At 45.5% G+C, this 71,072-nt stretch overlaps 3 protein-coding genes and 1 pseudogene across 7 annotated transcripts; 1 reads left to right on the top strand and 3 right to left on the bottom strand.

The window, feature by feature from the left end:
- Positions 1–1,784: 1,784 nt before the first annotated feature.
- On the bottom strand, positions 1,785–6,620 carry LOC120812339 (Golgi apparatus protein 1-like). The gene is made up of 9 exons (XM_078097429.1): positions 5,929–6,620; positions 5,543–5,605; positions 5,281–5,409; positions 5,118–5,206; positions 4,671–4,788; positions 4,430–4,522; positions 4,059–4,153; positions 3,829–3,971; positions 1,785–3,561 (listed from the first exon to the last, which is right to left on the bottom strand). The coding sequence occupies exons 1-9, from the start codon at positions 5,980–5,982 to the stop codon at positions 3,503–3,505; spliced, it is 843 nt and encodes a 280-aa protein (XP_077953555.1). The 5' UTR covers positions 5,983–6,620; the 3' UTR covers positions 1,785–3,502.
- A 22,183-nt stretch (positions 6,621–28,803) lies between these two features.
- LOC120812335 (PHD finger protein 21A-like) lies at positions 28,804–61,763 on the top strand. Of its 4 annotated transcripts, none has more exons than XM_040168222.2 (18): positions 28,804–29,235; positions 32,434–32,472; positions 33,280–33,331; positions 33,456–33,545; positions 36,889–36,921; positions 37,022–37,087; positions 37,414–37,566; positions 37,970–38,173; positions 39,223–39,558; positions 40,105–40,221; positions 53,372–53,423; positions 53,498–53,577; positions 53,824–53,884; positions 55,346–55,452; positions 55,854–56,009; positions 56,357–56,432; positions 56,521–56,624; positions 57,107–61,763. In XM_040168222.2, the coding sequence occupies exons 1-18, from the start codon at positions 29,222–29,224 to the stop codon at positions 57,767–57,769; spliced, it is 2,403 nt and encodes an 800-aa protein (XP_040024156.2). In that variant the 5' UTR covers positions 28,804–29,221; the 3' UTR covers positions 57,770–61,763. The 4 variants fall into 4 exon arrangements, with proteins under 4 accessions (XP_040024156.2, XP_040024158.2, XP_040024154.2 ...); XM_040168224.2 differs by having other exon boundaries at positions 28,809–29,053; XM_040168220.2 differs by lacking the exon at positions 28,804–29,235 and adding an exon at positions 29,404–29,984.
- Positions 40,659–53,253, bottom strand: LOC144391334 (E3 SUMO-protein ligase ZBED1-like; annotated as a pseudogene). The gene is made up of 4 exons (XR_013455247.1): positions 53,236–53,253; positions 51,874–53,027; positions 41,415–41,601; positions 40,659–41,246 (listed from the first exon to the last, which is right to left on the bottom strand). The product of XR_013455247.1 is annotated as an E3 SUMO-protein ligase ZBED1-like (transcript).
- On the bottom strand, positions 47,465–51,943 carry LOC144390929 (uncharacterized). Its single transcript, XM_078097428.1, has one exon. It carries the CDS (start codon positions 49,258–49,260, stop codon positions 47,620–47,622), a length of 1,641 nt encoding a protein of 546 aa, XP_077953554.1. The 5' UTR covers positions 49,261–51,943; the 3' UTR covers positions 47,465–47,619.
- Positions 61,764–71,072: the final 9,309 nt, after the last annotated feature.

The raw sequence follows: 71,072 nt of genomic DNA, 5'->3' as shown, positions 1-71,072 counted from the left end.
TTTTGTTCATTGTTTTGGTTCCGCCCAGCCCCTTTTCCCAAGCAACCCGTATATATATCTATATATATATAGATATATATTAATAAACATTCCTTTTTACGGGCTATATGTGTTCTGGTTGTCCGTGTACCTACAGGCACCACACCTCTTTCCCCCATTACCACATTGAGATGACGAGCGGCGGGTCGTTGCGCTCCCTCCTCCACGAGGCGTGCGTAACAAAGTGGGGGCTCGTCCGGGATCCAACTTGCTTGGTTTCCATCTGGCCCTGCTGCTCTGAGCTCTGTGGTTGGTGGTTAGGGTGTAGTAGTGGGGGTTGTGAATGGGATGACCTTTAGTTTTGTTGTGTGTTCGGTAAGTCGCAATAGTGTACATGATGGCTACTTCAGCCATCTCCAGTTTTGTTGATGTCCCCTCAGTCGCCGCAGCGATCCCCCGTTCCCGCTGGGCCGCCGCAGCGATCCCCCCCTTCCCGCTGGGCCGCCGCAGCGATCTCCCCTTCCCGCTGGGCCGCCGCAGCGATCTCCCCTTCCCGCTGGGCCGCCGCAGCGATCCCCCCCTTCCCGCTGGGCCGCCGCAGCGATCCCCCCCTTCCCGCTGGGCCGCCGCAGCGATCCCCCCCTTCCCGCTGGGCCGCCGCAGCGATCCCCCCCTTCCCGCTGGGCCGCCGCAGCGATCTCCCCTTCCCGCTGGGCCGCCGCAGCGATCTCCCCTTCCCGCTGGGCCGCCGCAGCGATCTCCCCTTCCCGCTGGGCCGCCGCAGCGATCTCCCCTTCCCGCTGGGCCGCCGCAGCGATCTCCGGTTCCGAGGCTCTCAGTCCCAGCCCCGACTCGGCCAGTCCCCGCTCCGACGCCCCCAGCTATCGCGTGTTTAAGTACTGGGTTACGTTTGGTTGTTTTGTCGCAAACTGGAGGTTTGCTGTTTTTGGGGTGGGCGTGTTACGTTCCCCAGTTTTCTGTGTTTGGTGGCTTTGTTTTGTGCCTTGACAGGTGATTGATTCCAGGAGCAGCAGTCCCCAGACTGGAGATCTGGCCCCACCCACTCGTCAGTGGCTGCACCTGGATTCCTTCCCTCGCAACACATAAAGTGGTGCCATTTTTGTTATGAAGCTCTCGCTCGTTGGGTGTGGGGTGGTAGAGCAGAGAGTGACTTGGAGTCTCTGTTAAATCGTGTTCTGTGTGCTTGTGAAAGCGCTCTTCTCATTTGTGTTTAATCCTGTTTTTTTTGTCTTTTGTTCCCAGGGAAAAGGGGAAGCACCTTGGGAGTGCGTAGGCAAGCTGCCCATGGGTCTACACCACCCGTAGTCATCCTCCTGTCTAGAAACACTAGGCAAGACCTGGGCGGACCACCCCCTGTATTTGGTTAGTGAGCCTTGCTAGTGCTCAAGCTAGGTTAGGGGGGGGTGCTTCAGGTCAGATAGGCAAGAGGGACTATTTTGTTTTGTTCATTGTTTTGGTTCCGCCCAGCCCCTTTTCCCAAGCAACCCGTATATATATCTATATATATATAGATATATATTAATAAACATTCCTTTTTACGGGCTATATGTGTTCTGGTCGTCCGTGTACCTACACGCACCACACCTCTTTCCCCCATTACCACATTGAGATGACGAGCGGCGGGTCGTTGCGCTCCCTCCTCCACGAGGCGTGCGTAACAAAGATGATTGTTGGTATAAAGCTGAACTATTAGCCAAACGCCAATGACACAAAATTGACGACTCATTGACTGTTTGACAACAAACAAATATTCTAAAGACGGAATTCAAATCAACTCACCAGACTATAGAATGGAAACCATGCAGACTTTATTATTATTGACAAAATGTCCAATTTTCAACTGTACAAAACAACCTCCCCCGCCTCCCCCCAAAAAAAAGGGGGAAACAAGTAATCTGATGATCAGGAATTCAATAAAATAAGATACAAAGCATAATTTAAAAAAAAAAAACGTAACCATCACAAACACAAACTTAAAATCTAAAAAAGTCCTAGTTGCCATCGTTCGGGACGAGCGCAGCGAGGACAGAGAGAACGAACTGGAACGGTCCAGAATCAGTGGGAAATAAACACACGCACACATATGCACGTGCACTCCCCCGCCCGGAAACGCGGAACACAAAAACAGACTAAACTGGATCCACAGCTCCGCCCGAGATTAAGGTCCAAGTCCTGGACTACATTAAAGATGAACACTTTGATCCCTCTGAAAGACTCCCTCTGCCCACCAGAGAGGCATCCACTGTCACACTGACAGAGCAGGTCAATGCCCGGAGGGGACCAACCTCCCTCCCTCTCGGGGAAGGAGGGGCGATTGCTCGCTGGAGAAAAGGCAACCGGAGAACATTCAAACCATATTAACAAAAAGACAAGAAAAAAACCCAACTGACCATTAGTAAACAAATAAATAAGGCTGTGACAAAACTGTATATATATAAATCTAGATAGATCTAGATATATGACAACAAATGTGCAGTGATTCCAGTCTCATCAAAAATATTCACATCTCTATAATAATAATCTGTTTTCCTGTGTCAGCAGCCAGCGTGTTAAATTCCCACCCGGTCGGACCGCGGGGACCCCTCACTCAAAGCAAGCGTTCCAACCGGCTGCCGGAAATGTAAAAAAGAACCCGGTCAAAGCGGGAGATGCAGCTGGACGAGGGCGGTGTGTTTAAGGCGCGGATTGGGCTGGGAAAATAAATAATGAATGGAGCGAAAAAAATACTTGACTGAAGTCGTCAAGTCCGCCGCTTTAGAAAGCTAAAATAAAAATATCCCCAGGTATTCCAGCTGTGAGGAGAGATTGTGAGCGAGCTGGTTGGGAGCCTTTGATGTGTCCAGTGGGAGTGCTGACTGCTTGTCACCACCCGCCTGGCAGTCCCATAGCGGTAAAATCTAACTAACACATCGGCAAAAAAAACAAAGATATATCAAACCACCCACAAAAAAAACTTTAGTGGGACAACAAATGAGAACAATAAGGTGGTAGGACAGTTTCAATCACACACACACTTTTACATATACACACAATCTCTCTCTGGCATACACACACACACACACACGTCATTGAATCGTTAAACTGCTCTATATTTGAGCATTTCCAAACCCACTTTCTACACATTTACAGTTGATTAGACCATGATTTTACCTCCTTTGTCAATCTTAACCTCTGACCCCATATTCTTACCAGCCGCTCCCAACCCCATCTTTGTCTCACTGCCAACATGGGAGAAAGAAAAACTGAGAAGTAACAATGCATCTACATCAGGTGAGGGTGGGGTAAAACCACAGGAGGAGGCCACGCTCGTTATCGATGCTTGGGAAGAGAAGAAGAAAAGGTGGCAGGCGGCGTGGCCTCCTGGCGAGTAGAGGACGGAAGAACAGATCACTGAGGTCACTGATTAAGCAGACTTTGTCCTGCAGGGTTGTGGGTAATTCCGCTTTGACTATTGCAGAGATGGCCAAAGATGCCAATTTCTTTCTGTATATTAAGTGGTGACTCAGAGAGGAAAGGGGAGAGGATGACCTGGATCTGAGCCTCGCAGTCTGGAGACAAACGCTGACACAACACACAAAAACACAGCTTAGCTTTGTTTCTTCATGTTTTATAGGATTTAGGCTGTTAGTGGTTTTATTGCAGGTGTCACAAAATGTTGTTTTGTGTGCTATATTGATTTCTTTACCAATAACATATAAACTGACTTTTACATATCACAACTGTTTTTTTATATTCTGTTATGCCATTTTGGCCCTAAAAAAGAAAAACAAACAAAACCTCAAACATTTTCTCTCCAACTGAGGTTCACTCTTTAAAAAGGTGTCTAACCTGGCCGGCGTATTTCAGCTTGAGGCAGGCGATGACCTGCCCCTCCAGCTCGCTGTCCGCCATGGCCTTGTTCAGGATGGGCTGGCAGAACTTGGGGATGTCGGCTTTGCAGGCCTTCCTCAGCACCGGGTTCAGCCTGTAGTCTGTAGGAGCAACACAAAAAAATGGTGAGGTAGAGGACGGTGTGCATATGTGTGTGTGTGTATGTATGTGCTCGTGCGTGCGCGTACCCGTGTTCTGGGTGATCTGGGTGATTAAGCTTGAAGATGCGCTGGTGGCAGCGCTGAGTCAGCTGCCGTTTGTTCTCCTTCAGACACTCGATGACCTACAGGGACACAGAGCCACGGGTCAGAACCATCTGGAGCACAGAGTCCTTCTCACAGTGAATAACTACATCAGAATTATTACAGGGACCTAAAGAGCACACTCAACTACCCGATGACCCGAGTGACCGCCTACATGCTCAAAGGTCACTTCCTGTTTTTAATCAACTGAGTACTCTAGAAAGGACTTTTCCATGCTGTCAAATGATGGATTTCATTAAAGATCAGAATTGCATTTTGTGTAAAGTAAACGGTTATGTGTGTGTGTGTGTGTTGACCTGTGCGTTTCCGAAGGGCACGTTCTGACACAGCCGGTTGATGTCCTGCCTACAGGGGTCGTACAACTCTGGTTCTAAGCGGATGTCCTCCGACTGGAGAGAGAGAGAGAAGGAGAAAGACAAAGGAAGACGAAGCTCATAGAAACATCTCCAGAGAAGAACCCAGATGTGTTAGCTGCCTTTACAGATGTGTATATGTTCCGTTGGCCAATCGGACGTGACCCCGGTTCAATGAACCTACCATCTCCACCTCCTCCACCCGCAGCTGTTTGCGACACTTGATGGACACCCGCTGCTCCTTGGCGTCCTGCAGCGTGTCGTTCCTCACGGTGGTGCTGAGGCAGATCACCACGTCCACCCTACAGCAGGAGGGAAGGGAGCAGCACAACATCTCAAGGTTATTTTTAAACGCCGCCGGGGACGAAGCAGCGAGTCGATGAGGACAGTGGAAGTAATGTAAGTAAAGACTGTCCCCTCAGAAGCGGGGTGTCCGCTCCGTGTGGCAGGGACGACCACAACCTGTAACCCTTCTTATGTACAAAAGTGGCGTATTGGATTTCAGGGAAGTCAACGTTTACAAAACACATGAAGAAGAAGAGCGGCTCTTCCCCCTCCCAGAAGACGGGGGGGCGGAGCCTGTAAGTGGACCTTTCTGTTTGGACCGACCCGCTGATATAAAGTGTCTTACTTCTTCTTGATGTTGGGACACAGCTTGAGGACGTCCTCCTTGCAGGCCGTCTTGAACTTGTAGGAGAAACGGAAGTCTTTGATTTGGATCTGGAGGGAGAGCAGCTGGTTAGCACGTCGGCCCGTTTGTGTCACAGCTTATGCGAAACGGTTCTGATCTTCACCCGCTGGAAGTGCGTCACTCCCACAGAACACTTCTCATTCATCTCCTTGATCCTTCCGTCCTTCCGGTGTTTGTTCTGCACCAGACACTCCATCAGGTCCCCCGTGTTGATCTGGTTATCGGCCACCTCCTGAGAGACAGACCGGGGTAGTGGTGGGGCAATAACCATGGCTTCTTGCTTACTAACTTCATCGTGCATGCTGTGCGTCATTGTGATCAGCTTTCTTTTCATGCTCTGGTGCACTTATACGGGTCAGACTCACGTGGCAGAAGGTCTGGATGACGGGTTCACACGCCTGCATCATCAGAGCCTCAATCTGGATGTCCTGAGGACAGACCAGAGACATTTTACTTCTATCCGTCAAATGAAGCAAACTCATTAGGACCCGAACAGACAGTCACAAAATAATCTGTTTACAGAGAAAAAAGCTAGCACAACGTAGCTAGCCTCCAACAAGAGATTATCAGACAATTACAAAACGTGGTCAGTTATGTAGAGAAACTCTGCATTCAACTTACTTACTTTTGACCATAACTGACATGAAGAATAATACATAATCTGCGATTTCTATGTGATCTAAAACTAGGGGAACCCTGCACTGGAACACTAGGCCTCTCGCGTTGCATTGTGGGTAGCAGCAGCAGTTACCTCGGACTCCAGCTCCGTCAGGTTGCCCACCACGTCCCTGCAGCCGGCCACCATGTCCTCCAGGTGGTCCTGCAGGCACTCCAGCTCCTGGCCGGGCTCCGTCTTTTCGCTGCGGATGTGCTTGCAGGCCGTCTGGATCACAGACTCACAGGCCTCATTGAGGGCCCGGTTGATGCGGTAGTCGGAGCCGGGGTCAGCTCCTGGATCAGAGTCTGGAGCTGAAGACACAAACAACAACGAGTCGTGAGGATCTGAGGAGGCGGTTGCTGTGGTGATGCTGTGAAATAAAGGGCATTCTGGTGACGTAGGACCTCTCTGAGCAGGATCCTGGTAGCTGGTCTCGTAAGAATCTATTCTTTCGCCTGGAAAGGTTTCCGCACTAGTGTTGTGGAATATTTCAATAAAAGCTCGGTAGAAGAGAATGATTTGTCTGATAAAACAGAGTCTTGATGAATGATCAAAGTTGCAAAAAGTCCATTTATTGCTTGCAAGCAGGAGGTCAAATACACCAGCACGTATCACGGTGCTCTGTGGAAATGACGTCTCCGAGCACTGAGACGCTGAGTTTTTATACACATGTGAAGGACATTCTCCGTGCCAGTTACGAGAAGCTGCAAAGCAGGTTGAGATAAGAACCCAGGTGAAGCTGAGGGTAGCACACACACACACAAGATACTCCTCAGTGGCCGGTGCAAATCATAATTAATTGACATGAAAGTAAAACTTGGATCCAGAACTTTCGTACAGAATAAGATATCAACCAAGGCCATGAACAGGAGTCCTTTGTTTTGAAGCTTCTATGAGATCGAGTCAACCGTCCTCCCTTCTCAGGACACAGCTGCAAACTAACATTTTGTATCATGCTGCTCTTTGCACATCAGGGTCAAATACAGGACACTTGAGACACGCCTTTAGCACAAAACAATGTTATAACATATTTTACCATTACACTAGTTGAGCAGAGGAGCACCTTTTCACCCCATCCCTGATAACACACAGTAACTGCCTCCAACTTACCGCCCTCTGACAGTTGGCATCGATGTCGCTGGCGTCCCTCCGGCCGACAAGCCGGGAGGGAGGGGGGCGTCAGAGAGGGAGACAACGGCTCTCACAGTCCGCAATATGGAACGCCTCTTGATGGAAGCGCACGCACACATGCACACGTCAGTCGGGCGTCTCGTCTTTCTAATCTGTGGTCACAGAATTGCAGGTAAGGAAGCTCGAGTCCGCAGAAGAAATCATTCACTCAGAGTTCTCCTCGTGCCAGCGGGACAGATCCCAGAATAGGCACATGCTCCCGAGGCAGGAGAAAACCTGAACACCAGCACAGTGTGTTGGATAGAAATGTTCACAGCGAAATCAATCGGGTTTCCCTGAGCACTATTTATTTAAAAGTCCCCTCTGTGGGACGAGTGAAGGACTGGTTAATTTCATTCATAACAAAAAAAAATAATTATGGATTCCCCCCGTGAGTTTGCTTCATTCATCCTGGTCGGTGTTTACATGCCGCCGGTGGGCAACGTGCACGAGGCAGAGCGGACACTCGCCGACCAGATACGGCGTGTGGAGCGGATCAACCCGGACTCTTTAGTTATTGTCCTCGGGGACTTTAACAAAGAAAATCTCACCCATGAACTTCCTAAATACAGACAGTTTATTAAATGTCCCACCAGAGAGGAGAACACGCTGGATCACTGTTACACCACAGTAAGCAGGGCTTATCACGCCGTCCCTCGTGCTGCACTGGGACACTCTGACCACGTCATGGTCCATCTGATTCCTGCATACAGGCAGAACCTAAAGCTCTGCAAACCTGTGGTGAGAGAATTCAAGAAGTGGACCAGTGAGGCGCTGGAGGATCTTCGGGCGTGCTTTGACTGCACAGACTGGGATGTTTTCAGGACTGCTACTGACAGTCTGGATGAGTTCACAGAGGCTGTAACTTCCTACATCGGCTTCTGTGAGGACAGCTGTGTACCATCATGCACCAGGGTGAGTTACAACAACGACAAACCCTGGTTCACAGCGGAACTCAGAACACTACGTCTGCAGAAGGATCAGGCATTTAGGAGTGGGGACAAAGACTTGTACACAGAGGCAAAATACAAGTTTAGCAAGGCGGTGAGAGATGCTAAGCGACTGTACTCTGAGAAACTCCAACAACAGTTCTCAGCAAGTGACTCTGCTTCGGTCTGGAGAGGCCTCAAACACCTCACCAACTACAAGCCAAAAACCCCCCACTCCATGAATGACCTCCGCCTGGCAGACGAGCTCAATGAGTTCTACTGCAGATTCGAAAGACAATGTCCTGATCCCATCCCCCACAGCTCCACCAACCTGCTGCAGTCCCCTTCCCCTCCCTCCCCCAGCCCATCAGGTGCTCACGCCTCTTCAACTATATCGCCTTCCCCTCCCCCACCAGCAACGACCCTCTCTATTCTGGAGAGAGACGTTAACCGGCTCTTTAGAAGACTAAATCCCCGTAAGGCAGCCGGTCCGGACTCCGTTTCCCCTCACACCCTGAAGCATTGTGCTGACCAGCTGTCTCTGGTGTTCACTGACATCTTCAACACCTCCCTGGAGACATGCCACGTACCAGCCTGCTTCAAGGCCTCCACCATCATCCCTGTCCCCAAGAAGCCCAGGATCACAGGACTCAATGACTACAGGCATGTCGCCCTGACCTCTGTAGTCATGAAGTCTTTTGAACGGCTAGTCCTGACCCACCTGAAGTCCCTCACCGACCCCCTCCTGGACCCCCTGCAGTTCGCCTACAGAGCCAACAGGTCTGTGGACGATGCTGTCAACATGGCCCTCCACTACATCCTCCAGCATCTGGACTCCCCAGGAACCTACGCCAGGATCCTGTTTGTGGACTTCAGCTCTGCCTTCAACACCATCATCCCGTCTCTGCTGCAGGACTAACTCTCCCAGGTGCACGTGCCCGACTCCACCTGCAAGTGGATCACAGACTTCCTGTCTGACAGGAAGCAGCACGTGAAGCTGGGGAAACATGTCTCAGCCTCTCGGACCATCAGCACCGGTTCCCCCCAAGGCTGCGTTCTTTCCCCTCTGCTCTTCTCCCTGTACACCAACAGCTGCACCTCCAGTCACCAGTCCGTCAAGCTCCTGAAGTTTGCGATGACACCACCCTCATTGGACTGATCTATGGTGGGGATGAGTCCGCCTACAGGTGGGAGTCTGACCATCTGGTGTCCTGGTGCAGTCAGAACAACCTGGAGCTCAATGCTCTAAAGACAGTGGAGATGGTTGTGGATTTCTGGCGGAACAGAGCCCCACCCTCCCCCATCACCCTGTGTGACTCCCCCGTCACTATTGTGGATTCCTTCCGTTTCCTGGGCTCCATCATCACCCAGGACCTCAAGTGGGAGCTGAACATCAGCCCTATCACAAAGAAGGCTCAGCAGAGGTTGTTCTTCCTGAGGCAGCTGAAGAAATTCAACCTGCCAAAGACGATGATGATCCACTTCTACACGGCCCTCATCGAGTTCATCCTCTGCTCCTCCATCACCATCTGATACGCTGCAGCCACAGCCAAGGACAAGGGCAGGCTGCAGCGTGTCATCCGCTCTGCAGAGAGGGTGATCGGCTGCAATCTGCCGTCCCTGCAGGACTTGTTCGCTTCCGGGTCTCTGAAGCGAGCTAAAAAGATCGTGGCCGACCCCTCTCACCTCGGACAAAAACTGTTTGTGCCCCTTCCATCTGGCAGGAGGCTGAGGTCCATCAGGACTAAGACCTCCCGCCACACGAACAGTTTCTTCCCGTCAGCAGTCGGACTCATCAACAGAGCCCGGTCCCCCACTGACTGACTATAACATTCCACCGGTAACTCCCCTTCACACTGCACATGTCACTTTAACTGTAATTTATCACTTTGTCGTCACTCGTCACTTTGTTACTTGTTCGCTAGTGCACTTTATGCTTAATATTTTTTTAAACTTTTATTAACTTTAACTTTATTCCCTTGTTTTATACTAACCCATAGCCTTATTTACTAACCCATTGCATTAGCATTTCATTTTACTTTATTTTATTACTTGTGCACTGCTGTCTTGTCTATTGTCACATTGTCTACTGTCGCGCACCAACCGCCAAGACAAATTCCTTGTATGTTTGGCATATGATGGTAATAAATGTTTCCTGATCCCTGATTCCTGATTAACAGAGCTGCGCTGAACCCTAATCACCCCAATCGGCCCAAACAGCGTAACCACGGTGACTTGTGGAAGCCCCACCTTTTCCCCGGTGCTGATGCTGCCGCAGCGCAGCGTATTGATGTCCTTGCGGCACTTCTCCATGAAGCCGCAGATGAGCCGGTAGTCGCTGAACCCCATCCCAAGATGTCTCACATCGCTACCATATCAACGTTTGAGTGCATCTAGGGCAAACAGGGTACATGCTGGGATGAGGCTTTGAAGAAGGAAAACACTTACATTGTTGCATTCGGCTGCAATCTCAGTTTCCTGAAGAAAAAAAAAAGAAGCAGAGAAGACACTAGCGATAATTCCTCCGGGTGTTCCTTAAGAGGACAATTAACGGGACTCAAAATGACAAGAAAAGCTAAGATGGAGGCCAGCGCATCCGTGGGACCACTGCCAGCTGGTCTGTAGTGGTGTGTTCAGGCCCCTGTTGACTTGATGGTCAGACATCAGCGTTACAGGCCCCGCTCTAAAGCATCTCCCGCTGTATGGTCTGTTTGAATGGTACGGTCGCAGGTCGTCTGGTGCGGGCCGGAGTTTGAGACCCCTGCTCTACATGGACCAATTTATTAAATGAACATCATGCTGTATTGAAGAAGACTTGACATTAGAGATTGAAAGCATAAACTTATGCTTACAATGTTTACTAAGGGAATAAATCAAGAGAGAGTAGTCATTTTCTCAGACGTCTATGGGACCCAGGGCTGTAGTGGAGGGTAAACGCACGTAAATGCCGTTTACGCATCTCTGGAATTTTGTAAATAGCGTTTACGCACCTCTAAGTGGCGTTAACGCACCTCAAAGTTCTTTTAGTCGGCGCTGTATGCGTCCATCTTTATTAGTGCATATTTACTTCTGCGCATAAACGTGCACCTTGATGACCTCATCACAACATGACAGACATTTGAACCGGAAGTATACAAGATACTACAGAATGGATTACCGCCGGTATTTAGCAATGGATATCAGGCGATATTTGAAGAGACCATCGAGTGCTCCCACTCCCACAGATGCCCGCAGAAGGCCTCGAGTACAAAGTAAGACTGAAGAAGATCAATTCACGTTTTTAAACGTTGTTTTGGTTCGCACAACATCGCATTAAGACAGGGACAAACGCTATTAATAACGTGCTACAAGCCAGCCTTCCCAGTCCCATCTAAATAGGCCTAATAAAATGAGTAATTACCCTCACGCATATTGCTGCAGATTAGGCTAATTCATTGAAAAATTGTCAACAGATTATGTGCAGGCCAGTTAGACATAGCTAAGATAAATGCTAAGTGAAATGTTTTAGTTTAGCTATAGAATCTTCAAATTTCGTGGTCAAAGTCAATTATATTAGTTTTTTACTTTCATCATGTCCTGCTCTCATAGAAAACGTGAGCGGGGAGCAAAGCTGTTGCTTCACTGAATAGGCCTATATGCTTAATCAATTATTTGAAGTCATGAAAGGTGTAGAGTAGCCTGTAAGCAAAATACACTGTAAACATAGATTATTTGAAAACAAGTCAGTTCTCAATGTGAAAAAACATGCTGTATAGGCTATTTATGATGACATAGGTAGTACATGAGTGTTCCTTTAACTTATGTTGTCAGTGTAATTGACAGGCTGCTTAACTGGTGTTCTCATCCTCACAACTCTTAAATGCAACATATTTTTTCAGGCAGCGATAGGACAGGCAATGATGCAGAGAGCACAGGGAGAGGAGAAACACCAGGTCGAATAGAGAGAGGAGAACGGCTGATGAGAGAACGAAATCATGACAGTGGAGAACCAAAGAGTGGAGAAGAGGAAAGGGGAGGAAATGAAAGAAGACCAACAGAGAATGAAGAAACAGAGAAAGGGGAGACAGAGAAAGATGAAATAGAGGGAGGAGATGAAGAAACAAGTAGTAAGAGAGGAGTAAGAGAAGGAACAGGGGCAGGAGAGATGGAGAGTGGAGAATCTGAATTAGAATCTGAAGTAGAGGGAGATACAGAGGAAGAAGAATCTGAGACTGAAGACACAGTAAGAGGAGAAAATAGAGAGCAGATGCCACCCACATATTTGGACAGAAAACATAATGCAATATAGCCAGGACAGCCTTACAGAGTCGCGACGCTTTGTGTCGCGTTGCATCGCATCGCGTTGCATCGCATCGAGGTCTGTATGATCACAAAATTCAGAGTTTACCCACCTCTAATTTTACCACTACACCACTGGTTATCAGTAAAAGTCATATACAATCAATGACAATGAATACATGTGTTAGTAGTTTATTAAATTTAAGAAAACAGTAGAGAAAAGTATGTCAACACAACACAACAACACAATTGCAGATTAAGAACTATCTACATACGGAGTCTCCTTGTTACAGTAGTGCCCAGAGGGCCTCCTTGTCCTCCACGTCAGGTCCTGCCTTGCACAGAGGAGCCATGAACCCCAACGCGTGTTCTGGGGTTCATGGCTCCTCTGTGCTTCTCCTCTCTCTATTGGACCTGGTGTTCCCTGTGCTCTCTGCATCATTGCCTGTCCTCTCACTGCCTCAAAAAATATGTTGAATTTAAGAGTTAACCAGTTAAGCAGCCTGTCAATTACACTGACAACATAAGTTAAAGGAACACTCAGCATGTTTTTTTTCACATTGAGAACTGACTGTCTTGTAATCTACGCGTCACCAGGCGTTTGGCGTTTGTCTTTGCACGACCAGCGAACACAGAGCGCGCGACTACTACCCCCCCCCGTCGGTCGTTCCGCCCGCAACGACTACTACCCCCCCACTCCCCCTCGGACCTTCTCGACCGGTCCGCGAAATATTGTCTGACATCAAACCGGTCCGTGAGGTAAGAAAGGTTGGGGACCACTGGGCTGATCCTCCTGGATCCTGATTGGTCGCTGCTGCAGCCGCACGGCACTGATTGGATGCTCACAGACCGTAATACAGCACAGATGAAAATATTCAGACTACGGCGTTTATATGTTCAACAATAGGAAACGTAGTCTTAGCTGTTTTAAAATTACACCAAGTTTATTTCGGATTATTCCAACGGAAGAATACAAGGCGCAGGGAACTTTGAGGTGCGTAAACGCCACATAGAGGTGGGTAAACGCTATTTATAGGTGCGTAAACACTATTTATAGGTGCGTAAACGCTATTTCCAAAATTCAAGAGGTGCGTAAACGGCGTTTACGTGCGTTCACCCTCCACTACAGCCCTGCTCTCTGCGGTCCTGGTGTCTTCAGAGAGCTCGTTCCACCATTTCGGAGCAAGGACAGCAAAGATTCGTGATCTAGTCGAGTGTTTTGCCCTCAGTGAGGGAGGGACGAGCAGTTTTGCAGATGCAGATGAAGTTGGTGTCTCTGCAAGCTGAACCACAACGAGAACTGAAGCAAGTTGCACCCTAGTCTCCAGCATTTCCTTTTCTCCTTCCGCGTCCCAGGATCTGACAGTATTGGCTTTCCAGCAACTCAAAGACGTAGATGCAGAGAAAGAAGGAAGGGAGAAAGAAGATATGACACATGACACACCTTCTATGCTGATATGGAGGAGAAATCTGCACAGCTGGATCATAGCTGTAGCCTCCCAATGAGTGCACCTGGATCAAAGCAGTTGCTGGGGCTGCTTTATGATTACATTACATGTCATTTAGCTGACGCTTTTATCCAAAGCGACTTACAAAAAGTGCATTTCAAGCCGATGTACAACTTGCTATAGCTAAGAGCTAAGTATTATTAAGTGGTACAATTCATTAAGTGTTTTTAGTCATGATATAGACTGAAGAGGTGTGTCTTTAGTGTGCGGCAGAAGATGTAAAGACTCTCCGCGATCCTGATGTCATCAAAGAGCTCATTCCATCATTTAGGAGCCTGGACAGCAAAGGATCGTGATCTTGTTGAGTGCTTTGTTCTCAGTGGGGGAGGAACAAGCCATTTGGCAGATGCAGAGCGGAGTTTGCAGGTTAGGATGTAGGGTTGGACCATGTCCTGGATGTAGACTTGAATCGATCCTTTCACAGCATGTTACGTGAGATCCAATGTTTTGAAGTGGATGCGGGCAACCACTGGTAGCCAGTGAAGAGAGCGGAGTAGTGTGGGGGAATTTAGGCAGGTTAAAGACCAGTCGAGCTGCTGCATGCTGCATGAGCTGCAGAGGTCGTAGAGCTGTAGGAGGGAGACCTGCCAGGAGAGAGTTTATGAATAAGTGTAGGGGGCAGTATCAAGCCAAAATGCTGTTTAGAAGCATGGAAATCATATGAAGTAACTACATCTTTAACTGTAAATGTGTTTTCCAAGTTTAGTAAAGATTGGAGCATATTTAGTCCCTCAAAAGGACTTTTGCTTTGACCTTGAATATCAGGTTCCCACAGCAACAGCGTAACACAAAAAGTTTTTAATAACTTTTAATCACCAAGGCCTTAGGATTGTTTTGTCAAAATTTGAAGTGGCTGTGAAGTCTCAGAGAGGAGGTCTTCAGAAGTATAGCTTCTATTATATGCAAAAAATAGAGGGAATATTCAAACAAAAGAATTATAACTGCCTTCCTGTTCATTTTAGAGCATGGTCCCAAGATACTTTTTTTTTATGTCTCCCTATTATACATATATCCAAAAATTGTCTTTCATGTAGGTCCAACAGGGCGCTGGGGCTACTTCATTGAAAACTGCCAGGGGACGCTATGGAGGCGATTGAGCATTTTTGAGGCAAAACTTCACATCAGCTCTTTAATGTCATCACATAGGACACTGACAGAAGTTTTCAAGAGTTTTAGAGTTTGCCAAGGCACCAAGTATCTGCTTGAACTTTCATGCGAAGACAGTGTCGTCACGGCAACAAGGTTTTTCAAAAACTCCCAATATTCACTGTGAACTATCATCAAAGCCTTAAGGCTTATATACTAGGATTTGAGGTTGATCGGATTAAATGGCTAGGAGATCTAAGTGTAAAACCTTTGCATTTAGCTAAGCCAATAGGTGGCGCTATCATTTTTTGAAAATCACTGCATGGGAATACTTTAAGGCGTATAATAGCATCATGAATTAGAAATTTCGGCCAGGAATAAAAATGTTCCTTGGAGTTATAACATTTTAAGTTTTCAAGAAAATCGACCGAAATCGACAAAAATGGACGTCAAGTCACGCCCTGGTAGTTTCACGAAAACTCTTGATTTTTTGACCATCCAGTTGTAAGGATCCATTTTCCCGAAAATTAAGTGGATCGGGTTTAAACTCTCGGAGGAGTTTGTTTGTTTGTAAATCTAAAATACGATGGAAATCGCAAAAAACAAAAAACAAAACAAAAATTTCAGAGAACGACTGCAGCGCCCCCTAAAGATCAAATATTCTGAACATATCAGGCTATGCTCGGGGACTCAATGTGAACATGTCCTAGAGATTTGGTGAGGACAAGCCAAATACTTTTGAAGTTATATGTCTTTTACTTTTAGGCCACACCCCCTACAACATTCATTGGTCCATAACTTCGAAACCCAATGAGATATCAATAAGCTTTTAATAACTCCTGATGGCAGTGACCCAAAAATGATTTCTTGAAATCTTCGTGAAAATCGGAGCCAGCGTCTGGGAGGAGTTCGCAAAAACGTGTTTTGAGTTATTGACAATCATCAATAAATCATTAACTATCAGAAATACTAACTCAGTTAGTACGAGGAACGGAGGGCCGTGGACTTCTCAAGGTTCATTTCATGCGTCAAAACTATTAAGCAGCAACGGAGGTGACCATCTTTTTTATCACTACAGATGGTATCTTTATTTTAGTTTAAAAAATATATTCTAAGATCTTAATCTATAATTCACCTATGGTCAAATATCCTTACATTATTTTACAGCTGAAGTCAAGATGAAGCTTCACGACAAATTACAAACCTTGCTTCACTTCAAACTGCTTATTGCAACCGTGTTTCAAAAACTAAACTATACACTTTTAACTTGAATAACAAAAAGTACAAAAATCATGTATAATATAATGTTATCTGGTATCATAAACGGTAAATGTGATGGCTTAGTGCGCAGCGTGATAATTCTCCCCACCGGAAGCTGATTTATCCGTTTTGTTTTGGAAGTTGACAGGCACGTGAGCAGCTGACGTTATAAGGAGAGTGAACTCTCTTCTAAAGGTAGAACCACTCTTGTAAATGTTTTAATTATATAGTTACATGTTGTATGTACTCTAAGTATATATATATATATATGTTTATATCACTTCATACAACTGCTTCACTAACCAACTGAGTAGCTAGCTCAGCTCAGGCTAGCTGCTCAGCTGGCCATTGTGCGCTATTTTCTAATTAGCTATTTTTCTTTATTTTGATTCAATTGTAGCATTTATTCATTCTATCAGTCCTGCGGACTATGGCTGATAAGAAATGATGTGTTACATTCATCACAAAAGGGATTTGTTTGTCAATGCATGCCCAATTCTTTCTCTTTATTTTAATAATTAGTACAGCTAAACAGTGTACACACATCTCCATTCCTCCTGCTGAGGCAGGTATTAATTCAAATAATAACAATATCTCAAAATTGTGTTTTTCCCCAAAACAAATTTCCTTCTTACTGTGCTGCATTTGTTTTCATGTTTATTTCTATTTGTTCTAATATTTTTTCATCATATTTTAAATCTTGATTCAAGTGTTACAAGAAAGTAGTTCAGGGCATTTGTGGTTTCCTGTTGAAACACGATCAGCACCTGTTGTGTGTGCAGTTATGAACAGCTTAGTCCTTTAGCCAATCTAAAAGTTGCAATATCTCTTATCAATCTTGTAGGGGCCATTATGGGATGTTGTTGGCAAAGTATATTTTGTTTGTTACAACTGTATTTATATTGACACTTTGGACACTAGGTGGCGGTGATTAGGTGCACATGTGTGTACATAAAGGACGTAGGTGACAGGAAGCGAGGGCACAGGTAGGGGAGCACTAGACAGTTCTCACCAGACCCCGAAGACAGACCACCATCAATAGGAGCACGTTCAACCGGTATGTTCATCTGTTTATACAATTGCCTGCAATAAACTACAAACCTCAACCACAATCATCGCTGGAAAATGTTTTGTGTGTCTGCGTCGAAACATCACTCCCACCTGTGCCTGATGGCAAAGAACAACAACGAGCCAGCTAAAGGGGCAGCAAACCTAAGATTGCTATTACAATAAGTGAGAACTGCGCTCTATGAGTGAAAATTGAGCCAGTGAAAGCATTGGAACTGGATAAGGATTGCCAGGGCAGACGCGGCCAGCCCAATCGAGGGAAGATTGGCGCCACCTGTGCGAGCTGATGGAGGGAGATTGGAAACTCCAAACAACAAGGAGCCAGCGGAGGAGGTACGTGCAACGCTAAGCTTTATTGGAAAAGCTATAGGACCAGAAACCGCAACACTGAATCTTGCTGACTCTCCCTACAATATAAGCTGCTCGACGCATTCTTCAGTGCGGTTTACTGAATCACTTAGAGCGAAACAAATATGTCCTTAGTCAAGTCTGACGTTCGGTCACAAGATGGCGATGTTGCATTGGATTCTGAAAAAGGAAAAAGGGTTACTAGACACACTGCTAAAGGTTTGGAAATGTTCATTGAAAACTGTCAGAAAGCAAGAAACTTGAAATGTAAGCAAGCTAAGACGTCAATGGAGTTTCCGAAAGAGCTCATGAAATCAAAAGGGAATGCAAATGAAGTGCAATCTAACTTGGTTACATTAATCAACCTCTGTAATGATGCCAAAAGAAGTCATGAGTCATTGGTGAAGTTACCATTGCCTGAAAATAAACTTGAAAAGCGGACCACAAATCACTGTTTTCAACAAAAAATGACAACTTTTGATGGTTTTATACAGGATGTAAATGTGTGGTTTTCAGAGGTTGGACGGCATACAACGCATACCATTTGTTACGTCCCCAGAAATCTGGGTTCGTATAATGTTTCCAATTCTGGGATTACGTGTGTGTGTGTGTGTGTGTGTTTGTTTTCCAGATAGGATTGGGACCCGAAGCTCCACCCCCCTCGTCAGTGGTTGCAGCTGGCTGGGCTCTTTAAAAAGCCCAGTTTTGGACCAGTTCGCGGGCTGGATGCTCGCTGCATATTCGCAGTTGTTGCTTTTGGTTTGTACCCTGTGTGAGGAGATATTCATTTGTGTTTAGTGTTAGATAACTTGTGTTCCTTTTGGAAACATGTAGCAGCAGAAGAGAGCAATTGTTTGTTTGGGTCGTTTGACTAATTATTTGTTTTCTCTTTTGTTCACAGGGAGTGGGGAGTAGATTTAGAGCTACCCCGGGGTATACATCACCCGTAGGTTTACTTCTGTCTAGAAACACCAGTTTAGACCTGAGCGGACCACCACCTGTACGTTTGGTTAGGGCGCCTTGACCGTGTGCCAGGTAGAATGTTTTTCGATTGGGGGGGTTAGTACAGGTTAGGGGTGGGGACCTTTTTGTTTATTTCTTTGTTTTGGTCCGGCCAGCCCTCCCCTTTTCCCAGAAAGTTATTGTTTATTTATGTGTATTCATTTTGTTAGATAAAAGCGTTATACTGTATTTGGTGTTTGTCCTTTTCTCGCACCGCGACTCCATACCCTTTTTGCTGGCACTGGTGGGCCGGAGCAGTGGGTTGTCATGTTGCCCTCCCTTTTGGGAGCTGGAACGTAACACCATTGCTGAAAATATAATCACAGCAACCAATGCAAAAATCAATGTACTTGAATCAAGAAATAGCTCAAGAGTGTCAGACGGGATGAACACTTATTTGGAAAAAGGAACTGTTCAAAGGAAAAGGTCAGTCAAAGAGAATCCACATGCAAACACCTATTTACCCGATCAAGTGCAACAAAGACTGAATGTGCGAACGGGAACAGAATCTTCTTCCCAGCAACAGGTTGTTCAGCCAAAGGAAAGCGCTGATGGACCATCTGTTAGAGCTCAGGATATGACTCCTCTAACACAACCTGGATATAATGATCATAATCAAGGTGATATCTATCACATCATTCAGAAGTAAAGTGACATAACCACTCTTCTAGCTCAACACAATCTCTCTTCTATTTTACCACCAAGAGACATTCCCGTTTATGATGGTGATCCCTTGCAATATGGAGTTTTCATCAGGGCATTCGAGAGAGGAGTGGAAAAAAAGACTGATGACTACAGCGACTGCCTGCATTTCCTAGAGCAATATACCAGAGGGTATCCAAAAGATCCACAGCTGTCAACATTTGTCTTCGGCTGAGGGCTATAAAAGAGCAATAGAGCTGCTTAAAGAACATTTTGGTAGCGAACATAAGATTTCTACAGCATACATGGACAAAGCATTTGCCTGGCCAGCGATCAAGCCAGAGGACGTGAAAGCATTGCAAGCGTTTTCATCATTCCCGAGAGGTTGTTGCAATGCAATGGAACAGCTCACCTATATGGAGGAGTTGAACGTCGCTTCCAGTATGAAGACGATTCTTCTGAAACTGCCTTACAAGCTCAGAGACAAGCTTCTCTGACTTGGTAGACTTCATAGAGAGACAAGTGAAGATATTGTCGGATCCACTTTTTGGGAACATCCAGGATGCTAAGACAACTACATCCATCAAAACCTATGTCACAGCAAGAGAGAGGCCGAGACCAAGAGGAAGCAGTTTTGCAACTACTGCAACACCTGTGGAAATGCCAATACAAGAAAAAATGACAAGTGGAATGAAAAATGTATCCGTCACTAACCCTCAAAATTCCTGTTTGTTCTGTGAGAGAGATGGTCACACATTGGTGCGGTGTCCACAAATCAGGAAAAAGATGCACACTTTCCAGCAGAGGTTATAGACACCGTAAAAAACAACTTTTACGTAGATGATTGTTTGAAATCCATGTCCACAGAACAGGGCGCTGTTCTTATCAGGAATCAGGAAACATTTATTACCAAAATATGTCAAACATACAAGGAATTTGTCTTGGCGGTTGGTTAGCGACAGTGGACCGTGTGACAATAGACTACAAGACAGCAGTGCACAAGTAATAAAATAAAGTAAAATGAAATGCTAATGCAATGGGTTAGTAGAATAAGGCTATGGGTTAGTATAAAACAAGGGAATAAAGTTAAAGTTAATAAAAGTTTAAACAAATATTAAGCATAAAGTGCACTAGCGAACAAGTAACAAAGTGACGAGTGACGACAAAGTGATAAATTACAGTTAAAGTGACATGTGCAGTGTGAAGGGGAGTTACCGGTGGAATGTTATAGTCAGTCAGTGGGGGACCGGGCTCTGTTGATGAGCCCGACTGCTGACGGGAAGAAACTGTTCGTGTGGCGGGAGGTCTTAGTCCTGATGGACCTCAGCCTCCTGCCAGATGGAAGGGGCACAAACAGTTTTTGTCCGGGGTGAGAGGGGTCGGCCACAATCTTTTTAGCTCGCTTCAGAGACCTGGAAGCGAACAAGTCCTGCAGGGACGGCAGATTGCAGCCGATCACCCTCTCTGCAGAGCGGATGACACGCTGCAGCCTGCCCTTGGTCTTGGCTGTGGCTGCAGCGTACCAGATGGTGATGGAGGAGCAGAGGATGGACTCGATGATGGCCGTGTAGAAGTGGATCATCAGTCTTTGGCAGGTTGAATTTCTTCATCTGCTTCAGGAAGAACAACCTCTGCTGAGCCTTCTTTGTGATGGAGCTGATGTTCAGCTCCCACTTGAGGTCCTGGGTGATGATGGAGCCCAGGAAACGGAAGGAATCCACAATAGTGACGGGGGAGTCACACGGGGTGATGGGGGAGGGTGGGGCTTTGTTCCGCCGGAAATCCACAACCATCTCCACTGTCTTTAGAGCGTTGAGCTCCAGGTTGTTCTGGCTGCACCACGACACCAAATGGTCAGACTCCCACCTGTAGGCGGACTCATCCCCACCAGAGATCATTCCAATGAGGGTGGTGTCATCCGCAAACTTCAGGAGCTTGACGGACTGGTGATTGGAGGTGCAGCTGTTGGTGTACAGGGAGAAGAGCAGAGGGGAAAGAATGCAGCCTTGGGGGGAACCGGTGCTGATGGTCCGAGAGGCTGAGACATGTTTCCCCAGCTTCAGGTGCTGTTTCCTGTCAGACAGGAAGTCTGTGATCCACTTGCAGGTGGAGTCGGGCACGTGCAACTGGGACAGTTAGTCCTGCAGCAGAGACGGGATGATGATGTTGAAGGCAGAGCTGAAGTCCACAAACAGGATCCTGGCGTAGGTTCCTGGGGAGTCCAGATGCTGGAGGATGTAGTGGACGGCCATGTTGACGGCATCGTCCACAGACCTGTTGGCTCTGTAGGCAAACTGCAGGGGGTCCAGGAGGGGGTCAGTGAGGGACTTCAGGTGGGTCAGGACTAGCCGTTCAAAAGACTTCATGACTACAGGGGTCAGGGCGACAGGCCTGTAGTCATTGAGTCCTGTGATCCTGGGCTTCTTGGGAACAGGGATGATGGTGGAGGCCTTGAAGCAGGCCGGTACGTGGCATGTCTCCAGGGAGGTGTTGAAGATGTCAGTGAACACCGGAGACAGCTAGTCAGCACAATGCTTCAGGGTGTGAGGGGAGACGGAGTCCGGACCGGCTGCCTTACGGGGATTTTGTCTTTTAAAGAGCCAGTTAATGTCTCTCTCCAGAATAGAGAGGGTCGTTGCTGGTGGGGGAGGGGAAGGTGATATAGATGAAGAGGCGTGAGCACCTGATGGGCTGGGGGAGGGAGTGGTGGGGGACTGCAGCAGGTTGGTGGAGCTGTGGGGGATGGAATCAGGCATTGTCTTTCGAATCTGCAGTAGAACTCATTCAGCTCGTCTGCCAGGCGGAGGTCATTCATGGAGTGGTTTTTTTTTGGCTTGTAGTTAGTGAGGTGTTTGAGGCCTTTCCGAACCGAAGCAGAGTCACTTGCTGAGAACTGTTGTTGGAGTTTCTCAGAGTACAGTCGTTTAGCATCTCTCACCGCCTTACTAAACTTGTATTTTGCCTCTGTGTACAAGTCTTTGTCCCCGCTCCTAAATGCCTGATCCTTCTGCAGGCGTAGTGTTCTGAGTTCCGCTGTGAACCAGGGTTTGTCGTTGTTGTAACTCACCCTGGTGCATGATGGTACACAGCTGTCCTAACAGAAGCCAATGTAGGAAGTTACAGCCTCTGTGAACTCATCCAGACTGTCAGTAGCAGTCCTGAAAACATCCCAGTCTGTGCAGTCAAAGCACGCCCGAAGATCCTCCAGCGCCTCACTGGTCCACTTCTTGAATTCCCTCACCACGGGTTTGCAGAGCTTTAGTTTCTGCCTGTATGCAGGAATCAGATGGATCACGACGTGGTCAGAGTGTCCCAGTGCAGCACGAGGGACGGCGTGATAAGCCCTGCTTACTGTGGTGTAACAGTGATCCAGCGTGTTCTCCTCTCTGGTGGGGCATTTAATAAACTGTTTGTATTTAGGAAGTTCATGGGTGAGATTTCCTTTGTTAAAGTCCCCGAGGACAATAACTAAAGAGTCCTGGTTGATCCGCTCCACACGCCGTATCTGGTCGGCGAGTGTCCGCTGTGCCTCGTGCACGTTGCCCGCCGGCGACATGTAAACACCGACCAGGATGAATGAAGCGAACTCACGGGGGGAATAAAAGGGTTTGCAGTTGATGAAGAAAGTTTCCAGATCAGGAGAACAGTGTTTTAGGGTCACTGTTACGTCGTTGCACCAGCTGTTGTTGAAGTAGAAGCAGATTCCTCCACCCTTTGTCTTGCCGGAGAGCTCCGTGTCGCGGTCCGCTCGGAGCAGCTGGAAGCCCGCCAGCTGGAGCGCGGAGTCCGGTATCAATCCGCAGAGCCACGTCTCCGTGAAGCACAAGACGGAGGATGTAAATAAGTCTCTGTCTCTCCTCACCAGCAGCTGAATTTCGTCCAGTTTGTTGCACAGTGAGCGCACGTTGGAGAGAAAGATGCCTGGCAGCGGAGTGCGAGAACCACGCTTGCGGAGTCTCACCAGCAAGCCGGCCCGTTTTCCTCTCCTACGGCGTCTCACCGCGTGACAAAAGGTGAGCGCACCTTTGACTAGAATGTCCAGTAATTCCACGGAAGAAAAAGAGACCTGACCACTCTCTGCAAGAAGGGAGGATTTATACTGTCCAAGTGGATCAGCAACAGCCGTAAGGTATTGGCATCCATTCCACAAGAAAACAGAACCAAGGAAATGAAAGAGTTGGACTTGCACAAGGACAACCTGTCAACGGAAAGAGCACTAGGATTGCACTGGTGCGTTGAGACAGATGTGTTCACGTTCAGAATGACTGCACCCTCACGACGCGGCATTCTGTCCGTGGTTGGCTCTGTATACGACCCTTTGGGATTCCTGCCGCCATTTGTTCTGCTAGCCAAACTGATTATGCAGGAACTCTGTAGAAAACACCTTGGATGGGATGAAAACATACCCCAAACCATTTCTCAACAATGGGCACAATGGCTGACAGATTTAAACAACATGACAGAGTTAAAAGCGGACCGTTGCATGAAACCCACAAACTTTGGTCAAATTGGACATGCACAGTTACACCACTTTTCAGACGCCAGCGAAAGTGGATACGGTACAGTTGCATATCTTCGACTGGAAAACAACAAAAAGGAGGTGCACGTTGCCTTCATGATAGGAAAAGCAAGAGTAGCACCATTAAAGCAAGTAACGATTCCCAGATTGGAGCTCACTGCTGCAGTTCTAGCTGTCAAAGTTGATACAATGTTTCGGAGAGAATTACAGCTTCAGCTGAACAAATCCACCTTCTGGACGGATAGCACAACAGTGCTGAAATACATCACCAACGAAACAAAACGTTTCCGAACCTTCGTAGCAAATAGAATCTCCTTCGTAAGGGACGCTACCGATGTGTCACAATGGAGATATGTCAGCACAAAGGAAAATCCGGCAGATGAAGCCTCTAGAGGACTAACGGCAACCCGCTTCTTAAGCTGCAGGAGATGGATCAAAGGACCAGAGTTTCTCAATCAACCAGAAAAAAATGGCAGAAACTTTATTTGGAAACTACAATCTCTGTCAATGATCCAGAAGTCAAGGAAGACTTCACAAGTAACCTCATTGTGAAAGGTCCATTGAACCCCACCAGCTTTTTGATGAGTTATTTCTCTTCCTGGAAAAGGTGGACACAGGAGTACTTACCATTAATCCAAGAACGACAGCGGTGGTCAAAGGTAAAAAGGAACTTCGCCCCAGGTGACATAGTTGTGGTGGTCGACTCCACTGCACCACGTGGCTCCTGGTTAATGGGTAGAATACTGGAGACAAAAGCAGATGCACAAGGCCTTGTGCGTACCGTCCGACTTCAGACCAAAACCAACATATTGGAAAGACCAATAACGAAGATATGTCTGGTGAAAGAAACTGAGATTTAGTAAGGCCTGGTGGTAAGGACCAGATACCACCAGGTGCCATGTTTTGGAGCCCCCGGCCCCAAAAATGACTACTTCAAAAAGGAAGACTGAAGAATCACTGAATAGGATTAATTGCCAACACATTCCCTTATTATTTTTTGGTAATTGTTATAAAAGACAATTAGGGGCCGGTGTGTAGGGGCCATTATGGGTTGTTGTTGGCAAAGCATATTTTGTTTATTAGACTGTATTTTGTGTGTCTGCATCGAAACATCACTCCCACCTGTGCTTGATGGCAAAGAACAACAACGAGCCAGCTAAAGGGGCAGCAAACCTAAGATTGCCATTACAAATCTGTTGGATGATTTCATAAAATCCCCTCTACAATCCGCTTGTTCATGTAAAAGATTTTGATAGACCTTTGACAGCCCAGTATTCTTCTAAACTGAAAAGGAAAAGGAAAATTGATCCTCTTTATTCTTTATATATCCTGGTATTCAAGAAAAATACATAAACTTAATTATATCACTAAGAAATAATTGCACTCAGGATTAACTTTATTTAACAGTATGTGTGTGGTTCTGGAATTTGTTTGAGTTCCTCCAAGTGAGGAGCTATAAAACCTTTGTCCAGCCTTATTGGTCTCCACTGTTGCTCCCACACATCTTCTCACTGCTGTGACCTTGTTACTCCCATAACACCCTTCAATGCTTCAACACAGATTTATTACGCTTATTCTAGCCGTTGTTGCTTTAAAGACTTCTTCCTGAAGAAATCTTCTTCTTTCTTTAATGCATGTCTACAATTCTACTATTTTTGGACTTTTAAAATTTAATTCAGTTCTTAGTAACTTATTGCTGACCTTTTGCCTTATTATAACAACTTTTATTAACTCTGAATGAACAGGTTGACTGGGCAATTCTCTGATATCTCCAATTATTTTCTTGCTTGTAAACCTTTTGTTGGATCTATGACCCCTAACTGCACTGACAGCTTTTCTGTGTGTGTGTCTCACCCTTATGGTGTTTTCATTAAGCCCATTTGGATGCATTGCTCTTAATGTGCCGGTAATAATGGTAAATTATGTCACTACTGCAGCAACCTTGTCAGTTATGCCCCATTTTTCTGCGATGCGTTTAAGCGCTAAACTGATATTGTCAGCTGTATGCTGCCCATTGAAAGTTTGGGTTTCAAAACAAAATCCCTCATTTCCCAGTTTTCAATCAGATGACATGTTACGGTCAAATATGCCTCTGTGGACACTGAGGTCCACATATCAGTGCAGAGGTACCAACTCTCACGGTTTCGCCGTGTGACACACGCTTTTGCATGTTTTCACACGCACTCACGCCACACAACCAATTTCTCACGGCAAAAAAAAAACATTCTGATTTTGGGCCGAAGCGCCTTCGTTCCTTTTCAAACTCCCCGACGATAGATGGCGCTAAGGAGCGCATCTGTAAACCTATTCGCTGCATAGACATCCTATTTACCCCAAAGAGTCCCGGAGTCAGCAACAGAAGAAGGTTTTCAAACAGACACTCAGGAGGAGCAAAGACTAAGGTACGTTAATGACATGTGGTTCAATTAAGTACTCACTCTCTTAAACTTTAAATCTGGAAAGAAATTATTAGTTGTGTTTGTGAGTGTGATTTTGAGTGGTGAATGTAAGCTGTCATAACAAGCCTCTTGGTATACTGCACGCTCAAAACATCATAGAATTGCTCACTGTGAGCAGCCTTAATAAACAATGCTTAATAAATAAATTACTAACCAGCTTCTGATCTCCTTCTTAATACCTCATTTTTGTTTTATTTATGTGTATTTATATTATGTGTATACATTGTTTTGCTTTGAAAGGCTACTGTTTAAGCACTTTAAGCACTTTATTTGTTGCACTTTTTTGTTTGATAATGAAAAATATTTTTCCCTAACTAAACTTGTCATTTTTTGCTGAACATAAATCATTAAGTGCTCTTAAGAATACAATTATTAACAATATAGGTTAGTTTTCAGTTAAGAATTGGTTGAATACCATTGTAATCCAAATGTCAATCAACCTAAATTGGTCAAATCTTAACACAGGTCTTTTTATTAGGCAATATAGCTATATTGTGGTACATACACAGTCATTGAGGCACAGCAATAGTTTTCTGGTTGAATGTCCAGCTCAAGTCTAAAAGGCCCCACAAGTCATGAGGAGATGAACATGAATCAGAATAAGTTCAGGCATACCACCCAAAAATCCACTAGAATGCATGAAATAACATCTACTTAAACCCAAATGTCCTGGGGGTGGACCATCAGCTATGTCTTTGCTTCACAGGATGTTATCCATCTCCAGTAGGCCGCCCCTATCAAGACTTTGGGCCCCACAAACCACCAGAATGCAGGGTACAACATGGGTACTACGCCAAATGAATTCCAATTTCCTGATATTTGAGCCACCAACGTGTGTGGCTGCGCGCGCGGCAAGATTTTGGTCACCCCCGACAAAATCTCACTCCAAGGTTCTTTGAAAAGTTGGCAGCTCTGTCAGTGGTAAGTACAACACTAGAAGCATTTTGCAAAGATGCCCTTACTTTGCCTTTGCATTCATCAAACATTTCTACAAGATGGGTCTCTGTCAGTTTCTTTCTGATTTTTGTTACTTATCTCAAAACCATATTCATTACAACTCAAACAGCAACAGTGCTTAGCGGAGCTTAAAGATCCGCATTTTCTCTCTCTGTACCTGGGTAATGTCTACCTGCAGCACCGGACTCCGCCAGAGACGTCTGCCTTGCCCGAGCACCTGACGTACTCTGCTGCTGCTCTTCTGTCCGCCTCTGCGCAAATGTCTCATATTCAGTGTTGTGGTTTGTTCGTAAGTGTTTCACTAGGTTGGTTGTGTTTCCACAACTCTTCACGGTTTTCCCACAGATGTCACACAATGCATCCTGGCTGTTTGCACACATGACTTCTCTTCCGTTCCGCCATTCCCTCTGTCTGAGAGAGCGAGCGGCAGCGTCGTGCCACTGCGTTTACGTATTAGTCACTTACCCAGTGAAAAAGTAGTCCCTACCAGCGGCGTGTCATTTAGACAAGACCTGAATAGTTTAGTTACTTTCCACCAAATTCCTGTTAATGATATACATTACCACAGAAGTATCAAAAGTATCGATATTTTCATTTAAAAATCGATTTTAGAGCATACAGATCTGGTATCGGAAGTATCGATGTTTCAGTATCGATCCGCACATCACTAGAAAACACCTTCGAGCGAGCAGGGACTAACCTCGCGAGCGAGGAAGTTCACGCTCCGCGAGCGAGCAAATATCTTGCGCGAGATGAACTTTTGTTCTCTCAAGCGAGCGGATGTTTGATTTACGCGCGCGGATCAACCTGATTTGCGCTCTCGAATTTTGACAATGATTTGCCGCCATACACCGACCTGACATGACATTTAGCTGACGTGTGCTTTTTCCCGGGGAGCAATTAGGGGTTTGGTGTCTTGCTCCGGGATACTTCGACATGGGGCAGCCGGGGCTCAAACCACCAACCTTGCGGTTCCCAGTGAACCCTCCCTACCCTTGCGCCACGACAACTCCCCATACAAAAATAAATGAATAAAAAAGTTATCCTCTCCCGAACCACCAAAACCATAATGCTATCCTCTGAAAGTAATTACTGAACAGGTGACATAAATTTCCCTCAGCCATATAAAGTACTACAACAAGTATCTATTTCTATCTATTTAGTGCAGTACTTTAATTATTCTTGATAATTTGGGGGTTATGATATAAATGTTTATTATATGTTATAAATCCTCGCCCCCCCACCCCCACCCCCCCCTTATCCTCCTCCTTTCAACTCCCCCCTTCGTCCTCCTCTCCTCCTTCTCTTGTAGCTCAGACTGAGGATGGATGACCCGGATCGAAGAAGAACCAGAACCAGACGCCAACAGACTGTTCCGCGTCACTTCCAAGCTAAACAAGCTTTAGTGTGTTTGTGTGTGTGCGTGTGTTTGTGTGCACGCGCCGAATTTCTCTCCTTAGAGTTTCGCTGAGTTTACATCCGGGTTTTTTCCCTAGGCAATGGGAGTCGCAGCACCGCCGTTCCTTAGGCAAAGTGAAATAAATTCGCGGCACCGACACAAAAAGTAGTCCGCCTTTCTAACACATTTTCTTCGGGTCTTGCGCCGCCGATCGGTTCGATTTGACGAACTTCAACGGTGCGCGCGAACGCGCACAGGTCGATTGCTTCGTCGCGGTGCCACGCGTGCCTGCCGCGCGCGCGAGTAGTTTCTCGCTAGCCCCTTCCTCCAGCTCCGCGGCGCAGGGATACGCGCGGTGCTTCGGCTGAGCTGAATGAGATTGAAGAAGAGTTCTTGTTTTGTAGCTTCAGTTTCTCTGTTTTTACACTAATTTTTAACCAAAACTAAATATAAAATACGGCAACAACATAAAGCAGCGCGGGAAAGTGTTGAGCCGGACTCCTCCTCCATGCTGTTGTTCCATCGTGGATCGGCTCCTTACACATTTATATATATATATATATTATATTAATCTAGAGGAGGACTGCTGCTGAGTAAGTGTACATTGGGCTTTTTTAATTTCATAACTTTCATTTTCCGTGTTGCCAAACTTCACCTGTGTGCCGCCGCCGGTCCCCATCGGTGCGTTGGCTGCTGTGTGCTAGCGGGCAGGTGTGCGAGCCAAGCCGGCCGGTGCGTTCACCAGGGTCCCCCGTGTTTCTATGTGTTTTAGCTGGTGAGTGTTTTTTATTCTAGGAGTTGGTATTTGTGGAGGACAAGGGGGCCGAGGGATAACTTGGACCCACCGACTCTCGGTGTCGGGATTTCTGAGAAATGGCGTCCCGTCCGCGAGACCCTTCCTGCGTTATTTACCCCCTCGTATGGCCCGTCTTTGTGTGGGGTTTTCTCTGTCAAATTGCCGCCGAACGACTCGATTATTGCTCCTTTCGGTGCAAGTTATCAGCGTGGCTAGCTAGCGTTAGCTCCGCGGCGGCTAGCAGGAGGCGCTAGCCTTAGCAGCTAACGCTACATCCACTTGTTCTCCGTAACATCTCGCAGCGGAGCAATGTCGGAGGGGTCCGTCTGTTCGGACTCTTCTTTTATCAACATGGGGGACGCGAGGGACGCCGATGGACGGTGTGGTTCACCGGAGAGGCTCAGCGGGTGTTTGATCCGCTGCATATGGACATCCAGGCGGCCATAGTGGCTTAATAGCAAGGTTATAAAACATTTATTCCTCCGCCGAAACAAAAACAACACTTTGTCAGTCTTCTACCGCAGCAAAGGCTCTCATCTTAACCCTCCATTTTAAGCTTCATTTCGGGGCCCTTTGCAACGGCATGTGATGCTGATGGAAGTTTATCCGGACAACTTGGTGTCCCACCCGGGGAACAATTACTCCAAATTAACAGAGGTCCCGGTACCACCTGTACACACCCTACAAAGTACTTTTACAACATGCCTGCGTAACGGCAGCCTTTTCAGGTACATGCCTTGAATATTTTCATGCACAGTGCTGAAATGTACTCTTATTTACTCAAGTACTGTTTTTTTTTTCTCCTACTCCTCTACATTCAAGATATTCATATTGTACTTGTACTGCTGTATCACATTATTTCTTAGACTACTGTTTTTTAACACAAGTTTAATGTACTTGTACATGCAATTGATGCCGGTGGAAGTTTATTAACGGATGAACACAAACTACAGGGACTTAACAACTTTTTAGGCAAGAGTCTGGTGTGAAGAGAGTTTAGTTGTAAAGGTCACAACCTCTCGCAGGCTCACTCAGTCCTTCTAAGGTAGTTGTACTCAATATCTCCATGATATTTTCTACCGATGCGGCTACTTTATGACATTTTATAGAGGAGTACTTTCGCTCGTTAGGGTTGGTACTTGTTGGTAATGAGTTTTTCCATTTTTTATGGTAGTACTACTTGTATTCCATATTATCTCAGAGAAACTGTACTGTATGTTTTACTGCTACTTATCTGACATCTTCAATAATATTAAGATAGTACTAATATTAATACTTTTTACCTCTTACTATCAATTCTATAACTGCACAAACATAATCCCACTTACGTACTTTTACTACCACAGATACTATAACTACACAAAGATGATACTACTTTTACAACTACAAATACTATAATTACAAAGAGAAGCCTACTTATGTACTTTTACTACTACTGATTACATAAAGGTGATACTACTTACGTACTTGTACTACTACAGATATTATAATTACACAAAGGTGATACTATTTATGTACTCTAAGTGCAGATATTTCTACTACAAGGAGATTACATTAGGGGTCTCCAACTCCAGCCCACGGGCCACATCCGGCCTGCTGCCGGGGGTTACCGACTTTGGCCGGTCAGACCGTCAACGACGTCCCCACTGAACCCACATGGCTCCTGTAGCTGTGAATGGATGAATGTTAGTCACTGATGGCCAGGTGACACTGTGTGGTAGCTGCTGTCATCAGGCTGTGAATGGGTGAATTCACATTCAAGTAGTATTCAGAGTTACTTTCCACACTTCAATTAATATTTTACTTTAGTTTGTGTGTGTGGAAAATTACATTACATTACATGTCATTTAGCTGACGCTTTTATCCAAAGCAACTTACAATAAGTGCATTCAACCATAGGATACAAACTCAGAAGAACAAGAAACAAGAAAGTGCAATTTCCTCAAATAAGCCAATTTACAATTTGCCAGATGAGTGGCTATAAGTACAATTCAAGTGCTACAATTTGTTAGTCTTTTAGTCAAGGTAGAGTCTGAAGAGGTGTGTCTTTAGTTTGCGGCGGAAGATGTGAAGGCTCTCTGCGGTCCTGGTGTTTTCAGAGAGCTCGTTCCACCATTTTGGAGCAAGGGCAGCAAAGAGTGTTGACCTAGTCGAGTGTTTTGCTCTCAGTGAAGGAGGGACGAGCAGTTTTGCAGATGCAGAGCGGAGAGTGCGGGTCGGGATGTCGGGTTTGACCATGTCCTGGATGTAAGCTGGACCCGATCGATTCACAGCATGGTACGTGAGCACCAATGTTTTGAACTGGATGCGGGCAGCCACCGGTAGCCAGTGAAGAGAGCAGAGGAGTGGAGTAGAGTGGGAGAATTTCGGAAGGTTGAAGACCAGTCGAGCTGCTGCATTCTGGATGAGCCGCAGAGGTCGAACAGCGGTAGCAGGGAGACCTGCAGGAGGGAGTTGCAGTAGTCCAGGCGTGAGATGACAAGAGCCTGAATCAGTACCTGCGCTGCCTTCTGAGTGAGAAGGGGACGTATTCTCCTGATGTTGTAGAGCGTGTATCTACAGGATCGCGTTGTCACAGTGATGTTGGGAGTCAGGGAGAGTTGGCTGTCGAGTGTGACCCCGAGGTTCCTACCGGTTAAAGTGGGCGTTAGCATGGAGTTGCCAAAGTTGACTGTCAGATCCTGGGTCGGAGAGTCTTTTCCTGGAAAGAGAAGTAGTTCAGTCTTGTCGGGGGTTGATTTTCAGATGGTGGGCGGACATCCACTGAGAGATGTCAGTCAGACAGGCAGAGATCTGCGCCTGGGTGTCCGAGGGAGGGAAGGAGAGGATTAGTTGGGTCTCATCGGCATGGCTGTGGTGAGAGAAGCCATGCGAGCGAATGACAGCGCCGAGAGAGTTGATGTAGAGCGAGAAGAGAAGGGGACCCAGGACGGAACCCTGAGGAACTCCAGTAGAGGACACGGTTCCGCCACAGATCCTCAAATAAATATTCCTATTTTATAATCAAACAAATGAATATCCATGAAATATAATCACAAATAGATATTTGAAGATTGATCATTCTGAAATATAATCTCACATCACAACAAGTTATTGATACAGAAACCGATGTATCCGAGTTACATATTTCTTATTGATCACAGGCTGTTAACGCGGTGCGTTTTTCATGTTTAACAGGGCAGCACGGGAGGTGGAGTCCAGTTCCACAGCCAGGCGGTGAGTCTTATTAAGATACTAACAATATTAAAGTTATAAGAAACTGAAAAATAATTATCACGCATCCCTATTTTTAATGTTTTATTTATTCTATTTGATTATATAAACTTTACGTTCAAACATTTTTACTTCAAAGTTATATTTGACATGAAATGCGTAAATAATCAGAGGTAAATATTGTTTTTGAAACACAAAGTACCTCAACCTGGCTTTGTGTTGATAAAATGTAATATTAAAATGATCTCACTAAGAATGATGGATATTTCATGGTTTTTACGTCAACACGGGGAGTTGTTTAGTACGAATGTAGGAACATAATTTCCAACATGTTAAGTTTGATGAAAGAGTTCATTATATGTGTTACACACACACTGCAACAGGCTCCGTTCAGGTGTGTTTTATTCTGCAATAATAACAGACAGTCAGCAACAATCAGAATCAGAACGACTGTGTGTACTTCCCGACGCGGAGTCACTTGCTCTGCGCAAATGTTACAGCGCCCGTCAGGCCTACTAAACCCGCTACCGCCACCTGTTGGCGGAAACGAGTGCTGCACCACTGCCACTGCAGGGGGAAGGAGGCAGGCTCAAAAAGTTACACGAAGGATTTCTTTACACAATAATCAAAACAAACACAATGACAGGGGATTGGCACTAAACAATACAATTCAAAGAAACAATGGAGGTCCTTAAAAATGTCCGGGGTGCCACATATGCACTAATAAGGAGAATTACCATCATAGCATGAAGGTTTTGTTTCATAATAACCAAGCGTTCTGTTTTTTTAAGTGTAACTGTTTGTTTCCAGCGGCACTTTAATGCTTCAGGTGGATGGTTTTCCTTCTGGAGACGTTGTTAAGGTAGAAGTACTCTTATTAATAAACAGTTATTTATACTGTAACATGTTGCCCTTATTACGGTAGTAATAATATGAGGCCCTGACGCTGTGTGTGTGTATGTATGTATGTGTGTGTGTGAGAGCAGGCTGATCGATCGGCTGGCAGACTGACTGGATCTATGATGGAGCTCCAGATGTTACAGGAGGCTCTGAAGGTGGAAATCCAGATCCATCAGGTGAGTCCAGGCCCCCGTCTATCGTACGTGGTCCAACTAAGTCAAATCAAAGGTCCCATTAGCTAGTTACATTACATTTAACTGACGCTTTTATCCAAAGCGACTTAAAATAGGTGCATTCAACCATAGGGATATTATTTGTTAGTCTTTTAGTCAAGGTAGAGTCTGAAGAGGTGTGTCTTTAGTTTGTGGCGGAAGATGTGAAGGCTCTCTGCGGTCCTGGTGTCTTCAGGGAGCTCGTTCCACCATTTCGGAGCAAGGACAGCAAAGAGTCGTGATCTAGTCAAGTGTTTTGCTCTCAGTGAGGGAGGGACAAGCAGTTTTGCAGATGCAGAGCGGAGAGTGCGGGTCGGGATGTCGGGTTTGACCATGTCCTGGATGTAAGCTGGACCCGATCCATTCACAGCATGGTACGTGAGCACCAATGTTTTGAACTGGTTGAGCCACCGGTAGCCAGTGGAGAGCGGAGGAGTGGAGTAGTGTGGGAGAATTTCGGAAGGTTAAAGACCAGTTGAGCTGCTGCATTCTGGATGAGCTGCAAAGGTCGAATGGCGGCGGCAGGGAGACCTGCCAGGAGGGAGTTGCAGTAGTCCAGGCGTGAGATGACAAGAGCCTGAATCAGTACCTGGGCAGCCTTCTGAGTGAGAAGAGGACGTATTCTCCTGATGTTGTAGAGCGTGTATCTACAGGATCGTATTGTCACAGTGATGTTGGGAGTCAGGGAGAGTTGGCTGTCGAGTGTGACGCCGAGGTTCCTAGCGGTTAAAGTGGGCGTTAGCACGGAGTTGCCAAAGTTGACCGCCAGGTCCTGGGTCGGAGAGTCTTTTCCTGGAAAGAGAAGTAGTTCAGTCTTGTCGGGGTTGATTTTCAGATGGTGGGCGGACATCCACTGAGAGATGTCAGTCAGACAGGCAGAGATCCGTGCCGCCAGCTGGGTGTCCGAGGGAGGGAAGGAGAGAATTAGTTGGGTGTCATCGGCATAGCTGTGGTAAGAGAAGCCATGCGAGCGAATGACAGCGCCAAGAGAGTTGGCATAGAGCGAGAAGAGAAGGGGACCCAGGACAGAACCCTGAGGAACTCCCGTAGTAAGAGGACATGGTTCCTACAAAGATCCTCGCCAGGTTACCCGGTAGGTGCGGCCGTCGAGATAGGACAAGAGAAGGGAGAGAGCAGAGCCTGAGACACCAAGTCTGGTGGTTGACTGTGTCTAATGCAGCAGAGAGGTCCAGAAGGATGAGGACAGAGGAGAGAGAGGCGAGCCGCGGTGTGGAGTTGCTCTGAGACAGCAAGGAGAGCAGTCTCTGTGGAATGGAATTGAAGCCTGACTGGTGGGGGTCAAGGAGGTTGTTATGGTGGAGATAGGAGGAGAGTTGGTTAAAGATCGCACGTTCAAGAGTTTTGGACAAAAAGGGAAGAAGAGAGACTGGTCTGTAGTTGTGTTCTTCAGAAGGGTTGAGGGTAGGTTTCTTCAGTGGGTTAACTCTTGCCTCCTAGTATTCCTAGAGAACTGGGAAAACTGCCAGACGATAGAGCATTTTTGATGAGACAGGTGTAGAAAGGAAGAAGGTCAGGTGCGATAGATTGTAGAAAAGATAGATAGAAAAGAGTTTATTGGGGTAAGAAAATGAAGATTCAATTCTGGATTGTGAGCTTTTCGCAGCAGAGATAGAAGCAGAAAAAGTGGAGAGAAGAGATTGAAATTCAAGCAGGTCATCAGGTCGTTTATATTTACGCCATCTCCTTTCCGATGCTCGCATGGTGGCTCTCATGGCACCGGTTGAGACAGCCACGGAGCTGGCTGATTTGCCAGCCCGTTGTGTCGTAAGAGGGCAGGATGTAGTCAAGGTGATTGCCGGCTTTGTGAGTAGGAGGAGAGGGACTAAGTGACAGCGCGAAAGAAGAAAGTAGGTGTAAGAGGTTCAAATTAACCCAATGATTGAAGTCAGGCTATCTCGGTTCCTCAAAGGTTGATCAAACAGTCTTGTTAGTTTGAACCAGACTTCAGTCATCAGGATGATCGCACGTGTGCGTCCTACTTCCAAAGGGAGACGAGTAAATCACCAAAACCATGATTCTCTTAACGGCAAATCAAGTCAAAAGACGAGTAGATGATGATGATGATGATGATGAATATGTTCAGTACCCATAATATGTGTATTTGTCGTATGAATTGAACGTATTGTGCATCTTTTACGTAGTTCATTCTTTCCACATGACACCCATCACAGTACATGGATCCTTCTCTGTCTTAAACGTTTCTTCAACCCATCGCAGGGTTGTTTGGGCGGATCAGTATGTTTGTATTACATTACATTTACATTACAAGTCATTTAGCTAATGCTTTTTATCAAAAGCGACTTACATTGGATTTTATATGCATGGCTTTTTTAACATTTTTGCCTTGGGGAGCAATTAGGGGTTAGGTGTCTTGCTCCGGGACACTTCGACATGGGACATGGAGCAGCCGGGGTTCAAACTCCCAAGCCTAATTACTCATAATCATACATTTCAATTGAAGCAGTGAGACATGAAACATCCAGAAGTTTATCAAGCAAAAAATAAACTTTACAAAGAGCACGACATGCAGCGTCTTTCATGATTTTATGTGGGACATTCTGTGAGACAGTGAATGCTCGGCTGCGGCGTGTGGTGTTCAGCATGTATGGCTCAAGTATATAAAAATAAATAAATGATTCCTGTCTTCGGCATCGATGGCACTTGTACAGGAAGTGATGTCGGAGAACTCTCTCTCTATAAGGCGTTAATCTATATATACACTGTATATTTGTGTATGTATATAATAACAATATATGTCCATATACAAATGTTTATATGCAAAGTTGTAACCCTGGAAAGAGTGAAAAAATGAAGAGGAAATAATGACAATGACCAAAAGATGTAGAAATATCAAATTACTTAAACGGGTAAAAACAGCTGAATAATGGATGAATTTAATTAGCTTGCGTATGGTGAGTATTCACTTCTTTTTAGTCCCTCATTTGAACGTCTTCCTGGATGCGACCTCTCGAAATGAGATCATTCTAGTATAATCTAGTTATTCGATTTCGTCAAATCATCTTCAGTAACAAATTGAAAATAAAAGTTTGAAAAAACATCCTTATGTTTGTGTATAGATTTAATATTCCAGGATTATCACACGTAAGCCTCATTGTTATTTGAACTGTGTCTTTAATGAGACAAGTGTTGACCACAGAGGACCTGAAATCATGGAGATCACAATATGACAACATGATCGTATTCCTCTCACACCATCAGTAGGCCTGAACTGCTGTTGACCAGCAGGTGGTCCTGTGGTTTCTGACTCTCTCCTCTTTTTCTGCAGAAACTGGTTGCCCAGATGAAGTTGGACCCTCAGGTAAACTGGGGCTCGCGTGTTTGCTTTTGTCTGTGATGTACCGATGTTCAGTAGCTGCTTGTGAACGCACCACATGATGCCGTTGGTTTCCTGTTTTCAGAATGCAGATCTGAAGAAGCAACTCCACGAACTTCAAGCCAAGATCACGGCCCTCAGTGAGAAGCAGGTACGTCAAATGTATTCATTTGGAACCAGACCTTCTAACAGTACAACTAGAACCAGAGTGGTACAACTAGACCTGCTAAGGGTGGAACCAGACCTACTACTGAACGAGACCCTCTAGAGTTAGTACTAGACCATCTTGTGGTGGACCAACCCTTCTGTGTATAGAACAGGAAAGTCCTCATTCTCCATTACAACGCCTTAATAAAGATTTATTATTTGTTTGATAGTTGTGACCTCATCAACTCTCCTAGTGGAGGGTTTACTCTCTTAACCTGCTGTTTCCTCTCTCCCCGTCTACACTCCTGTTTCCTCTCTCCTCTCCTGCAGAAGAAGGTGGTGGAGCAGCTGAGGAAGGAGTTGTTGGTGAAAAAGGTGCCGGATGCGAAGCTGCAGCTGCACGTCCAAACTCCTCCAGCAGGGGGTGACATTAAGCCGGGCAACCTGCTGCAGAGCCAGCAGATACCTGGAGGACTGCAGCAGGTAGGACGCACACACACACATTATACACAATCTCTCACACACACACACACACACAATATACACATGCATACATTTATAAAGAAACTAAGAAAACATATTTAATCGTGCAATCAGATTAGTTTGCTGAAATTAAGGTGAAAGTTAACACTTAGTTAACAATTAAGAGATAATTACCTTTCTGTCTAGCTAGATTTACAAAAACTGACAATTTAGTATCCAGTAAAAGTGGAAATGTCATACACACTAATTATTGAAAATCAAATGACGGCAAACTATCATGCAGAGTTTAAGCTCCAACCTTCCTTCTGTAACATGGCATGCTGGGTAATGTAGGAAATAGCTGGCATTAGCCGAGGCTAAGAGTCACTCCGATGTAGATCCATAACTGTCCCTCTGTCCACAGACCCTGACGTTCACGCCGGTCCTGAAAGCCGCTGCCGAACCGCCCGGCTCAGTCCCGCTGCATCGCCCGCCTGCTGTCGCCATGGTAACCACGGCTATTCCCAAACCTGACCTGCAGAACACTCCCATCAACCTGCAGGTGGTCAGCAAGTTGACCAATCAGAGCTCAGAGCCGGTGCGACTGGTGTCAAAGAACACCATGGTGGTAAGACGCTCCCCTTCCTGTCACATGTCTGTTCATGTCTCTTAGAAAAGGACCAGTAGAGGTCGAAGAAAGGAGTTGTTTGATCACAACGTCCTGAGTAGCTTCAGTCTCAAGTCCCATTAGAAAGAAAATCCTCCATAACAACAGCAGAAGTCTCGGTGTAGCAACCACCCACGTGTTGATGTAAACAAATGTGCAGGTGTAACAGCACCACAGATCCACATCTGCTGTGGTTTTGTCTCAGGTGTAGGCCACCACCAACACCACCACTCAGCCAATCAAAGTTTCTCAGTTTGTCCCTCCTCCTAGACTGATGCCTCGACCCACCTTTCAGCCACAAGTGCGTCCCCAAACTCCCCGCCTCTGACCCTAACCCCCTCAGACCGGTGTGTGTGGTCTCCCCTGAGATGACCCGCTCCCCCTCCAGCGGGGGGGAGCAAAGCAGACACTCATGCCTTGCTCGATGACACTAAAACATTGTTTGCTCTTTGCTGCCTCTACTCATCTCTTGTCCTCTCGTTGTGCTTCTTTATTCAATTAACAACTGTGTGTGTGTGTGTGTCCTGCAGCTTCTTGATATTTTGTGTAACCCTTCACCCTTTTAAATGGATGGGTGATGTTTAGCTGTGTTGAGTGATGCCACTGAGAGCACCTGGAGTATTCTAATACTCTTATATTCAAATCAAAATGACTTGGATGTAAATGCCAAAGTCACCACAATAAAGCTTAGGAAGCTTTATTTCACCATTTGAGACTCGGTTCCAAGATTAATATTTAATAACTAGAGATGGATGTCATCGTTTCAATAACTTGCCTTGAAAAACATTAGTGTATTAGTCGTAGTATTAGTATCAGAAGCCATGGTGGTAGTCGTAGTATTAGTAGTAAAATCCATTGTGATAGTCGTAGTAGTAGTAGTAGAATCCCTGGTCGTTGGTGGTAGTAGTAGAATACGTGGTGGTACTGATACAGTAGAGCTCCACATTGACGTTACCTAGTTCTTCCCTCTCTCTGGTGCTGCTCTCTGATTGGCTGGCTATTGTCCACAGGTCAGGCCGAAGCCAGCCACAAACGTGCACATTGCCCTGGCCCCTCCCCCCCCCATGATGGCAGCCCCCCAACTGCTCCAGAGGCCTGTCATGCTGGCCACTAAGCTGTCGTCCTCGCTGCCCTCGGCGGCCCCCATCCACCAGGTCCGCATCGTCAACGGGCAGCCATGTGGCCAGGTTGGCGCCGCTGCGCTCACGGGCATCGTCATCACAACGCCGGTGACCGCTGGTCCCACCCGCCACGCCAGCCCCGCCCAGGCGCTGGGCCTTACGCCCTTCCTCACCCCGACTCCCGCCAAGCCTATCCAGATAAGCAGTCTGATTGCCGAGCCCAAGGTAGGAGACCCCCCCCCACCCTCCCTCTGGAGTTTACCTGTCCCACAAACCCTGAATACATTGCGTGTGACCAAACAGTCACTGATACATTACATTACATGTAATTAAGATGACGCTTTTACCCAAAGCAAAACCCAAAGGAAACCTCATCAAAGCCATTTTATTCTATCTGTGTCATTTAGAAGCTCTCCACTAACAAAATGTCCCTGAACTTCAGAAAGTGGACACAGAGCAGAGGATGGAAATCTGTAAATAGTTTACCAGTTACTGTGGGACTTGTCGACACTTAAAACATGTGAGATATTTAGATTTTTTGGTTTTACAATTTATATAAAATAAATGATCAAAGAAAGTCAACACAATTATTTTTTTATTTTTTTGCACTGAAGCCATGATTGAGTTCTAATTCTAGTCATCATGGTTCTATAGAGGAGCAAGACTTTTATTTTGAAAATCAAAAAGCCCATAAACTGTGAGTTCAGAGGGTTAAAGGTGATGTTCTTCTTACTGATCACATGACTGAATCTCACCCTGTCCTCTCAACAGACTGTTAAAGCAGCTGTAGGAGGAGCAGAGCAGAAGGTTGTCATCAGCATCTCCTCCTCTTCCTCTCCCCCGCTGTCGCCTCCTCCTCCCAGAACCAAGAAGGAGGAGAACCCAGAGGTCTGTACCGATGGCTGGAGCACAGCTGCTAGTCGCCGTGGCAACTTGGTGACAAATATTCACTGATAGACAATAGAGGATCAGTTTTTAGGTACTTTAGAAACAGGAAGTGTTGAAGATGGAAATTCAACCTTGGTTTCTTTACAACTAGTGGTGGGCATAGATTAATTTCTTTAATCTAGATTAATCTCACTGTAATCTTGGAATTAATCTAGATTAAAATGGCTCATTTGAATTCTGCCGAAGGCATTTAGAATATGTGTACTACCCAAATAATTACTAAAAGTAAGTCTTTGAGAACAGGTTTCTCAAGCCAGGTGGCACATTAGACCAGGGGCTCATCTCCTGTTTCCAAAATGCATCACAAACTGCTTGAGAAAGCTGTTCTATTATGATAATTGGTGATGAAAATAAATCATGCTCAATAAAATGTACTTGTGTTTACTAACTGTTTATTCAGTTAAACATTAATTTTGAACTGTAGAGGTCGTACATAAGAGGTCGTGATGAACTGTTTACAGTCAGTAGCTTTGTGTCAATCAGTCCAAGCTCTATTTGTCCTTCTTCCACCAGTCACTCAGGCAGACTAGCTTGTTCACATTTTCTGTTGACAAACTAGATCTTCTCTTCTGCACAATATGGCCTGCTAAAGAAAAAAGTCTCTCGCATGGGACCGTTGTACCAGGAGTCCCCAAGTATTTACGGGCAATGTGGGACATCTTACCAAAGACAGCAGTGTGCTCCGACCACCACTTCAGTGGACACTGATCAAGACTGGAACTGGGCTCTACCTTGTACTTCTCCACAGTATTGTCTTCTGGTGTCTCCCCATCTGATTCTGTATCTGATCCCATCAGTAGCAGGGCTGTTTTCTTCTTGGGTGGCTCAGGGTTCTCCTCCCTGAGTGGCTGCAGAGCAGGTTCTTCTTCCTTCACCAACTCACTTAACTTTGCCCACGCTTGCTCCTTCTCTGCTCTGGGCAAGCACTTGAGGTCCTTAAATCGTGGATCTAGAGCAGTCGCCACCTTTGATGAATAAAAAATTAATAATTATTGATTGATGAAAATGTCACTTCCCAAATCCAACCTCCATATTTCTTCATGACTCATTCGTCTATTCATTGACCGATCTACTGGCTTAACAGTCTATAATGGTCAAACAATGCAGTTATCTTCTGGTCAGTCTGACAATACCTTAAGCCATTCCAGGTTTATTTTCTCCCTCTGCTGGTTGAGGTCATTGGTGAAGGCAGCCTTGAATCGCACAATATAGGCAGGATCATCATCTAAGATCTTCATCGCATGCTGGAGGTGGCACAGGGCAGGTAGAACCACAGAGTAGGATACATACTTATCACCACCAAGGAGCTTAGTGATGTACCTACACAGACAGACACACACACACACACACACACACACACACACACACACACACAGACAGACACAGATGGACACACACACACAGACAGACAAACAGACACACACACACACACACACACACAGACAAACAGACAGCCACACACAGACAGACAGACAGAAATAAAAAAATAAAGCAATACAATAAAATAATTAACTAGAAAAAGCATTTCCTGCTGAAAATGCGTTGGAATGCAAAAAGCTGAAAGCTGCACTGAATATTTAAAAATAGCTGAAAATACAGAAAGTTGAAGGGAATTTGAATACATTTGCTGAAATGACAGATATTAGAAAAGCTGAAATGAATTTGAAATTGCTGAAAATACGGAAATGGGAGAAGCTGAAAGGAATTTCAATAAATTTGCTGAAAAAGCTGAAATGAAAACAGCTGAAATAAATGTGAAATCTTGCAAAAAAAATACAGAAATGAATATTAAAACATTGCTGTTAATAGAGGCATAGGAAAAGCAGAAATTATTTTAAAAAGCTGAATTTCAATAGATTTGCTGAAAAAGCAGAAATTAAAACAGCTGAAATAAATGTGAAATCTTGCAAAAAAAAATACAGAAATGAATATTAAAACATTGCTGTTAATAGAGGCATAAGAAAAGCAGAAATTATTTTAAAAAGCTGAATTTCAATAGATTTGCTGAAAAAGCAGAAATGAAAACAGCTGAAATAAATGTGAAATATTGCAAAACAAAACAGAAGTTGCAGGAGCTTAAATGAATTTTAAAAAGTACAGAAATAACAAAAGCTGAGACGAATAAAATGAGGTTTGAAGTTGTTTGTAGTAATATTAGTAGTAGTATTAGTTATAGTTGTAATTGTGGTATTAGTAGTACTAGCAGTAGAAGTTGGTTTAGTATCAATAGCAGTAGAAACAGCTGTAATACTAACACTATTAGCTGTGGTGGAAATTTGTGGATTTAGCCCATGTGAGAAATCAAAAGTATCTTGAGCTTGGTTTGTGATTAAGTATTTATTACTAACTAGAATATAGAAAAATGATAAAGAATACAGAAATCATCAGCACAAGCCGTAAGCACAGACAGAAGTCAAATGACTACAATTCAGCTGAAAAGGGACAGAAAGTTCCTTCCCCCAAAAGGAGCAGGAAGATCTGACAAAGTTTCTGGGGGGAACCAGGAGCTTTTATACATCACTGAAGGTCCGAGGAATGGTAACCAGATGTTTTTTCGGGAACCTCCGCGACACTCCCTTAGTGGGACCAAATCAATCATTTAGACAGAGAGGAAAACAGAGGAGAAAGGTAAATAGAAGAACATGATATGGTCTGTCCAAGCCACATATGGATTTCATCGTAGACTAGGTCAGGTCACGAGTTTCCCAAGAAAGGTCACATACAAGTTCTTGAGACTCTCACAACATGCACCTCAACAAATTCTCCCCCGACATCCCTCTCTTTTTGTCATTCTGTGACAACTAAGAAATCAGGAAAACGTTAATCAATTAAAAATCAAGAATGAAAAATGAAACATAAAAAATCGTAGAACATACATCATTAACTCAAAGTACATCAGAACATTTACTAACCACTAACACATAAAATATCGTCCAGTTACACACAATATTCACAGTCGTCACTGTCAAGGCTATCCGGATATGGTGGAGTCCATCTCTGAACTGGACGCTGCGTAGTAATACTCATGTGTCCAACTGATACATAAGTACTGACAACCTTCCTTACAAAGAGCTCTAAAACAGTTACAATTAGGGTTAAAATAATTACAGACAAAATTATGCCCCCTCGTTAGCAGTTTCTAGAAGAGAGAAGTTCCCCGTGATCCAACTCGTGCCTGTATTTCCCCAAAAGGATTCCATCCGTGGTCTTCATGCAGCTCCTTAATGCCTTGTTCTGTGTCTGCCACCACATCATAAACTGATGATGTTGCATCAGAGATGTAAGTGCAGCATTCAGTGTTAATTACCTTGCATACCCCGCCTTGTGAGGCCAAAACGAGGTCCAGAGGCCTTCTATTTTGTAATACCATGTGTTTGATGTAATTTACTCCCTTTTGCATTTCGGAAAGTGCTTTTGAAGTCTTATTCCTGTGTCTTTCCAGTACTGTTGAGAGTGCCATTATTTCCTCCTGGCTCCTGTAGGTGCCATACGATGGTATTAGTATGCTCAAAATCCTTGAACCTAGTGAAATGGCACGTTTATGACGTACGTGGAATGGAGCAAGTTCCTTGGAGTCAGCCTGTCTAATTAGGGGTACAAGGTATGCTGACTAGCATTTCCCAGTATCTGACTTTTTATGAAGGTTCCCTATGACTGGAACACAGCTATAAGCAGTGTTGCCACAAACTAAATAAACCTGTTCCGGTAATGCGAGATCTTTGGATTCAGTGGTGAAGCTGATAATATCATTACTACAGTCACTCGTACCTAGATGAAATTCATCCAGAGCATAGAAGTTAACACAACGGCTGCCGTTGGTTAAGGGATGGACCGGAATGGGAGGTGCTGGTTTGGTACAATCTCTACTCTGAGGTCTGGTTGGGATTAAGGTTTACTACAATTATGTCTACTCCAGGTTGAGTGTGTGACTTTAAAATCATTTGCCATGGGGATGCCCTGTATGCCCATCTCCAATTGAATAGATGCTGTATCTGGTATGAGAGTACATGCAGGTTTTTTAACACTTCACTGTCCGGTGTGCAATTAGTCTCCCCGAGAGCCATTTGCACTTGATATCGTAACCCTTGTTGGACATCATTTGTAATAGGTTAATCTAAACAACATCACTTGATTAATACCTATAGGTCTATTTTCAGATTGAACCGCTTAACTGCAAAACGTACAACTTCCACCCTCACAGGCAACTGTCCTCTTCGCTGTTGTCGCCGTTTGGAGGAGTGTAACAGTCTTTATCATTACTCACAAATCGATGAGATAGCTCAGGCCACCCCTCGGCTTCCGTGAATGGAACAGGAACCAGCATAGGTGCTCTAGATGAAGTGGGCATATGCTGACATATCCAACAATTAGACATTCCTTTCGTTAGCAAGGTCATTCACAATAGTCAACGCAATATTGTCAGGCTCGTACGGTGGTGTACGGGTTGGAAGTTCTCTTGACTGTAGGCTTACCTTGCACGCATACTGCCAATCTAGCCAAGTGAAGTGGGCTGTCTCCGTCGTACAGTCTGCAAGTTGAGCACACCAGAACGGGTATTCCCAACTTGTGTCATATTTAGGACTTAGAGTCACTGTGCAAGTGTCGTTTGTCTGACACTGAGTCCTAAAGTCCTCTGAGTTCAGGACTGACCAGTGACCTAAGTGCGGCGTGATCAGCCGTAACATGTAAGCTTTGCAACCCTCCTTTCCACACCCCCCCTTTTGGACATTTGAAAGAGATCGACCTTTGCCTCCAAGTTGCTTTAGTGGGGGGCTGTTCTGGCCTGCGGGAGGTCATGGCCTGTGGTTTACCGGCTTCGTAAATTATTTCAGGTGGTACGGTTTTAGGCTGTGTCTCACTGACACGATCGTGGTTTACTGCACCAGAATGGTGGATTTGCTAAATCAAATGTTCCGTGCACCCACACAGTACATACTCTATCTCTTCTTACCCCGGGAACACACACAACTTCAATTACGTGACTTTCTACTTTAACCCATGCATCATGTTCGATTGTGTAGAGCAAACACTCAGTCTCGTCGCATTGTTTTGCTGGACAGTGGAAGCTTATTTTCCCTTCCTGAAATTCTCTATTGGAGAGGTGGAGAAGGCTGGAATCCGTGATCTTCACATAAGGGGGTTGTAACTCATTGATTGTGAGGGAAATCCGCACAAATGTGGCCAGCGTCAGGAATATGCACATGTTCATTCTCAGGCTCCAACTGCTTTCACCTGCCCGTGCAGTGCTGAGAGTGAGGGGGAGAGGTTAGCACAATATATCAGCATGCTCATTTATAGCAGTGCACATTCCCCCTTTGCCCACGTGATCTCTTCCATGAGACAACTTAGCATAAATGTGGAAGAGAGCATGTGGCAAGCAAGGCCCACTGTCTGGCCCTGTCCAGATTCCGCCCTCAAGAATGGCACCAGATCGTTTCCACAGGGAATGCTCCTCTGCACCGGCAAGAGACTGAAGTGTGGGAAGGTCGGCATAAGGACTAGGATCGGTCGGTGTGGAAAGCATTTAAGTGAAGGGGAAAAGGAAGCCCTGTGAGGCTGCCTTCTTTGCTGCCGCATCCGCTCCCTTGTTTCCTGGCCGCTGCCTATTTCGGGTGAGCGAGAAGCGGAGCCGTCCACAAACAGCTCAAGATCTGCATTGGGAAGAGCTGTGTCCAACAGATCAGGCCTTGGTATGCATGTCTGCTGCAAGACTTCGACACAATCATGAGGCTCTCCATCATCTGCAGTTAGAAGGAGTGTAGCTGGTTTAAGGACATTGCATCGTTTGACAATTACGTTAGGCAGTCCTAACAATGTCGTATGACACCTGAACCATCTCTGAGCAGAGAGGTGAGAAATCTTCTGGGCATGTAAGATATGGGAGACAGCATGTGGGACCCTAAGTGTCACATCACAGTAGCCCATAATGTCACATGATGCTAAAATCTCTCTCTCGGCTGCCGCCACTGCTCGCAAACAGAGAGGAAGACCCGAAGCAACAGGGTCAAGTTTTGAGGAGAAGTAGGCAACAGGCCTAAGTTCCCCTCCATGAAGATGACACAAACTGATGTCATGTAACAGTCCTTCTGGTCTACGAACTGAGTCTACGGTAAGTCAGGTCTCGGTAGGCCCAGAGTCGGGGCCTGTGATAAGGAAGTCTTTAAGTCCTGAAAAGCCTTTTCAGCTTCAGTAGTCCAAGTCAGTTTGTCATACGCGCTGAGGCCTTGTTCTAGTCACTTGTTCTAGAGCAAATTTAAGTTTTTCGTAGGCAAGCCTTATGTCCGTTCTCTGCCAAATGTTTAAGTAGCGAAATTGTTTTCAATCAATTTTACAAGCCTCCTTTGATGGGCTGCAAATCATCATATCAGCCACATAATTTAGATGGGCCGACCCTGCAGGGAGTTATAAATTATGTAGATGTTCCTAAGCGCTTCTGTGGAATACACCTGACTTCTGTGGTAACCCACCTATCCATTTATAGCCACGCCCAATAAAGAAAAAAAAACAAACCAGCTTACGTCTTCTTGTTTGGGTGGCTATACAAGTCTGTGTGTTATTTGTATTCCTCAACGAGCTCTACTGTCCTGTGTACACTTACTCGTGTGATCAACGTAGTGCGATCTACATTACCACTAGCGCTATACTCTTCATGAGGATCCTCTGCACCCGGTCTGAACTTTAGGCCGAGACACACTCATGCAACCATGGACCAAGATCCTGTCATTCCCAGTGAGATGGTTTAGCCAATGAAATGTGGAGTAGAGTCAAGGAACCCTTTTTTTTTCCCTTTGGGAAGGAGAGAGAGATACAGACACCGCAGCAGCCTCCTCTGACCAATACACATGCTTCAACCATAATCTCTCTTTCTCCAACTTTTGGTCATGCCATACGTCCACATACCTTCTATCTCGCCCTGTGCTTGCATGGGATGTGCAATTTAATGACTGTTCATGCATGTAATCTTCTACTGTGTGCGTATGTGCAATTTGTACACGGTCATGAGTAATTAATGCATCAAGGTATGCTAATAGTTTTCATCCATATACATACAGGAGGGTTTTGGACTGTAGTTAAACATGTAAAACAATTGCAATTTAGTCTCTTTTTTTTTTTTTTTTTTTTTTTTTAATGCCATCTGATGTTGAGCTCAAATACGATGCCAAATGCTCTTGAGTCAACTACAAGTGTTACCGGATGGCAAGAAATCGTCAATGTTAATTATGGGAATTTCTGAATATAACTCGACATGCAATCTAAGATGTGTGTGTGTGCAGTTGTGTGTGTGGTTGTGTTAGCTATTTGTTTCGTTTATGAGCTTGTGTAGGGTGTGTTACTTTCTCATCGTGGTGGGGTGCTCCGTCTCTGGGGTCCGCCCCTCCCTCTGCCTCCCTCAGTCAGACGTGTGATGTGTCTCATCCTCATGTGCTCAGGACACTGTGCTCGCCAATGTCCTTGCTGTCCACAGTTGTAACACACGTTTGGATCATAATTCCCGTAAGTCCGATCTGATCTGCCTCTGCCACGAGCTCTTCCATAACCTCTTCCTCTTCCATGTTGGCCTTGGGCAAAATGTTGGCACTGCAAGCACGTAAACATCGCATACTGAGCCTTTTCAAAACCTTTTAGTTTGTCCTCTTTCTTGTGTAACTCATCTTCAGCGTGTTCAGCGTGCTGAAGGATGTCTGTAAGAGCACATGTTTTCCCGGTTGCACATGATCTTTTCACCATCCGTTTAAGTTCAGGTCTCATTCTGCTTATAAAATGTTCCTTCAGATGGACTTCATATGGCATTAGGGGCTGTGCCCCCATCGGATCAGGTCGGTTGAGGCCGCTGTGAGTGTCAAAGGCTGTCGTCAGGCGTGCCAGGAAGGAGCTGCATGTTTCTTGTGGCCCTTGTATCATAGAAGTGATGGTGGAAAGGTTCAGTCTCAGAGGAAATTGTTCTTTTACCATCACAACAAGAGCATCAACAGCGTTTCTAAAGGCCGCGTTTGTGTCATTCTCATAATCAGGATCTTTCAGGTGAGCAGCCATTCTTGTGGTGGTGAACACACCTTGAACTCTGTGATAGTCATGTTTCAGAAGTCTGCACATCAGACGCCGCAGCTCTGACATGGTAGGACGGTATTCTCTGACAAATTGCTTCAGATCAGTCTCCCACTTAGCAAGATTATCCTTAGGATTGCAAACGTGGCTCATTGCTTCGGCCTCGTCGGTATCGGACCAGGGTCTGAACACCAACATCGTTCCCTGTGCACCCGCCACTTCTACCATTGGAAAAGATGCTTCAGGATCAGACAATGCCTCCTGTTTTCCTCTTAGCAAGGCCCGCCTTTGTTGAGCCTGCGAGCGGGTCATAGTAGGTGAAAAGGTCGTCTGGCTGGTGTTGGAGGTTGAATCTGGCTTCCCTCCTGGTGGGCTGTTGTCAAACCGAGGAAGGTTTGCTTGTGCTGCTTCTTGCTGAGGAGACTGCGAGCTCGTGAAGGCTGGAGCTGGAGTAGCAGTGAGGGGAGGGGGGGAGTCCAGATCCGTGTCCACCAATCTCCTCAGGAACTCATAAAAACAAGGATAAAGTGTTTTTGGGTTAGAAGGGGTACACATTTCAAAACTTTTTGTAGGATCTTCGGTCTTTAATGAATTAAATGCTACCAACCTCTGTCTCTCCCTTCTCTCCGACTCATACTTCCACATCTTGAAAGCTTCCCAATCTGCCTTACATACCACATTCTTCTTCTGCTTTCTTCCCGACAGGCCTGCATGCTGAGCTGCATCGTTCTTCTCCTTTTCCCTCAGTTGCAATTCCAACTGTTCCAATTGATTCTCACTCAAACTCCCTTTTGAAGGAAACCCCAATTCAACCCATTTCTGTATTTGATTCAAACTGCCAGGATAACGCTCTGACATAAATTTACACAATAGTGGCAGGATATTAGTCTCATGGTTATCACCCGTCTCCCCTTTACTCTGAACACTACCCATTTAGTTATCTGTATCTGTATACCTGGAATGTGCGCGCCTATAAAGGTGCATACAAACAAAGAAATACCACATGCATAACTAAGGCAAGTCAGTTGACCGTTGCTTTCTCTGGTCACTCAGTCTACTGCACTGATCCAAAGTCGCGCCTGTGAACTTCAGACACAGGATGTTGCAACTTTGTGACGAATACTACAGGTGACCCAGACACGTCTGTCTACAACACACTCGTTGTGAGATAGGCCTAAAACTCTTTTGTCAATGACTCTGTCTGCCTTAAAATAATTTTGATCTCTCACCGCGTGTTCTTCGTTTCTTTTCCTTGAACTGGATGGATCGGTAATCCGGGTCTCGTCGGGACGGCAGCTTCTCACCCTCAGGGAGGAATCACCTATACTATATGGCCTCCTGTCCGTCCGTCAGAGTCCAGATCACGCGTCGATCCCATCCTCGTCGCCAAGTTTGTGGTGGAAATTTGTGGATTAAGCCCATGTGAGAAATCAAAAGTATCTTGAGCTTGGTTTGTGATTAAGTATTTATTACTAACTAGAATATAGAAAAATGATAAAGAATACAGAAATCATCAGCACAAGCCGTAAGCACAGACAGAAGTCAAATGACTACAATTCAGCTGAAAAGGGACAGAAAGTTCCTTCCCCCAAAAGGAGCAGGAAGATCTGACAAAGTTTCTGGGGGGAACCAGGAGCTTTTATACATCACTGAAGGTCCGAGGAATGGTAACCAGATGTTGTTTCGGGAACCTCCGCGACACTCCCTTAGTGGGACCAAATCAATCATTTAGACAGAGAGGAAAACAGAGGAGAAAGGTAAATAGAAGAACATGATATGGTCTGTCCAAGCCACATATGGATTTCATCGTAGACTAGGTCAGGTCACGAGTTTCCCAAGAAAGGTCACATACAAGTTCTTGAGACTCTCACAACATGCACCTCAACAAATTCTCCCCCGACATTAGCCATAGTAGTATTTGTAATAACATCAGTAGTAGTTGTAGTATTAATAGCAGTAGAAATACTAGTAGTATGGTAGTAGAAGTATCAGTTGTAGTACTAGAAGTACGAGTAATATTCGTAGTGGGAGACATAATGTTTGTTATTCAAACTAAGAAGTTTTTAATTAATAGGCCTCATCACAAACATTACAGTAAAAATTCCCTCCATGGGGCTTTTGTTTTGAAATTATTGGATTGGGTGGGGTGGGGGGGTGTAGATAGAGGGAGAGAGGGTGAGGAAGGGAGGGGTGGTGAGGAAGAGATAGAGGGAGAGAGAGAGGAGGAGAAATAGACAGACTGACTGACTGAGAGTGATTAACAGTGAGAAGAGGTCAGGGTGGAGGGGGGGCGAGTGTCCTTATCATATTGGTCTGTTGACAGAAAGCATAGCTGCGTCATGTGACTCCACTAATCAGGTCATAGGAGCAGCTGTGAGTCACAGACAGAGATCCTGCAGCGTGTGAGCGAGTAACCACGGCAACGGCGCACCTGTGCTCATTAACGAGCTGCTGCAAAGGGCAGAGACAGGACAGCGAGTTACACAGAATCCACACCTCAAACAAATGACATTCAGCGCAAAACTATAACAGCTATCTAAAAAATACGGTGTTTTGACGAGACCCAAGACTCCTCCGAACGCATGGATGTGCTTTTTATGTCTGTCCGGTAATAAATTATTGGCCGTTGACAAAACGTGTACCTTCTGGATTTTTGTGAGAAATATGTGGGCAGATTTGTATTGGAGCCTATGGGGCTTTTGGCAGAGGTTGTGTCACTTTAACACTCCTTACGACAAAACTAAAGAACTCTGGGATTCTATGAACACATTAATCCAATCAGCACAACCATGCCCTCATTAATCTGAAGAAATGAAGCCTCTAGAATGTATACTTTGGCTGCAAGGACAGAAGTTCCATATTTTTTTAAGCAGATTCTGGCGCTGCCTCACACTCTAGCCCTCGAGGTCCCCACTCTAGCAGACGCAATACACACTCATGTAAAAGTCAGAAACGGAGCGAAGAATTAGTGAAACATAATCAGTGATTATGAAAAAAGTACAATAGATATCAAGAAGCAGTTTTTTTAATAAAATAGTTAAGACTTGTGTCAACATTTGAAAGTTTAAATGGTGTCTGTAGCTGAAAGATTTGCGAAGCTGAAAAATCTGAAAGTTGAAGAAGTTTAGGAGGATTTGAAAACAAACTCCATTTGAAAAACATGTTAAAATATTAATGATTATTGATTTATATAAATTCAAGCATAAGAGGTAGAAAGCTGAAAAGTCATAGCCCTCAAGCCAGAAAGGAGGTGAACATTTTAATATTTGAACGGTTTTAATAGCTGAAAGTGTGAAGGAGTTGAAAGGTGCCGCGGAAGAAATAGAAGAAGGAGAAGTTGAAGATGAAGAAATAAAGATTCGAAGAACAATACTTGGAATGCATCGTTAATGCATTCCAACAATGACTGATTCATTAAACTCATATTACACATTTTTAAAGCTCTTAATCGCATTACATTTAAGGGCATGTGTTTCTTAAATACAAAGTGACATTTAAAAGAACTTGTGTGCCAATTCATGAACACGCTATCTTTGTAGACCATACCTGCATGGCTCCAGCAGTTTCTCTAGCTTTGCCAACTTCTCATATTCAGCATTTGTTGGGAGGGCCAGATTGTGCTTCTGCTGAGACAGCGTTGTGTGCAGTGCGTCTCTGTTGCGCCTCACGCGGCTGATCATCTCAAGGGTGGAATTCCACCGTGTTGGAACATCTGGCACGAGTGGCTCCTGAACTTGTCCAAGGGAAGCTTGCTGGACATTCAGCTCGTCTGAGTTGGCCGGACTGTGTTTGAAATGTCCGACCACTTTTCGGCACTTGGCCAGCGCACCATCAAAACCACCTTCCCGAAGTGACATTACAATAACTCTCTGTACAACATGCGCAACACAGGGCAAATGCTCGAATGGCAGTATTCTCCCTGCTGCCACATATTAGGAGCGCTGTCTGTTCCAATAGTGCTAATTTGGTCAGCTATCCCCCACTGATCGAGAACCTGCCTGGCACACGCTTCTGCAAAGTGACGCTCCTCTGTTTTCATCACACCTAATGGACAGATAAAGTAGATCAGAATGATGTAATTCAAAATGACATAATGTAGCTTACCTAAAGCGAAGGAGTGAAGTTCCCAGCTGGCATTGATAAGGTGTACAGTAACGCCGAGGTAGTTATCGTTGTTGACAGATGTCCAATAGTCCCCAGTCAGTGCTACACACCTCGCCTCTACCATCTTCTCATCTTTTGCGGCTTTCTCTGCGGCGTGCTGGTCATGTATTCTCCTCAAGATAGTTCGCCTAGCAGGTAGTTTGTAAGATGGATCACCTGTGGCCGCCTGAAGAACAAGCTCGAGCCTGTCATCTTCTACCACGCTGATGGCAATTCACTGAGCGAGGAGATTCGTTAGCTTGGCCGATAGAGCTGTGCTGACGGGCTTGCCTCGGTTGCACTCAAACAGTAGTTTGACGACGACTCTTCCCCTGCGCTACATCAGTGCTTGGCCCGGCATCTTCCGCGTTAGCTAAGCGATGCTTTGCGTTTAGGTGGTATTTGAGACTTGAAGAACTTCTACAGTAAACTAATTCCTGTTTGCACAAGGTGCAAACAACCTTCGTCTTGTCGAGGTTTATCGGCGCTATTTTTTCTTTATCGCCGTTAAGAGTCTCACCATAACGCAGCACGTTACCGCCGATAACGGCCCACCACTATTTACAACACATTGATACTTGGTTTGTTCCTTCAGAGGGTTTGTTTAAAGGTGATGAGGTAGTTTATGAATATGATATAGGAGCCTATAATGATCACAATCCCTCCTCTCTGTAGTGGAGGTGAGTTTATGAGTGCCTCTGGTCCTCTTCTTCCCTTTTCTCAGTTACTTTAGTTAAGTAAAAATCGTTGTCCTCGAAGCTTCGCCCCAATGAGGATCGCCATAAACTGTCTATGGGATAATTAGCGAGAGGATGCTAATGTTAGCTTGACTTGTGTATAAAATAAATGTCGGTTCTTCAGAGGAGCTTTAGAGCTGATAATGACTGTTTGTCTCCTGTAGAAACTGGCCTTCATGGTGTCTCTAGGCCTTGTGACACACGACCACCTGGAAGGTGAGTCCTCGCCTCCTCCTCCTCCACCTCTTATAGGTCCACTGTCTTTTCACTCTGTGTGTTTCTTTATTCAGAGATTCAAAGCAAAAGACAGGAACGCAAGAGGAGAACGACAGCCAACCCAGTGTACAGCGGCGCCGTGTTCGAGCCTGAGGTACAGGGAGTGCTCTCGGCATCCTTATGAAAGAAAACATTTTTGTTTTGGAAATCTAGTTACTTTCTTCCTTTTACATATTCCATATTAATTTATGATTTATATATTATATTCACAACCACACCGCATCAGAAAAAGCTTCATGTTCTTTTATACGTAATGCTCAGGTGTGCTTACAGATGTCTAACAGGTGTCCTCCTCTGCTGTGTCTCTTCTCGGGACTCATTGTGTTTGTTGGTGTTTCAGAGGAAAAAGAGTGCAGTGAGCTACCTGAACAGCCCTCTGCACCAGGGGACCAGGAAGAGAGGTCCGTATGACACACTGGCCAGTAGAGAGTCTCCCGGTGCGCCCTACTAACACGTCCTCCCTCCTCTTTCTGCTTCCTGTCTCCTCACTCAGCCAGAGTTCTTCTTATTTCTCACCAACCTTAGAAATGTGAAAGAGATGTGAGGTTTCATCTTGGCGACCATAAACCCTGCAGCAGCAGATTCATCCTTACAATCTTTAATCTTTTACAGACAGACTTAATAATACCATAAGAATGAATTGGTCAAACCTCATCTTCTATTGATCACCTGATCAGTTGATCAGGTGATCAATAGCTGCTTTTGATGTGAATGAAGGCATCAGTCTAATATTTTGCATGAGTGATATTTTTTAAATCTGCAATGCTCAGATTGTTCACACACATAAACTGAGTGACTCTGGAGTAACGCCAATAGGAATCAGCTTTTATTACTTCTAAAAAAGTATTAAACTTCATAGAATTCATTTCATTCATTTCTTAATTTTTCTCTTTTTTTAATTCTTTCTACATATCCTCCATTCAACTTCTTACTTTACCAGCAAAATTAAATCACGTGTCACATTTGATCACGTTAGTCATTTTATGACAACCGTCTAGGCTTTGTTTAAAGAGCAGCAGCTAGCTGGTAGCACTATTGATGGACTAGCTAACTAGTCATGGCTAGTGATGACTAGTTGGCTAACTAGAAATGTCGAGCTGCTGCATTCTGGATGAACTGCAGAGGAAGTATTCTCTAGATGTTGTAGAGCGTGTATCTACATGATCGTGTTGTCGCAGTGATGTTGGGAGTCAGGGAGAGTTGGCTGTCGAGTGTGACGTCGAGGTTCCTACCGGTTAAAGTGGGCGTTAGCATGGAGTTGCCAAAGTTGACTGTCAGGTCCTGGGTCGGAGAGTCTTTTCCTGGAAAGAGAAGTAGTTCAGTCTTGTTGGGGTTGATTTTCAAATGGTGGGCGGACATCCACTGAGAGATGTCATTCAGACAGGCAGAGATCCGAGCCGCCACCTGGGTGTCCGAGTGACGGAAGGAGAGGATTAGTTGGGTGTCATCGGCATGGCTGTGGTAGGAGAAGCCTAGTGTCGAGTTAGCTAACAAGCCATGTCTAGTGATGGACTAGCTGGTTCGCTTTGGTGACAGCTTATCAAAACTTGTGGAGCCGGTCATGCAACTGAGGCACGTTAACATCTGACACAAAGCTCCATAGACGTCTAAGTTGTACTTGTGCTCTGGCCTCAGCTTGCACGAAGCCAGTCTCATGCACTAACACTGCTATCTGTGCTTCTGACTCCTCCTTCTCCCTTTATTGCCCCTCCACCCACACTCCCCCCGTCTCACGCTAGCCAATGAAGACTCCCTTTCCAAGGTATGTTATACAGACTGTTTGTTTTGGTTTTCTTCCCCCCCTCTCCATCTTTCTTTTTTTCTTTGTTTTCCGTCTTTGTTGTCTGTCTCATTTCACCCAGGTCGCCCACCCAAATACAGCAGCGTCCCGGAGCTGGGCTGCCTCACCCCGACCTCCCCCTCCAGCCCCGTCCGTCCCCTCCCCCTGCCCAGCCCCAGCTCTGGGGATGTAAGTAACGATGGAAGAGACGGGCAGAACACCCAGTCCTTATTGGCCCGGTAGCTGTTGCCCCCCCCCCTAATCCCTCCTGAGACCTCCACCAACACTTCATTAGTCTGTTGTCTTCATGTGGTAACCATCAGTCGTCATTATATTTTTTACTTTCAGCCTTACAAAGTGAACAGTGTCCTGTAGCCCAGAGCATCCATTAACTACTACCTACACATTCTAACTCAAAGATATCAAGTACTCTTCCTGTGGGCCCTGTAACCTCACACACCATCTCCATTAGGTATTAAAAACCAGGCCAACTGTAAACTCAGCCCAACCAGATCACAGTGCCTCCCCCTGCCTCACCACAGGCCTTAGTTGTGCGGCTGGAAACTGATTGGTCCAACTCTTCCTCACAGGGAGACATCCATGAGGATTTCTGCACTGTGTGCAGACGCAGTGGCCAGTTGCTCATGTGCGACACGTGTTCTCGTGTTTATCACCTGGAGTGCCTGGATCCGCCCCTGAAAACCATTCCTAAAGGCATGTGGATCTGTCCAAAATGTCATGATCAGGTAACCACAGCAGCCGTGACTGATCCTGTGTAAGGGGAAAGTGGGTACCGCAGTGCGGAGAAGGGCCAATCAGAGCCAGTAGATTGTTGACTGTAGAAATCTGCTTCTGCTGACCGGCCTTCTGCCACACTGTCCTAGACTTTAGGACCGTTCAAGTCTTTGTAAGCATACACATGATGCAGTATGTTTTTTTTGTGCATCCGTGCCATTCATTGTCAGCAAGGATTGGCATCTTACATCCATCCACTCCATTGCTTGTCCCCCTTCTCGGTCCCACCACAGGGATGTGGTCACTTAACTTGACTCCCTCAAAGTCTCTGCCTCTTTGACAACTCTTCTCTTTGCAGATCCTGAAGAAAGAAGAAGCCATTCCATGGCCTGGTACTTTGGCTATTGTTCATTCCTACATCGCCTACAAAGAAGGTGACGTCAGGTTCAATCTCCCAGGAACGTCCGGTCCCGAGGCACTCAGCGGGAAAAATTAACCTTCAGTTTTCTGTTTCTGCTGCAGCTAAAGAGGAGGAGAAACAGAAGCTGATTAAATGGAGCGCTGAACTGAAGCTAGAGCGAGAGCAGCTGGAACAGAGAGTCAAGCAGCTCAGCAACTCTGTAACAGTAAGAAACAACAGCAACTCTGTCAAGATATGAGTACAAAGAAAACAATTCATTAATCATTTTGAAATTCATTAATTGCAATTAAAAGTTTGTTTGTCTTCTAAGGACTAAATCTTATAAATTAATACGTAATCACTTTAGAAAGCGTGTATTTTAGACACTGTTATTTATTTGTATTTTAAACACAAACGCCACACATCTTGGAGGTGGAACATGTTGAACTAGTGACTCTTCCGGTTGTCCTTGTGCACTTTGCCCTCAACTCTCCATCAGTTGACGTCATTCAAGTGAAAACGATGGCCCCACATTTAGCCAGGACGTTTCCAAACCATTGTCTTTTAGGGACACAGTGGTGGTCCTCTGCAGGGGAGATGAAATGGAAGTAGCCTAGCAGCTACCTACCTATGTTCTGGGTACTATTAGTCCTAAAGTGGTTTGTTTACGTCTGATCCTCATCTGACCCTGTTGTCATCTTTCATCAGAAATGCATAGAGACCAAAAACAGCATCCTGGCCCGTCAGAAAGACATGCATCTCTCCCTGGAGAAGGTCAAGCACCTGATCCGCCTCATCCAAACCTTCAACTTCAACCGAGCTTCGGAAGAGACAGAGGTCAAGGAGGTCGGCGCCAGAGGCCGGGACAGTGCTGAGGGTCCGGCTTTCAGCTGCAGAGCCGCGCTAGGGGCCGATTACGCAGAGAAGGCAAAGGCTGGAAGTCATGCGACTGGCGGGGACACCGACGGGGTCAACGCACCGGAGGACAAGGACCCCACAATGGGTGCACAGGACACCGACAGAACGGCGGTCCAAAAAGACCACGCAGTCCCGGCGGCAAATAAGAGCCCTGACAAAGGGGCGGAGGCAAAGGCAAAGCCTGTTGACGGGGCTGCAGAAACTACCATCCAGGCGAAGGTGGCGGCTGGACCGGAGGCCGTGGCGGCTCCGGTGGTTGACATTGTCGTTCCCCCCGCCAATGCCACCAATTCTGAGAAGAAGATGGCTGCCGCCAACCTTCTGGAGACGGCGGTAGAGAAGCAGGAGGATATCACTGACGGTGACGGCAGCAACAACAATAACAGCAGAACCTCAGAACCCTCCCAGCATTCTTTGCCAGCTCTTGTCAGCAATTTGGATGACAAAAAGTGATCCCGCCGCCCCCCCCCCCCTTCCCTGCTGGATTCAGAAACACATCTAAAAAAGAAGACTTTTGCTTGCATCGTACGGTGTCCTGAAGTTGCCAATCTGTATAAATGTTGTTTGTTTGCATTGTATTGTCAGAATGTGTCAATGGTAGATGTACAGCCCATCTCACATGACACTGGGCGAGGTGCCTCCACCCCTCCCCCCCGCCACACAGAGCTGGGGTACAGGAAGGCTTTTACACCAGGGCCATCATGCCAATTAGTGATAGACGTCTTTGGTGGGAATGCTCAAAGGAAGATTTAGTTCACCATCACACCAGTGTGTGCCTGTGTTCTCTTGTGTGTGGTGGGGAGGGGGGCACATGGGATCAGAGAACATTGAACCAAACCTCTGTCAGGGTTGCTGGTCTATAAAGCAGTGTTGAGATAGTGTGAGTGCTGAAAAGAGAGCCTGTGTGTCCCCTTGTCCCAATGAACTTAATGTGAACAACCTTCATCCTCTGCTCTTGTTAGCGCACGCCAAACAAAAAGAGCTGAACCGGTTAGACCCCTGAATTAAAGACCGGGTCCTACCTTCTTTGGACCTCCACGCCCCCCAACCCAATGGACCAACAAGCGTAGAACTTCCCTACCAACAATCCAACCTCGCCCCCCCACACCACCCTTCTCTGCATCCAAAGTGCTGTTTGAATATGTCTATTAGTTTAAGTCTTGTTTGTTTAAGACGTATCCAATCTTTTTAAACCTAGTTTTGTCGAGAAAGAAAACAAAAGTGATAATGAGGTGGTCAAAACGACATCCTGTCCACAATCCAAACCGACCTTCTCCCGTCCGCTGAGGATCGAAAGCAAATACACAGGCGGCGATGAGTTCGGTTTAAAGTCCCGAACTTTCAAATAAATCTATGAGTACAAACAAACTTAATTTGACCTTGAGATTAAAACCCAAACGTATGATTCCAGTACACCAAGAACTCTGGAACTAGCCCTCAGTCAAGAAGACAAATGAGACCAAATGTTCCCAACATAACACCAATCCCAGCTAACACCTCAAGGCAGAATAAGGTCCCTGGAGGACGAGGCTTCACGGATGTTTTTCCAGTGCTGTCAGTTTTTTTCATTTGTGAGTCAAGTGTGTTGATTGTGAGCACTAAATGTGAAAGATTTGCAATATTGCAATGTCAACAAAACACACAGACCATGTATGTTCTGTGTGTTTTGTAGTAAAAGATAGAATAAGTGCTTTCTGTTCCTGTTCCTGAACCATGGCATTATCAAAAACACACGGAAGAAATTCCTTTTTCTCTTAACCGGTGAGCCTTTGCATTGTGAACATTAATGTTGAATCCCAAACCGCCAAAAAAACGACAAATATATCCGTACCTGTTTTTCTGCTTTACGCCGTCAAAGGAGATATGATCATCTGTGTATGTCACTCCCTCCAGGAAATACACAAGACCACGAATCGTACTGATGGTTTTATTCCGCTTGTCCACGCCGGCATCCACCGTCAAACTAAACACACGTCACACGGCTATTAGCTAACATAACAAAATTGTATCGAACAGAAATGACAAGACATTAAACAAACGTACCTCACTGGCTGCACACGATCGAGAGGGAATGATAACACTTGAGCTGAGGAACTACCTTGTGAGACCTACATCTTAACATTATTACAACACACACCTGAGACCTTACTTTCTTCGCATGCTTCTTGGCTGTGCGACACCAAAACATGTCCCACCGAAACCAACCCAGCAAACATAGTTCTCCCAAACCAAACAAACAAATATTCCTGAGAACAACCCACAAACAAATAAACATGTGCATCAGGACATCATACAAATGACACAAAATACATTCACGGCAGTTAAAGTGTAAATATATAGGGGAGATCCTCCTCTTCACCACAAACATCCTGACATGAAAGCACAAGATCACCGCTGCCGAGCTTCTTTTGTACGTTGATATGGAATCAAACAGAGTATGCGACTTCCGTGTCGTGATGTGACTTATCACCACATCGCCAATATTTTAATTGGAGGAGACCCAGACCTACGGGGAGGGCTGTTGGTGTGCCATTTTTGTTCTGGTGGGCTGAGACTTCTGGTCTTTAACAAACTGTTTTTTGTTCTGTCTTTCCTTTATGTTGAAGTCGTCCCAAAAGCGTCCCCCCCTCCCGCCAACCATGCTATGCGAGCAGCGTTGAAATATCTCAAACAACAATTGGATAGATTATAGTGAAAGTTACTAAAGATATCAAAATCTTTGTTGGCATTTCTCCTCCGGGTGGGTTAGCATTCTGCTATTAGCATGTAGCTGAGCTGTTAGCATGGCTATAGACTCATGGAGCATTACTGAGAAGGGCTGAGTATGTGGTTAGTGACCTTGAAGTTTTTTCCGTCTGTTTTCTACGTATCGTCATGGACTCGTCATATCTGACCTAAGATCAGCTGTACAAACTGCCTTCATTCCGCAGAACGTTCCCACACGTTTTTTAATCCAATAAATGTTCTGGACCGAACAGTCCACAACCAGAACACGTCCCCCATGGGTCCCATTCATTGCCCCCCCCTTCCTCTGTACAGGAGGTACCTTGAGTGCCTTTCTTTAGACAGCAGATAGTATTTTGTCTCTTGACTTGCACTGTGACTTGGAGAAACCTTACTAACCCTCCAGAACCCCCCCCCCCCCCCCGCTCTATTCTGTCCCAAGACCCACTGACCCCCCTGACCTCTGGCTGCCCACAGTCCATGCAGGTAGGAACTACATTTCGTCTTGCATCGCCAGTGCAACCACATCGTCTTTGTCAGCATCAATTTTAGGAATTTGAGCCTTAAATGTTTTTATTTCTTTTTTTTGTTATTCCCAATTTTACTTTTCAAAAGATAAAAAAGAATCCCTGCAAAGGTCAGAGGTTGTGGTAGTCGATGAGATGGTCCAAAGAGGGAGGAGGAGGAGGAAGAAATCTTGGCTCGGTGATAGATGTTTGGTCACTTTTGGTTTGACCAGTATTATTGTTATGATTATTATTAATATCAGAGTGTTGGTCCGGACTCTTTGACTCCCTCTGTGCCATGCTGCTGCTGCTGCTTCTTCTTTCTAATAAACTCTGCTAGCTTTGCTCCTGTGAACAACCAGACCGACTTGGACCCTTGAGCAGTAAGCTGGATGGCATGCCTTCTTATGCAAAACTTTTATAATACACTTTTTAAAAATACTTTATTTTGTTCTTTAAACTTGAGTCACCTTTTTTTTACTTTCTTACAAAATCTTGGTTGGAAATATTTTTTTCCTGACTTAACGCTCCGAGCCAGATGTTCAGGGGCAGAAACGTCTTAAAATCATGTCCGAAGTGATCCGAAGAACACAGCCAGTTCTGGAGAGGCTTTTGCATGAGGTTAGGAGGTAGAGTTCTACGTCTGGGACGATTCTTTGCTCCTCAGGAGCTCTGCGTCAGGTCCTGGGGGGGGTCTCGTGGGCGTGAAGATGAAATAGTGTTCTGTCGAGACATTACGTCATCCATCCTCCCTGGATTCAGATATTCACCCGAAGCTTCTTTACCTCATCCAGGCTAATTTTGTCAGGGGGGGTGCAGAAAAAAAAAGAAGTGTTTTTTTAATCTTCCATTCAGTGAGATGCATTGTAGCGATATGAATAAAGAAATAGTTCACCTGGTGTGCTGAATAAGGTGTAAATTGGGAATTACACAATCTAAATATTTGTATAATTGTTTGTATTTTTTCATAATTATTTTAGAAGGCAATGTGTTTATTTTTTTTGACTTGTGTTCTGGATGTGTCTTCTGTTTAACCTGTCATTGTGACTGGTCTTGTGGGATTCTTACCTCTGTATTGAGCCTCTTCTGGGATGAATTATTTGTATGCAGTGTTTAGGAAATACTATAGGGAACATGGGGGAGGAGTTGATATTAGGAGCATTTGATCAATTTGTATTTATTTATTTTATCATTTTGTTAATAAATTGTGAAAAGCAGCGCGTCCCTTCTGTCGACATTTTGTTTGATAGATATTAAATCGGGCATTAACTTCAACATTAATATGAAAGACTCATTCTAAAGTAATGGAAACACAACCTCCCAGCGGATTATTCACGGAAGAACATATATTCATGTATACAGTATATACATATGTGTGGCGCACCGAAAGCGTGCTGGGCCCATGATCTCCGTTACCCCTTTTCCACCAACAAGAACCAGGTGCTGGTTCGGAGCCAGAGCTAGAGCCGGTTCGGAGTTGGTTCAACTGACGAGCCTCCAAAGAACCGGTTTGCTTTTCCACAGGTTGAAGAGCCAGCGCAGAGCCAAGTCCTACGTCACAGTTACGTCTCATCTTTCCCAGCAACGTTAGCTCAGCGGCGCCAAACACAAACACATCATCAACAATGGTGGACGTTGCTTTGCTATTGATGTTCATGGCTTTGGGGACCTACATCGACATCCAAACACAGCGGATCAAACATGTTTGCGCGGCTCGCCTTTATTCGTACACGCGGAGATTACAAGCGAGAGTACCAGTATGTACAACATTTATTTTTAACAATAAGATGCCGACTATAGCCTGAGATTCATATTTAGCCGTAGCATGTTGCTAACCTCCTAACATCGACTTTGCTGATAATCGATCGCATTGCAGTTAAAAAAAATGTATTAAGCATTGGTTGAATAAGTATAACGATGCCATTTTTGTGAACACTTGTATTTATTACATTACATGTCATTTAGCTGACGCTTTTATCCAAAGCGACTTACACTAAGTGCATTCAACCATAGGGTACAAACTCAGAAGAACAAGAAACAAGAAAGTGCAATTTCCTCAAATAAGCCAATTTACAATTTGCTATAGATGAGTGGCGTTATAAGTACAATTTAAGTGCTACAATTTGTTAGTCTTTTAGTCGAGGTAGAGTCTGAAGAGGTGTGTCTTTAGTTTGCGGCGGAAGATGTGAAGGCTCTCTGCGGTCCTGGTGTCTTCAGAGAGCTCGTTCCACCATTTCGGAGCAAGGACATGTATGTCTGAGTCATAGGCAAAAACCACTCACAGTATTAAAAATAGAAAATCTGCAAACACGTGACCAGTAAGTTGTCTGAAAAACACAATGCATGAACCTAAAAAGACTGAAAAAAACCTTATAAATAAAGTTGATAGAAAATATACCTATATCCTTTTGCCCATAGATGAAACGTATGTATTTTTTTTTTCTTTACAGGCAATCTTGCAGCTCAAGGCAAGACGGAGGTCACCGGTAATTTGGGCATACCCACGATCTGACCACTGGTGTGACACAATTGTTCCAGGTTTCACCCCATTACAACTCATGCATAATTTCCCTGTATCCCCAGGATCATTTGAATACATCTGCTGTCAGGTCAAGCATGCCATGGGGAGAAGAAACACAAACTACCATTTGTGTGTCCCAATCCGAAAGTGTGTGGCTATTGCCATCTGGAAACTGGCCACGGGTGTTGAATACAGGACAATTAGCCATCTTTTTGGAGTAGGCCTCAGCACTGTTTTTAATTGTGTTCAGGAATTCTGCAACACAGTCATCATAGTGCTCCTTCCCATCCACATAAGATTTCCTGATGCTGAAAAGTTGCTAGAAATGGCCACTTTCTTTAATAATCGTTGGAGAATTCCACAGTGTGTGGGTGCAATTGATGGCAGCCACATTCCAGTAATTGCACCAGAGGACTATCCACGAGACTATTTCAATCGTAAAGGCTGGCATTCTATTGTTCTGCAAGCAGTTGTGGATGGCAAAGGTCTATTCTAGGATGTTTGTGTTGGCTATCCAGGGAGTGTGCATGACGCCAGAGTGCTACGACAGTCACATTTGTGGGAGGCCTTAAGTAACGGGGAATTAGGGGGTGGTGGCACAGGTCTACTCATTTCACCCAAATGGAGCTTTTCTCTCTACCCTCTACCACCATCCACCCCATTGTCCTTTGAATTCCATGCTGTAACAGTCACTCACCCGGTACAATTAACCATCGTTGTCCTCTACCGTCCGCCAGGCTCCTTAGGTCATTTCTTGGAAGAACTGGACATTCTCCTGTCTAATTTCCCTGAAAATGGACCTCCGCTCATCCTCCTGGGTGACTTCAACATCCAGACAGAGAAGTCATCTGACCTCTTACACCTACTTTCTTCCTTCGCTCTGTCACTCAGTCCCTCTCCTCCTACTCACAAAGCCGGCAATCACCTTGACTACATCTTTACTAGAAACTGCTCTACCACTAACCTCTCTATAACTCCACTTCATGTGTCTGATCACATCTTCATCTCTTACTCCCTTCCACTCTCTATAACTAACAAACCTCCCTCATTGACTAACTCTGTACCGGCTCGTCGCAATATTCGCTCCCTCTCTCCCTCCTCGCTGGCATCCTCTGTTCTATCAGCTCTCCCTTCAACTGATTCCTTCTCACTCTTGCATCCGAACGCTGCTGCAGAGACTCTCCTCTCAACTCTTTCCTCCTCTCTAGACTCTCTCTGCCCTCTTACGACACGACGGACTGGCAAATCCCCTCCGGCTCCGTGGCTGTCTCAACCGGTCCGTGCCATGAGAGCCACCATGAGAGCCACCATGCGAGCGTCCGAAAGGAGATGGCGTAAATATAAACGACCTGACGACCTGCTTAAATTTCAATCTCTCTTCTCCTCGTTTTCTGCTTCTATCTCTGCTGCCAAAAGCTCTTTCTACCAATCCAAAATCGAATCTTCATTTTCTAACCCCAAAAAACTCTTCTCGATCTTCTCCAATCTCCTCGAACCCCTTATCCCTTTTCCCCCCTCCACCCTTCTTCCGGGAGACTTTGTCAACTACTTCACCAAGAAAATAGCTGACATACGCTCCTCCTTCTCAAACCAATTCTCTGAAGGAGGCAAGAGTCAACCCCCCCCTCCTGAAGAAACCTACCCTCAATCATCTTTAATCAACTCTCCTCTTATCTCCACTGTAACAACCTCCTTGACCCCCACCAGTCAGGTTTCAAGGCAGGCCATTCCACAGAGACTGCTCTCCCTGCTGTCTCAGAGCAACTACACACTGCTAGAGCCGCCTCTCTCTCCTCTGTCCTCATCCTTCTGGACCTCTCTGCTGCATTTGACACGGTCAACCACCAGATCCTTATTTCCTCCCTTCAGGAACTTGGTGTCACAGGCTCTGCTCTCTCCCTTCTCTCGTCCTATCTCGACGGCCGCACCTACCGGGTAACCTGGCGAGGATCTGTGTCGGAACCTTGTCCTCTTACTACTGGAGCTCCTCAGGGTTCCGTGCTGGGTCCCCTCCTGTTTTCGCTTTACACCAACTCTCTTGGCGCTGTCATTCGCTCGCATGGCTTCTCTTACCACAGCTATGCCGATGACACCCAACTAATTCTCTCCTTCCCTCACTCGGACACCCAGGTGGCGGCTCGGATCTCTGCCTGTCTAACTGACATCTCTCAGTGGATGTCCGCCCACCATCTGAAAATCAACCCCGACAAGACTGAACTACTTCTCTTTCCCGCAAAAGATTTGCTTACCCAGGACCTGACAGTCAACTTTGGAAACTCCGTACGAACGCCCACTCTGACCGCTAAGAACCTCGGCGTCACACTCGACAGCCAACTCTCCCTGACTCCCAACATCACCGCGACAACGCGATCCTGTAGATACTCTACAATATCACAACATCAGGAGAATACGTCCCCTTCTCACTCAGATGGCAGCGCAGGTACTGATTCAGGCTCTGGTCATCTCCCCCCTGGACTACTGCAACTCCCTCCTGGCTGGTCTCCCTGCCACCGCCATTCGACCTCTGCAGGTCATTCAGAATGCAGCAGCTCGACTGGTCTTCAACCTTCCAAAATTCTCCCACACTACTCCACTCCTCCGCTCTCTTCACTGGCTACCGGTGGCCGCCCGCATCCAGTTCAAAACATTGGTGCTCACGTACCATGCTGTGAATGGATCGGGTCCAGCTTAAATCCAGGACATGGTCAAACCCTACATCCCAACCCGCACTCTCCGCTCTGCATCTGCAAAACTACTCGTCCCTCCCCCACTGAGAGCAAAACACTCGACTAGATCTCGACTCTTTGCAGTCCTTGCGCCTAAATGGTGGAACGAGCTCTCTGAAGACACCAGGACCGCAGAGAGCCTTCACATCTTCCGCCGCAAACTAAAGACACACCTCTTCAGACTCTACCTCGACTAAAGACTAACAAATTGTAGCACTAAATTGTACTTGTAACGTCACTCATCTATAGAAAATTGTAAATTGGCTTATTTGAGGAAATTGCACTTTCTTGTTTCTTGTTCTCCTGAGTTTGTACCCTATGGTTGAATGCACTTATTGTACGTCGCTTTGGATAAAAGCGTCCGCTAAATGACATGTAATGTAATGTAATTACTAGGGCAAAACAAAGTGACTATCTCTGGCTGTGATGTCACGACCTGGCTCTTTGGGCCATGACAATATTGGAGTTGCACTGGTTTCCGAGGTGTAACATTCTTTATTTAACACACAAAACAACGAAAAACCACAACCATTCCAGGTGGGATGTGAATGTCAGTATTATCAGTAGTGTAGGATGTGCATGAGGGTAAAGTGTAAATGGTGGGTGTTGTCCAGGGCATTTAACAAAAAGGAAAACCGGATTCAACAGGCGGCTGCCCTACCACACCGGACGTCTGCTGGAGAGAGGAGGGAGCGACAGAATCAATGAATGAACACAGGGCTTTCTAATCTCAGGGCACCTGGCCCAGGTGCCTTCAATCACCAAATCTCATTGGAAGGCTGCTGCCTCCACAGCAGGGGTCGTCACACCTCCCCCCTTAAGACGGGGTCCCAACAGGGATCACCGCAAACTCCAAAAACCACAACAACAAAAAACCATACTACCTTAGCACCCTCCACATTGAAACTACGCCCCAGCTCTGCAACCAGGTACCTAAAAGAAGCATTTTAAGAGAGAGACGAGAACAAAGTGAAGGATGACAGGAGTTACATTTCATAATCACAATATTAACCCTGACCACTACAATTCAGACCATTTAGCCCACAGAGGCGAGAAAAAGCTTCTGCCATTATATTGTCTCTGCCTTTAATGTGCCTGATGTCTAAATTATGACTTTGTAGAAACAAAGTCCACCGCATCAAACGTTGGTTTGGGCAGTGCAGCGAACTCAAAAATGTCAAAGGGTTATGATCGGTATACACAACTAGTGGTTTCCCCCCAGTACCGACATACTAAACTAGAGCATCAGCAACGAACGGCTCAAAATCACTCTCTGGACTGACCCATACACGACTTGGCCCCTCAACACTGGAACAGGCCAGAGCTGGAGCAGTAGCAGATGGATATGACTTTCGTTTATCCCTATTTCGTAGTACAGGGCACTGATCTTTCCAGTGGCCCGAACCCTGACAGTAATGACATATGCCCTCTCTGCCACCATCATCTCTCACCCGTGTGGCTCTAAATGCATGCGTGGGACGGGCTACTAAGGACTGGACCCTGAACCGAGCGCTCCCAAGGATGTTACCTTCACGTCCTCTATCACTGGTTGAGCACATCTCACCAAAACCACTTTTGTGCGTCAACACAAAATCGTCCGCCAGCTCAGCTGCTCTAAGAGCAGTAGTTGCCTTCTGTTCACTTACATACACTGCAATACGTTGAGGAATCGAATTTTTAAACTGTTCCAACACTATCAAATCACAAAGTCCATCAAGACTCTCAACAGATGCAGCGGAACACCAACGGTTGAAATGGCAAATCACGAGCAAATTCCACATTAGTTTGTTCACCACTTTTCTCACACTTCCTGAACTTCTGGCGGTAAGCCTCAGGAACCAACTCATACGCTTTCAAGACAGCAGATTTGACCTTGGCATAATTTATACACTCACTCGCATGCAGCGCTGAATATGCTTCCTGGGCCCTACCCGTAAGTACGCACTGAAGCATCAAGGTCCTGTCAGCATCCGGCCAATTTCTTGCATCTGCAATACGCTCAAACAAAGTGAAAAACGTATCAGGATCCTTCTCATTAAATCTGGGCATTAAACGCAAATTAGCCCCAACATCGAACCCGAGACGAACAGACTCCGGGAAACCTTCCTCTGCCATTGTCTGTGAAAGCTTACCGTCACAAATCAAACTCAATTTATACTGCTGCAATTCCAGTTTCATTTTTTCTGTTTGCTGCCGAACCTTTCGATTTGAATTTGCCGCTCAGTTTCCAAGTTTAACCGGATCATCAGCAGCTCCTCCTGCTGCTCAAAAGTCAGCCCCGACATGGGTGCAGACACAGGTGTTGCCACAGCTGCCACGTCCGACAAATACTCCTCCGTCCTCAAAACACCACTTTCCACTAAAGCGGACAGAACAACAGCTTTCACCTCAGCCTTAAGTTTGATATTAGTCACATCGATTGTATAATGCTCGGCTATCTGTAGCAACTGTTCTTTAGTACAGCCATTAATGAACACCTCAGAGGGCGCATCAAAAAAACCCGACAAGGAAGACATAGACCAAACAGAACGCACCGTATTACCCCCCAAACGCACACAAACGAAGGCAACTTGCCCCACGGAGTAGTCCCCCTAACTGCCTAGTCCAAACTCTTACTAAACTCACCTAGTCTTCATGCAGCTTGCGGTGGGTAATTACGCACTGGAAACCAGCAGGTCTGAGAAGTCACCCACAAGTAGGCCACAACGCAGGATCCCACGGACGTGCTCCCGAGACAACCGTCCATAGACAGCTGACACTAACCACGTTGCCACAACACTACAAAAAAAACTGACGTAACCCAAAGGGGAGACGCCACTATAACCTGACAGGGAAACTCCAAACACGGCGCATCAGGGCGGCAACACGTACTTTCTCTTTGGACCACGCGCAATCGACTTCGCGAAAAAGAGAAAAAAAACCTCTAATCTAAACGCTTCCACAACCAGAACTACAACTACTACGAACCAGAGAACTACAATGAACCAGAACTACAACGAACCAGAGCTACAACCACAACGGACCAGAGAACCACAACGGACCAGAGAACTACAACGGACCAGAGAACTACAACGAACCAATGCAAAACCTTCAAAATCCAGCATGACTCCCAAACTTTCCGCAACAGAGACAACCTGGCACCAACCGCTCACAGCTGATCCACACAAAGACACGCGTCACACGAAATCTACACACTTGATCATCAAACAAATCACTGACCAGAATTGGACGAGCCCCCATTTGTCACGACCTGGCTCTTTGGGCCATGACAAGATTGGAGTTGCACTGGTTTCCGAGGTGTAACATTCTTTATTTAACACACAAAACAATGAAAAACCACAACCATTCCAGGTGGGATGTGAATGTCAGTATTATCAGTAGTGTAGGATGTGCATGAGGGTAAAGTGTAAATGGTGGGTGTTGTCCAGGGCATTTAACCAAAAGGAAAACCGGATTCAACAGGCGGTTGCCCTACCACACCGGACGTCTGCTGGAGAGAGGAGAGAGCGACAGAATCAATGAATGAACACAGGGCTTTCTAATCTCAGGGCACCTGGCCCAGGTGCCTTCAATCACCAAATCTCATTGGAAGGCTGCTGCCTCCACAGCAGGGGTCGTCACACTCATCTATAGCAAATTGTAAATTGGCTTATTTGAGGAAATTGCACTTTCTTGTTTCTTGTTCTCCTGAGTTTGTACCCTATGGTTGAATGCACTTATTGTACGTCGCTTTGGATAAAAGCGTCCGCTAAATGACATGTAATGTAATGTAATGTAATTACTAGGGCAAAACAAACTGACTATCTCTGGCTGTGATGTTGGACATTACCTGATCGGTGATCCGGCATATCCCATGCAGAATTGGCTCATGAAGCCCTTTTGCGACACCGGCAGACTGACCCCTGAACAGCACACATACAATTACAGGCTGAGCAGTGCACGATCGGTTGTGGAGATGTCTTTAGGGAGATTAAAAGCGTGCATCTCTTCTCCAAGGCCATCGACCTGAAATCGGACTAAGTATCTTTTTCTTTAAACCAAGCTAGTCTGCTAAATGTGTTGTTGATTCTAGTGTCTTACGTTAATTTGATTTCTGATTTGCTTTAGTTCTTGCCGTTTTACTGCCAGTTCTCTCTGTTTGAGGTTGTCTTGGCTCCTAGTTTGCTTAAACTTTTTCACTTTTTTAGTGCCAGTTGGTGCTCTAGACTGTACTATTAACTGCCAGTGTGCCCTCCTAACTCTGCTAGGTTTGACTTGATCTAAGTCTGTTTTGCCTTCACTTCTAAATCAAATAAGGCTTGAATCCTTAAACTCCCAGTTTGTCAAAACGCCACATGGTGATTCTTCACTGATTAGAGTGCCAGGCGATAGGTGTTTTGCATTTTGAGGAGTTGTGTGGAGGTAATGAAAAAGCGTCTCCTTTCTGAAATACAGGAAGTCTATCAGACAGGACAGGCAGCTCCCAGTTTAGCCCCAAGCTCAACAGCTACTGTTAGCTCTACCTCAGGGCCTTCTTCCCCTGGGCCTTCTGCCTCAGAGCCAAACCAGAGTCCTGCCCCCTCAGGTTCAGCTGTATTAAAAGGAGGCATATGGACTGATTTTGACATGCAGGTTTTGTCAGGACAACATCGCTGGTAGCTGACCGGCGATGTGCTCATTGAAGTACGTCGGTACTCAGAAGAAAAAGTGATTCCCAGAGACAGGGATGCACTGGTTTGGTGGAAAGAACATGACCAAACCTTCCCAGCCATGGAGCAAACTAGCAGTGAGATACCTGGGAATTACTGCCACTTCTGTACCAGCAGAGAGAGTCTTTTCAAAGGCAGGAGCGGTTCTAAGAAAAAAACGGAACAGACTCAAGGGGAAGACAGTAAACATGCTGTTCTTCCTTAACAAAAACTTGTGAATGATGGAAAGTGTCAATGTTGGATGCTTTTGTTGAAGTGTTTTCCTGTTAACATGTTCATGTAACGTGAATTAAGATGCAAACCTTCATTTTTATAGTGGTTCTTATTTTTGTTTATTTTTCTGATAATTATTCTAATGGTTTTATTATTTACTTATGATCTTTTTTTAGTGACGGAAACACCTTTTTCAAACACTCTTGTTTTTCTGTTGTTGTAATAGCTCGGCTAGCATATTGTCAATGAGGCCGCTACCTTTTTAGTTTAAAGTTTAAAATAAATAAATAAATAAGTGACTATGATGTCTTGTATTCTTAAGCTATGTATTTAAAATACACTACTTTTTTTAGATCTACCATCCACAAAGTATCGGTA

The sequence above is a fragment of the Gasterosteus aculeatus genome, chromosome Y (assembly GCF_964276395.1).
Source record: "Gasterosteus aculeatus chromosome Y, fGasAcu3.hap1.1, whole genome shotgun sequence".
NCBI lineage: Eukaryota > Metazoa > Chordata > Actinopteri > Perciformes > Gasterosteidae > Gasterosteus > Gasterosteus aculeatus.
The sequence above is the reverse complement of the archived record's forward strand: the minus strand, read 5'-3'. Positions and strand labels throughout refer to the sequence as shown.

Bases quoted from the DNA above. Each gene is read 5' to 3' on its own strand.
- LOC120812339 (XM_078097429.1), bottom strand. From the start codon at position 5,982: ATGGTGGCCGGCTGCAGGGACGTGGTGGGCAACCTGACGGAGCTGGAG. The intron at 5,606-5,928 runs GTAACTGCTGCT...GTCTGTCCTCAG, and splicing joins TGACGGAGCTGGAGTCCGAG to GACATCCAGATTGAGGCTCT. The intron at 3,972-4,058 runs GTACGCGCACGC...TTGCTCCTACAG, and splicing joins CCAGATCACCCAGAACACGG to ACTACAGGCTGAACCCGGTG.
- LOC120812335 (XM_040168220.2), top strand. From the start codon at position 29,845: ATGCTGATGGAAGTTTATCCGGACAACTTGGTGTCCCACCCGGGGAAC. The intron at 38,174-39,222 runs GTAAGACGCTCC...TATTGTCCACAG, and splicing joins TGTCAAAGAACACCATGGTG to GTCAGGCCGAAGCCAGCCAC. The intron at 53,578-53,823 runs GTACAGGGAGTG...TTGGTGTTTCAG, and splicing joins GCGCCGTGTTCGAGCCTGAG to AGGAAAAAGAGTGCAGTGAG.
- LOC144390929 (XM_078097428.1), bottom strand. From the start codon at position 49,260: ATGGGTAGTGTTCAGAGTAAAGGGGAGACGGGTGATAACCATGAGACT.